Source organism: Leptodactylus fuscus, chromosome 1 (assembly GCF_031893055.1).
Source record: "Leptodactylus fuscus isolate aLepFus1 chromosome 1, aLepFus1.hap2, whole genome shotgun sequence".
Classification (NCBI taxonomy): Eukaryota; Metazoa; Chordata; class Amphibia; order Anura; family Leptodactylidae; genus Leptodactylus; species Leptodactylus fuscus.
The window spans coordinates 262,585,734-262,657,822 of NC_134265.1; the positions used below are offsets into that span (position 1 = coordinate 262,585,734).

General features: G+C 40.6%; 1 protein-coding gene across 1 annotated transcript; it reads left to right on the plus strand.

Moving 5' to 3' along the window:
• Window positions 1–11,262: 11,262 nt before the first annotated feature.
• On the plus strand, window positions 11,263–52,477 carry ENPEP (glutamyl aminopeptidase). The gene is made up of 20 exons (XM_075265402.1): window positions 11,263–11,942; window positions 19,796–19,937; window positions 20,833–20,964; window positions 23,234–23,354; window positions 24,450–24,604; window positions 26,082–26,195; window positions 27,541–27,675; window positions 28,537–28,602; window positions 29,720–29,785; window positions 32,601–32,752; window positions 34,501–34,580; window positions 36,321–36,463; window positions 36,973–37,028; window positions 40,788–40,938; window positions 44,729–44,802; window positions 44,882–44,983; window positions 47,581–47,751; window positions 48,374–48,517; window positions 48,604–48,685; window positions 51,543–52,477. The coding sequence occupies exons 1-20, from the start codon at window positions 11,263–11,265 to the stop codon at window positions 51,684–51,686; spliced, it is 2,910 nt and encodes a 969-aa protein (XP_075121503.1). The 3' UTR covers window positions 51,687–52,477.
• Window positions 52,478–72,089: the final 19,612 nt, after the last annotated feature.

Here is a 72,089-nt window from a genome sequence, read left to right on the forward strand (position 1 = left end):
TACACAGCAAGTAAGCCAGGCTATATCCGCTCAACTCTGCTTTCCATGGTGTGGAATAAACTAAGTGAGATACACTGAAATTGTCAGCCTATATACCCTATATACTCTTAATCCAGGTTTCAACAGTGTGTACCCCACCAAAAGTAAGTGGGATACACTGAAATTGTCAGCCTATATACCCTATATATGCTTAATCCAGGTTTCAACAGTGTGTACCCCACCAAAAGTAAGTGGGATACACTGAAATTGTCAGCCTATATACCCTGTATACGCTTAATCCAGGTTTTAACAGTGTGTACCCCACCAAAACTAAGTGGGATACACTGAAATTGTCAGCCTATATACCCTATATATGTTTAATCCAAGTTTCAACAGTGTGTACCCCCCCAAAAAACTAAGTGGGATATACATTCTAATTTGCAGGCTATATACGCTTTATCCAGGTTGTAACGGTGTGTACCCACCAAACAATCAAAACTATCTAAAAAATGCTCAAGGCTACCGGTAAGGGAAATGGACGAGGCCGGGGGCGTGGGAATGCAGCTAGGGAGCAAGATCGCAGGGAAGCCACAGTGCATTCCGTGCCTACTCCTCAGGGGCAGCAAGCATTGTGCTTCTCCACAGTCCCGGCTTGATGGCCACATTATGTGGGGTGCAGGGCACAAACCTAACTAGGCCCGAGCACCAGGAACATGTGTTTCAATGGCTGGCGGATAATGCTTCCAGCACATTCTCCACCAGCCAGTCAGCCTCTACCTCATCTCCTCCTCCTACACAACATTCTGTTCCGCCTTCCTCCCAAAATGCCCAATCTTCCCACCTTTCCCACCTCCCAGGAGCTGTTTTCCGGTCCTTTAACTGTCCCTCTCCCTGTCCCTCTATTTCCCAATTCCACAGAGCTACCAGACGAGTTTCTGTGTTCAGATGCCCAAACACTGGAGCCTCCTCCATCTCCTGTTGTTTTTGTGGCGGTTGACCAGCAACCCACCCCCCGGACGCAGATGAGTTGAAACTGGGACATACTTTCCCAACCTAAATAGCGGGAGGTATGCATATGCATTGGTCAAGGGCCCGATTGGAATAGTGGTTACCTTCAGGAATGAGGACTAATAGGTGGGGCTCGGGGCCCACTAGGGGATTCACCAATTCCCCGGTGGGCCAGTCTGACCCTGGACTTACCTGACATGTGTGAGAAGTTGTACAGAGGGCACAAGTCGAGATTTTGTGCCAGAGTCCCTGAGTCTTTAGTTACACCATTGTAACTGGACATGCATGCTGTTATACCCAAAGAATTAGACAGTGATCTTTGTAATAGTATTAACTTTGCTCTGTGTCATTGTACAAAATGAGCCCTACAATATATAGAAAAAGAATTACCTCACAAAACCAAATTATGACACGTGACTTTTTTCTGACTTGGTTTTATGTCTTATCATTAGTATTGGTCAATAATAGTGTCATATTTTTGTGATATCTAGTGGACCTTTAACCTGATAAATCAGATAAGCCTCTGTATTACAAAACACAGGGTAGTAAAATGTTTGATAATGAATTTCCTCCAATCAAAGGTCACTTATTTGTGATAATTTTTATTGTTTTATCAAGCACTAACACTGATGTACGTAACATTCAGATAACCATTGTTTTATGGATAGTAATAAGATGGAACGCTAATCTAGAAGATGGGCTTTTTTCAGATGAACATATTTACTGGGTAAGGGAAAAGTGTCTGATCGCTGGGGGGTCTGATCATGGTTAGACCAGATTCACATCTGCGTTTGGGTTTCCGTTCGGGGATTCGTTTGGGCGAAAAATACGCAGAGAAAACAGCTGCTTGCAGCGCTTTTCTCTCAGCATTTTTTCAAGCGGAAAGGGGAATGGAATCCAGCGCTGGTGTAAACCCAGACTTATAGGATTTTGCATACCCCCATTTTACTGATTGCTATGGTCCCAGCGTACCCACATGTGATCCTTGTAGTATTACTATAGGACTCATGATTTCTTATGAAAACACTGACAATTTCTTGAAGTCTTCATAAAAAGTAGGTTCAGGAAAATAAAAAAAAACAAAATAAAAAATAGATGTAGCAGTCAATTGATCTGGCTGATATAATTGAAGATGTCAGGGACTCCATTTTGGTCTCAAGGTAGTTGTGTAAGTATCGCTGTAGCAGCCATAGCGGCTGCCACAGGGCCCACAACCTTAGTGGGACGGTGCTGCTTTTTTTTTTTTTGCTAACTGGTCGTTACCAGCTGGAGCATTCCCAGCAGGTAATGGGCCCTATTTACCTAAGGGCCCATGCACGCTCATTTTTGCATAATACACGTGTAAAGGATACGGGCATTTTTTGGCGCGTTTTTTACACGTGTAAAAAATGTAATTGAAGTCAATGGGAGTCTGATTTTTACACGTGTATTCTTTACACGTGTGTTATGCAAAAATGAGCCCGTGTTTACTCCATGTGCACGGGCCCTAACGATCCCCATTCCTGCTGACGTCCACTTCCCCTTCTGCCCTCCAGTGACCTGGATCTCATATCACGTCACTGGGGCCCCCTGGAGGGAAGAAGGGGATGGAGAGGTGGCCATGAGCAGGAGTGGGGATCGATAAGTAAGGCCAAGGGCCTGCTGCAAGACTATTTGTTAACCGAACCCCAACAAATATTGCTATTATACTCTGGGGTCTCACCAGACCCCAGAGTATAATGATCAGAGGTCCAAGGGAGGTGAGTGAACATAAAAACCAGTGGTACTTGCCTTTTTGGTGACATCACAGTCGTCATGTGGGTCATGACAGCATGCATAATGATACTGGTGCAACACACGTCTGTGACGTCATTGAGGAGGACTGCAGGGAGTAGCAGCAGAGCCCAGTAGAGGTAATTACTAGAGATGAGCCAGTAGCATTCGATCGAGTAGGTATTCGAACGAATACTACGGTATTCGAAATACTCGTACTCGTTCGAATACTATCGCTATTTGCAGTAAAAATTCGATTCAGAACCATTCGGCAAATCAACGCTGGTTCTGCAGCAGGCTTGTCCTTGCTAGTCGGGAGAGCTGGCAGCTTGCGTTTATGTGGGAGATGACTTTTTCTCATAGGAATGAATTGACCAGCGTTGATTGGCCAGTGTACAACATTCGGCCAATCAACGCTGGTTCTACCGGAGGCTCATCTGTGAGGAGGCGGAGTCTAAGATCGAACCACAGCAGTCTCGATTGTGGTCCGATCTTAGACTCCACCTCCTCAAAGACAGGCCTCCGGCAGAATCAGCGTTGATTGACCAAATGCTGTACACTGGCCAATCAACGCTGGTCAATGAATTCCTATGAGAAAAAGTAAGCTCCCGCATAACCGCAAGCTGCCAGCTTTCCCGACTAATAAGGATGAGCCTGCTGCAGAACCATTTTCAGTGCTGGGGCCCGCCCCCATCGCTGCGAGAGAACTAATTTGCATACCGGTAAAAATCAGTATATCTAAGGAACGGCGCAGCGGAGACCACGTCTAAAGGTAAGGGACGAATAGACTTTCTAAAGGCTATTCCGACGTGTGATCGCCAAAAAAATTCATTTCAATGGTAGAATTCCTTTAAGTAAAAACAAGAAGCAAGAGAGACAGTTATGCACAGTGGTAAGGCAGGCCCCAGTTTAATGTCCTTCTTCATCAGTCTCACTACTGACCTGACTAGAATGGAGTTGCTGTAGGTAGGTTCATGGTCTCAGTGCTTCCTGTGAAAGTCAGCATATGGTCTATGTCTAACAATAAACCCCGCACAGCACATAGGTAGCAGCCCATCAAGGTCCAGATCAAAATAGCATTCAGGCGGCAGCCCCATATGGATCGGTCTTTCTCCAGCACACAAGCGGCAGTGCCCCAAGGACTGAAGGTCCCCTCCTACTTCCACGGCACACCATGAGCAGCCACCTTCCTCCCAACACATAGGTGTCAAAACCCCAGGGGCCAGACCCTTCCAATACACTGCACCTGATTACAAGCCAGCAGCACCCCAATGACCCCTGCCCGCCCTATTTAAATGCCACACATGTTCCCATATTTAGATGCCAATAGCTGTGTCTCTACCCACTTTAGTTGCCCTGCACCCTATCCATGCCAGAAGCACCCCTCCCACCCACCTGATGTCAGCAGCACCACAAGAAACCCTTTAGATGCCAGAAGCACCCTGAGGTCGCATGCCCCATATTAAGATGCCAATGGCACCCCTGGGACCCCTGCCATCCTTAGATGCCGGGAGCACAACAAAGACTCCTGTCCCCCTCTTCCTTTAAATGCTAGCAGCGCCACAAGGACCCCTGCCTCCACCCACACCCTTTAGATGTCAGCAGCACTTCAAGGATCCCTGCCCCCTTTATATACCAGAATGCAGTTTGCGGGTTTTCAGCCCAATTTCCACCGAAAATGGCCAAGTGAATTGTCCTTCTTACAGAACTTTTCTCTTTGCTGATTTTAAGCAGAATGGGGAACGGAGTCTCATACTGATACTCAAAAGCTAGTGTGAACATTACTGAGGGCCCCTACTACTCATACAATTACAAAGGATCTCTCTCCACCACTCATATATTTAGGATGTGTCCCCTCTCTTACCACTCACACATTTAATAAGGGAGGCCTCCCCAATCACTCATACATGTCCTATGGGACCCCCATAGGACACCACTCAATACATTTACTAAGGGACTCATCCTCAATCACTCATACATTTACTATGGGATTTCTTTCTTAGAACTCATCCTTTTCCACCTCTTAACCACCTCCCACAGCATTCATACGTTTATTATGAGACCCCCTCGCCCATTATTCATATGCACACCATACTTTATGATTGTATGGTTGGGGAAGGGGGTCCCTCAGTAAATATATGAGTGGTGGGGAAGGGAGGCCACTGAAATACTTATGAGTTGTGGGGTAGGAGTCCCTTGGTTTATTAATAAGTGGTGGGGCAGGGAGGACCTTGGCATACACTGATTAACAAAAGGTTAAAGGAGTTTTCCGGGCAAAAAAAAGTTTTATTAAAAAATGTCTGTTAGTGTTACTAATGGGTTAATAAATACACCCATACACCTATATCTGTGTTTTGAATGATTTCTGGGTGTCTCTGGGGGCTGCTGGTATCTCTGCTTTTGTTTAAATGCTCTGCTTCCTGCTATCTTACTTCCTCACTAAACCTCTCACCTTTCTCCCCCCTCTTTCCTCTATCCCCTTCTCCTTCCTCTACCCCCTCCCTGTCTCTCTAACTATCCCACCCTTTCGTACCTACTCAGCGCAATCCCCGACCCATAGCATATACTTACCCCTTCATGCTTCTTCTGGCAAGACGGCCCCTCCTCCTGTACTGCTCCCGTACTCCTTAGTGGCGACAAGACACCTCTACTGCGCATTTGTGAAAGCGCGGTAGAGGTTAATTACAGGCGGCGGTGCACATAGTGTGGCAGTGTGCGCACAGCACAGACAGCAGGAGGAACCATAGATGGGTAAGTATGAGTGGAGTGGATTGGGGGAAGAGTAGTAGTGGCGAGTAGTTTCCGGAAATGGGAAAACGCATCACCAGATTATCAGAAAATGTCCCTGGGGTGGTCATGTCATATGGGTAACTATTCATTTTTGATAATCAATGTTTTTTTTACAAGGAGAGGGGAGGGTGTTTAGATTAGTGCAGGGATTTTAAATTATCCCTGACAACCCCTTTAATAATGTTCTGAACTTGTGTCTTTCAGGTGCCATATCTCACTATTCACTACAGCTTGGAACGTGAGACTACCATCATTTTATAGACTATCATCGTGGCTATCTCATACATAAATTTAATTTGCAACTATTTAGCATATGATTGCCTATGCAGATCCTTGTCATGTAACTGCATTGTTACTGTTTTTCTCCTGAGGACTTTCTGTCCCAATTATACCTATACGGAAAATGCCAGCATTTTTTAAGTCAATTACAATTTTCTGCAATGTGTGGATGGGATTAGCCAGAATCCCATCCACTTTGCAGGTACTGTAAAATGCTGCGGTTTTTGCCACAGATTTTCCGCTATGTGGGGCCCCGGCCTTAAGTAGTGAATTTAGTGCTTTTAGAATGCTGAGTCAGATTAGTGAGGTTCACCTTTTTCTCGTGCTCTTCTAGGTCTCTTTCAACACTGCAAAGTCAATTCAGAAATATCCACAATTCACCACAAAGGTTCTAGAACCATAAAGTCATATAAATATGTAGATGTTTTACACAATTTAATAATGTATACTAAACCATTATTGCGGTAATAGATAGAGGGTAATGGTCAAGTTCACCCTGGCAGTAAATGGTTCTCAATTAACTAGGAATTAGAAAAAATGTGCAATGCAGTCTGATCTTATTGCAATGGAGACTCATCCTATGCTACATTCTTATGATGTCTAAATACACAAAGCCTTTATTATTGGGGAGAATCCTGCAACATTAGGGTGCATTCACACAGAGGAAATTGGTAAGGAATTTGGTGTGGAATTTTCCACGTGGAAAAAAAAGCCTCCCATTGATTTCAATGGGTTCTGCTAGCTTTTTTTTCCACTAGTGGAATTTTCCACTATGGTGGACGCCTGGCTCTCAAGCACCGCCATAGTTAAACACCCGACATCCGTCGTAATAGTACCCCAGTAAGATGGGGTGGGTGGTGGGGTGGTATTGGTGACCTTCCATTTGGGGAAATCAGAAAATGTGCCTGGGGTAGCCACATGACTGCCCTGGCGATCTAGGAAAATATATATCTGTTATAAAGCAAGTAAGTTAGAAGTTAGGCGAGGGAGGGTATTTAATTTAGTGTTTAATTATCATGTTATCCCAGACAACCCCTTTTAAAGTAATGTTCACACATGATGTCATTTTTTATATTGTTTTCCCAGCCTAGAACATGAGACAGATCTTAGCAGAGAGGGTTTTTTCTTGTCAAAAGGACTTGACTCATGTGTGCTGCCAAAGGGTGTACAACCATGTATTGAGTTGAGGGTACCAGTAATTTTATGTGGCCCATTTTTGGAGTTTTGCATGAAATGATATCTTTTGGGGGTCTTTTTCCAATACACACAAAGGAAATAAACATGTGTATAACAAAACATGTGTAATTACAATAATTTTGTTGGAGAAACACTTTCAAGGGTGCCAATAGTTATGGCCATGACTGTAATTATATCATAACAGAGGGTTTCATATTGCCCCCTTGACCAGATCAACAAAAGATTGTCTGAGAATTATTGAGTTCCATAATTTTGTTCAATTTCACTTACAGGGGTTATTATACCTTCTGCAAATAAAGATTATTCAAAGAATAAGTCTAAGGTCCCAAGTAGCAGGCCACAGCCAAAAAGTGATGCGGGAAAACCTGTGGCAGAAATGCATTGCAGTTTTTCCCACAGAGCTGTCATAATAAGTTTGCAGAGTGTTCCACTGTAGACTTCTGCTTCAATTACACCTATAGGAAAATCCCCGGTGTTTCTGTAGGTGTAATTAACCCCTTCCCGACATGCGCCGTAATAGTACGGCGCGTGTCGGGTCTGTAACTATGGCGACCGCCCGGGAGCCGGGCGGCCGTCATAGCCGCCGGGTGTCTACTGCTTCAAGCAGTAGACAACCGGCTCTAATGCCTCCGATCGGTCCCCGGACCGATCGGAGGCATTAACCCCTCCGGCGCTGCTGTCAAAGGCGCCGGAGGCGCCATTTTCCCGGCGGCGCATGGGCGCCGCCATTTTGGCAGGGTTCGCCGGCTCCTGGAGCATGATCCAGGGCCGACCCCCCGTTGCCATGACAGCCGGGAGCCTTGTTAAAGGCTCCCAGCCGGTCTGCAAATTCTCTCTTTTGCAGGCTGGTCTATGCAGCCTGCAAAAGAGATGATGCTTTTTTGCAATGCATTGCAATTCATTAGCATTGTAATGCATTGCATTAGTGATCAGACCCCCTGGGGTTCAACACCCCTAGGGGGTCTAATAAATGCAAAGAAAAATTAAAAAAAAGTAAAAAAAAATATAAAAAAATATAAAAAGTATTAAAAGTTCAAATCACCCCCCTTTCCCTAGAACAGATATAAAAGTAGTTAAAAACTGTGAAACATATACATGTTAGGTATCCCCGCGTCCGAAATCGCCCGCTCTACAAATCTATACAAATATTTTTCCTGGTCAGTAAACGCCGTAGCAGGAAAAATAGTCAAAAGTGCCAAACCGCCGTTTTTTCACTGTTTTAATTCTGATAAAAATTTGAATAAAAAGTGATCAAAGCAATAACATTTCCCGAAAATGGTAGAACTAAAAAGTACACCCAGCCCCGCAAAAAAAGACGCCCTATGCATCCCCGTACACCTATGTATAAAAAAGTTACGGCCGTCGGAATATGGCGACTTTTAGAAAAAAAATTTTTTAACACCGTTTTGGAATTTTTTTTAGGGGTCAAAATGTAAATAAAACCATATAAATTTGGTATCCCTGGAACCGTACCGAAACACAGAATATAGGGGACATGTCATTTTGGCTGCACAGTGAACGCCGTAAAACCAAAGCCCGTAAGAAAGTCGCAGAAATGCAATTTTTTTCCTGCTTCCCAGTACATTATATAGAATAATTAATGGTGGCATCATGAAGAAAAAATTGTCCCGCAAAAATTAAGACCTCATATGACTCTGGGAGCGGAGAAATAAAAAAGTTATGGGGTTTAGAAGGAGGGGAGTCAAAAACGAAAAACGAAAATCAAAAAATGCCATCGGCGGGAAGGGGTTAAAATACTGCGATTTCCAAAATGCAACCGTTTTGGAAATCACAGCATTTCTTCTGCACGTATTTCTCTGCAATGTGTGGATGGGATATTCTAGAATCCCATCCACTTTACAGAGACTGTAAAACACAGTGATAGAGAAGCAAGGGAAAGAATAAAGAAATGCAGGGTTTTCCAGAAAGGAGGCAACACTTGTTAATAATGTATATTCCAAAATGTGTTAATGATACAAATACTGCCAGAAAATGAAAATTTGTTTGAAGGTTAAGGACCAGTTCACATCTGCATTTAGGTTTCCATTTGGGGAGTCCGCTTGGGGACCCCACGAAACAGAAACCTATACATATAAAAAAGCGGTTACCTAAGTAAACCCGTGGACCCCATAGACTGTAATGGGGTCCATGTGGTTTCCAATTGGTTTCCGCACGAAACATGCGGAGAAAAAAAATGCTGCTTGCAGTACTTTCCTCTCCGTATGTTTCGTGCAGAAACTGAATGGAAACCACACGGACCCCATTATAGACTATGGGGTCCATGGGTTTCCCAGGTAACCTCTTTTTTATGCATATAGGTTTCCCTTTGAGGGGGCCCCAAGCGGACTCCCCAAATGGAAACCTAAATGCAGATGTGAACGAGGTCTTAGTTACGCTTAATACTGCTTGCTTCCATTCACAATATAGTTATGACATGGACACCAAATCGTAAAGTTATCAATTATAACTCTGACTCACCCCTCAGATACTGAAATCAATAGTGGCTGTAACATATTTGGGGTTATACAGATGGTCTCCATCTGTCACTCCACTGAGCCCTACAAAAACCATAATAGGGAGCTGATATGTTGCTACAGCAGCTAGTTGACTAAGGGTCCATTCACACGGAGTATACGCACACTCATTTTGGCAAAATACACGTGTAAAAATAAGACTCCCATTTACTTCAATGACATTTTTTTTACACGTGTAAAAAAACACGTCAAAATAGACATCAAAAGACACGTCAAAATAGACGTGAAAATACACGTGTAAAATATCATTGAAGTCAATGGGAGTCTTATTTTTACACATGTGTTTTTTACACATGTATTTTGCCAAAATGAGCGCGCATTTACTCCGTGTGAATGGACCCTTACGCTAGGTTCACACCATCGTCTGGACTCCGTTATCAGGTTTCCGTCTTCTGCATTCAGAAGACGGAAACCTGTCATGCCGAGTCTGACTGTGAGCGCCGGTGAGCGTTTTATGCTCTCCGCGGCGAAACTGTTTTTTTTAAACCGGACATATAGTACTGCATGTTTGACTCTGTGTCCGGTTTAAAAAAAACAGTTTCACCGCGGAGAGCATAAAACACTCACCAGCGCTCACGGCCAGACACTTTTCAAAACCATTCAAATGAATGGGCTTGAAAGATGCCTGCAGGTGTCCGTCTCCTGCCCTTTTTTGTGCAGGAAATGGAAACCTGCGGAACGGAGTGCCGGGCGCAGATGTGAACGAGCCCTTACAGTGACCCTCTGGTCTGCAATGTTAGAACTGTTGGATCCTGTCCAAGTATTTCATTCTTGCATTGCACCTGAGACATTGGTGGATTCAATATAAAAATAGGTTTATACTGAAAAAAGAAAAGAAAAAAGACATTAAAAAAAAAACATTTTAAGCAATTATATTTTACTATTAGTAAAAAAAAATGTGCACTTAATTGTTAATGCCACATCTATAACAGCACCAACTAAAAATGTCAGAGTTTCAGTCCTTCATACATTGAATAAAAAATAATCAAAAAGTCAGATGTTACCCATAATGGGGCCAATAAAAGTATCATTCTGCAAAAGCAAACTATCAAACAGGCTCATCGATAAACAAGTTATAAGTCTCAAAATATGGCAACACAATAACAAAGCTTCAAAGCTAGTGAAACATCAAAAATATAAATGTTATATCATCATAATCCACTGACTCACTAAGAAAAAAGTTAATTTATTTTCTATTGCTACCCCAAAAAAAACAAAACTATTGAAAGTTTTTTCAGTCTCAAAGGTTTTTGTCTACACCAATGGAAACATAAAAAAGGTTATGACTCCCAGAAAATACTGCGATGATTAGACATAAAAATTTGACATTTTTGATTATAAAATAACTATATGGAAACCCAGAATCAGACATCATACCGCTATGGCTTAATAAACCATTCAAGAAGTTGAAGTGTATAGAACTAAAGGCATGATTCCAGAATGAATAACATGTAATTTCAGCAGTAAGGGCAGAGTTCACTGACAAGGTGTTCTCAGGTCTTTAGTATAGGGATGCTCTCTGTATAACGTCTCAATATCATCTATTGCTGATTAACACAGAGTTATTTTCAGCTACACTGCCCTGTGAGAGGCGGGGAGGGGGATCAGGAGGGGGAGGAGGAAGGGGAGCTGATAAAAGTTTTCTTCAAGCAGTGAAAGTCTCACATCAGCCTGGGCTCAGCAGTGAGGAACAGAGGAGCAGGAACAGCTAACTGCTCTCAATATGGGAAGCAAAATTGAAGACATGGACATGTTTGAGAAGGGGGGTTCTAAGAATTACTGCATCAAGGGAAAGCATGTCGCTGCTATTGTAGCCGCAGTGGTAGTGGTGGGGCTAGCTGTTGGGCTGGGAGTAGGACTTACCTATCCAGAGCCATGTAAAAGCACCAATGGAGATGCCACCAAGCCACCTGCATCCAGTGCCACCACATCTTCACCTACTACTACTACTCAGCCATTACCAAACCCTGAAGGCTGCCCAGTTGAAAATAATGAACATGGGGACTGGAGTAAGTTCAGATTGCCAAGTTACATTTCCCCACTGCACTATGACTTGGAGATCCAGCCTCAAATGGACAAAGATACATACAACGGTACGGTGACAATTTGGCTGAAGCTGACTCGATCTGACAGCCGGCACTTGTGGCTACACATAAGGGAGAGCAAGATTACAGGGCAGCCCAGTTTGAAAGACCGAAATAACCAGGACATCCCCATCAACCATTGCTTTGAATTTACACGCCATGAGTATGTGGTGTTTGAAACCAACCAAATTTTGACGCCCAATGCCGATGATGACTCACTGAATGATACCTACCGTCTGACACTGCAATTTTCAGGACAGTTGAATGGCTCCCTAGTAGGCTTCTACCGAACCACCTACCAAGAAAATGGAGTGACCAAGTAATGTATTTAAGATTTATATCTTTTCTCTTGATATAAATTGTCATTATGCATTCTACTTTGTAGGAGTATCAGTGTTAGTATGGTAGTAAGTATGCTCTGGTGGTTTGTAATCTGTGCTGTGGTCCCTGACAGCACCCAACGCATACATGCAGCATTTCTAGGAGTAATCTATAGTGGTGTAGAATATGCAGTCACACCTGAGGCCATATTCCTCATTAGATGACAATACCACTTTCAATTACATTGCTGCAGATCATCATTATCAATGGGAAGGTAACAAGTAATCACAGCATTATACTATGGTTGGAACCATTTTTCTCAGCAATTTTTGTTTCCATTGTAATTCTGACTTCCAAATTCCAAGAAGCTGCAGAGTTAAGACAAAAAGTTTACATAAATGTATAACCTTTCTATCCAATGTTTTTGCATTTCAGATGAGCTCTATAATAGATTACATGGAGTACTATTCTGAACCAGTGCTCATTAAACTGTATGATCGAAAACATGGGTATATTTTTGTCAAGTGTCCAAGGCAATTTTCACTACAGCTGGCACACATATCTAGCACGCTATCACTAACTAAATGTTACTTAAGATGCAGATCGTGTCCAAGGCACTTTACTTTGTTCTATTTGTAGTGAAATTGTCAATGAAAATTGACTGCAAACAATGGAGTTAGTTTTATGGTGCCAAATACTTTACCTTTGACAGATCATCCAGTTACATTTAGATTCTTAAAGCTCAGTGTTTGATGGCATATAGCTTACATTACTAAGCAATTGCCAGGCAGGTATTTACCAGTACGCATTTGCCAGTTCTTCTCTCGGGATATTTATCTAGTATGCATGGTATAATTGAGGTAACAACTTTCTTCTCGAGCTCAGATGGCATTTGTGCCCATCTTTTTACCATGCTCAAAATAAATCCCTTTAAACTGCTCCAGTGTAGTTTTAGATTTGTCTATGGCTGTGATTAATACTGACAAATATTTCTATCTACATGTGCAAGTAGTGCATCAAGAAAAATCTAAAATAACAAACAGTGTCTAGGTAGAGACATTCACTCAAAGGCCCCTCTACAACTTAAAGGGATATTTTCATCTCCAGGATCATATACAGGCTTGTAGCTTAAGCTAACTGAAGTGTTTACCCAATACACTGCTTTATCTTTCTTGCCCCATTTACCAGATTATGCCTTCTAGATGTTTCAAGCTGGTTGAATAGGTTACAAACCACCTCTCTGGTTGGACTGATGACTTGGAACCTGCTCCTGACCATCCCTTCTCTCCCTCTCTCTGCATATTGCTTTCAGTCGCTGAGCTCTGATAAGGGCTAGAAACATTTCTTGATCAGTGCTTCTGTTATCTCAGGATGTAACTCCAGAGATAACTGCCATTTAGAAACAAGCACGGAGCTTGCAGCTGGGGTGAGCTGAAAACCAGGAAGTAAAAGGGAGAAGAGACAGGAGGGCAGGTGAAACACTGAGATAAGAGAATCCCTTTAAGAAGTCACTAATATAATATGGTAGTGTGCAGGGACATAACCAACCATGTTTACACAGGGTATTGAACAGAAAGAACACCTTTTCACATTGGCCAATGTAAAATGGACTCTAGCGTAGATTATCAGGCTGATTATATAGAATACTAGACAATAGATGTCACTGAAGAATTGTTACAGTTAATATCTACATGTTAAAAGATTGAAGTATAATATATTCTGTCAAAGCAATACCTTTACATAGTCCATTGACATTATATATGTCGTAAACATCCGTATATTGCTGGTAGTGGGTTATTGCTAGAACACTGAGAGACTGCTAAAAACTTTGCTAGTAATGCAGTTCACCTGTCATTTTATGGTTTATATATAGAATAAGTCTAAATAAAAGTTAAGCGAGGAGTAAAGCATAGGAAATGTTTTATCTTGTATCGTCTTGCATACAACTTATATTATATTCAACACTGTGTTTTACTATTCTGCAAGTTTCAGAACTAAAAACTCCCAGCATTCCTTCATTGCCCATCATAAGCTCAGAGCTTGCTCTAGCAATATCCACCTGGAAGAGTGGATTTATGCTTCCATTATTTAATGTCCTTTGCTCTTATCCATCACATAATGAGAGAAATTAATGTTAAAAGACAGGTGCAGACAGAGCCCCCTCTGTGGAGTGTCCATCTGCATTCACCCCCATGTAAAAAAAAAAAAAAAAAAAAACATGACTGAAACTTTGTTGCTTCATGTTTTTTACTTTTCTGATGGAAGAAAAAGTTCTTCCATTACAAAAGTAAACAGACATGACAGAAACCAGTGCCCGTTTAGTTCTTTACATTAGAGTCAATGGGAATGACCGATAAAGTCTATTGCCTTTGCCTTGCCTGTTTCCAACAGATAAACTGTTTGTGAGATTTTATGTTATCAATTCGCTGTAAAATCATGTTTAAAGGTCTGATCAAAGACAACATCTGTATGGAACTTGTATGTTCCCCCCAGGTCTGTTGGGTTTTCTCATATATTCCAAAAAGATATGACATTGACCATTATGTGACAGACAGAAAAATTTGATTGTGAGCCTCATTGCCTAGCATGAGCAGAAAATGCAGTGGGTGACAGATATTCATAAACTTTTCATGGCTTCCAGTGGCTGCCGCATTATAAATGCAATTTGTATCACTGTCTATCATTTCTTGGCAGGAAATGTTGGAAATTATAGAATAAGTATACTCCCCCCAGTTCTTCCAGTTATTAGCTGTAATTTCCAGAATGACTTGCCAATTAATGAAGAAGAATTCCTGGGAGATGAATCTGTAACAGTGGTGTGATACACTGTGTATATAATACCCTGGAGATTACAGAATTAAAGTCAAAGCTTTGTATCATAATTCATCATAAATTGTCTCTTCATCATGTCCTGGACTGAAGAGAAGGGTATATTACATGGCATAATGTACACTGGTGGTAAGTAGTCTCCATGATGTATATTGGTAGCTAGCAGAATAGTTTGTGCTCACAGATGAAAAAGACCTAAATGTAGGACATTTTCTTACAAAAAAAATCGATGAACATCACACTGGATAGAGTACGTGACGGGCAATTATTTTCCCATCATGTATAATTCCTACCTGAGGATAAGGCCCCACGTTGCGGAAACTCTGCTTTTTTTGTTGCAGATTTTGTTGCGGTTTTTTGAGCCAAATCCAAGAATGGTTACAAAAAGAATGGGAAATATTAAGGAAGCCTTATACTTCTCACTTCTGCTCAATCCACTCCTGGCTTTGGCTCAAAAAACCGCAACAAAATCTGCAAAATCTGCAACTAAAAAAAGCAGCTTTTTTGCAATGTGTGGCCTCAGTCTAACACTCAATTTACTCTGTCTTTACCCTCTGGTGGATTATATTATAGTTGACAGGTAGCAGAGGTACCCATCATGTTTAATCTCCATGTGACGCTCCCTTTACCCTCCCATGGTATGTAACAAAATTTATCTGTAGTAATAGGAATAGTGAACATATAGAAGATTAGTCTAGATGTTATACTGGTGCACATATATTCAGAGAAGTACACACAGGTAGAAAAGCGTCATATAATAATTGTCACACCACTAGCCACCTAAGATAGGAGAACTCAACTCCTGTGCTCCAAAGCAGTCTGTTACAGGGGCTTCCACCTTCCGTGGAAATGTATAGTTCTGGTGTCACCACATGTATCTCTTTGGGCCTAGTTTGGTGTGACTTGTATTTCTGCAATTCTTTTTCTTAAAAACTATTTTTTCAATGACCGATTATTTTCTGTGGAACCTGCCTCTCTGTAAAAAGACCACTTTTTGAGCTAATTTTTCAGTTGGGACCCCTTTGAAAAGACCACACATTGGACTTATATATATTGTGAGAACAATGAGGTTGCAGCTCTTTGCTGTGCAACATTACTAGACTGCAGTAAGCCAGAGAATTGTAAGGGACATCAGTGGAGAAAAGTCACCAGCATCACACTCTAACAGAGAACCCATGTCATGCTCAAGGTGTGATTGTAGGACAATGCAGTACCAAGCATATACACTAACAGCCCCACTTTTGCCAGGTCAATCCTGGTAATTGGGCCAAGTATGATCAGGGTTAGCAGTAAAGGTGAAAACTGGAAAGGGGGCCATATTAGGGTCTAGAAATGAGGAGAGCCATGCTAGGAATCAGGACGAAGAGGGGGAGACATGCTGGTGACCAGGAACTAGATGTAAGTCATACTGGGGACCAAGATTTATAGAAGTGCCATGCTGCAAACCAAGAATAATGGACAAATTTTGGACTAGGATATACATTATCACCAGGGAAGTAAGAAAGAGTTGGGATCCTCTATAGCTATGTATATGAGTTGGAGTGACTTGTGTACAGTGCCAAGGCTGTTTTATTAGTCTAGTCTAGGCGAGGGGGGCTGTACATGCTTTCAGACTCCATTAGAAACTTTAACCTCCATTAGACAATTTTTCTCTGCAGATCTAAGTGGTTGGTTCATATAAGTTTCATTGTTATATTATTGAATAGCTGGATGCCATGGGACAGGTTATGCTGCATTCATACTAGTGGTGGCCTATCCATTGTTATGATCCGTTGGTGGACCAGAATAATGGAGAGGTGGACTGCTCTAATAGCTATTACACATGGCATCCGGCAGATCCTATTGACTATAATGGGGTCTGTCTGGTGTCTGTTGTTTTAAGATGAAAAAGCCATGTATGCAGGACCTTCTCATCCACTAATTTGAGGTGGACATCTTGACGGAGCCTAACTTGTTGGAATGCAATCAATTTAGGTTTATAACTAGCAATTATCGTTGAGAATTATCGTTTATAGTCGATTCATTAATAAACCTCATGACATTTATGGACAGCATTATTATTAAATGATAGCATCTTTAAAGTCCATCTACATTGCAAATGTTATCCTGTTGTTTTCCAGAGACCTCAGTAGGCTAGTTCTCCAGGAAATGACAGAGTTTTATTTTCAGTATCTGCAATGCTAATATGTTTCAAAGTTTCAGCATATATTTCTAAATTCTATTATTAACTGTCCTGTAACAGTAACATGGGTTATTTTGTCTGTATAATAACATTATAACATTATAGCATAACAGCAAGATATGGGATGAGATACATAATATATCTGCTGGTGACATCTGAAGAAACTCTTTGACCTTACTGACTTTTTTGAAAAGTAGGGAGTTGTACAGAAAAGAATGTAGAAATGTGTAAAGGTCAGCATGTTAGAATCGTACTGAAGTCTGCATCAGTTCTGGTGATTTTAATGTTTTACAGAACATTGAGTTGTACATAGAAGTATGTGATCTCACATTTGGTGTTAGCAATCTAGCTTTACAATAGGGAGTTATAGATAAGATAAGTGAGAGTCATTTGGAGATAGTAATGGAAGTTGGTAAAAGTTTTCCAAGTAATACAAGATCAAAGGTAAGCTGTTCAGGCATGGACAGATCCAGTAAATCATTCTGTGAGTAATTCTTTCCAAGGAGGTGGTAGAGATGAGGCGGTTTAATGATATGCAGTGGTTGTCCAGTTAGTGACTCAGGATGTTAGAATCATTCTGTACCAATGTACAAATCATCTGATTTCCTATTGTTTAAAAAAATTATGTTAAAAAAAAAAAAAAAATCAAATGACTGGTAGCTATCCTTCCTGACTTTCCCATACACATGCCTACAGGTGGTGTCAATAGGGAGCAGGGAATATGCCACTGCCAGTCACCTCTAATGGTGGCTTATCTCCTGTGGTTGTAGAAATTCAGCACACTTAGGGTAAGTTCACACAGAGTTTTTTGGACCGGAACCTGAGGCAGAGGCCGCCTCAGGTTCCAGTCCATAAGCCGGGTAGCCGCGACTGAAGCCTGTGCACTGCACTGGCATCCAGCCGCACACTTTGCTCCAGATTAGGCCCAATGAATGGGCCTAGTACAGAGGAGGGAGTGTCTTCAGGCTGAATCGGCCTGAAGAATGAGCATCTCGCTTCTTCTCCCGGAAAGAAAACTCCTGAGCGGCTCCCATTGATTTCAAAGAGAGCCTCAAAATCCTGACCAAAAAACTCTGTGTGAACTTACCCTTAATTCTCTGGCTTGATCCTTTATTTCATTTCCATGGGGGAAGAGAGGCAGCAAAACCCCATACACATAATATAGCTGACTGGTCCTTACAAAATCAGTGAGTTTGGCAGAATTTGCTCTTATGTATTTTGGTACCTTTTTGGTGCTTAGCTATCAGCTATTTCTGTTTCCAGGTAAACCTACCAAGGTATATGCCCTGCCAGCTGTCCAAGAGATTATTTGTATCTATTCTCGGTTTATAAGATTCATGGCCTATCCTTTGGGGAAGGAGGAAAAAAGCCAGGTAAATGTAAGGAATTCCACCTCTCTGTTCTGTTATACCGCAGGGGTAGGGAACGTACGGCTCTCCAGCTGTTGCAAAACTACAACTCCCAACATGCATACTGGCTCTGCTGTTCTGGGAACTCCCATGGAAGTGAATGGAGCATGCTGGGAGTTGTAGTTTCACAGCAGCTGGAGAGCCAAAGGTTCCCTACCCCTGTGTTATAGGAACAGAAAAATGTAAACCCCAAGGAGGATAGGAACCCAAAGATCCTAATGGACCCCACTAACTTAAATGGGGTCCTTCTACTATCTCTTGTAATGTCTATCATGTCTTTGGACATGCTGTACTTTTTTGTTCATGATTTTTGACAGAATTCTAATACAACCACTGACACAAATGTGAAAATAGCCTTAGTAGGGAAAGAAGCATTTTTACTCTCATAGGATTTATTACAATTCATTTGTATTATTGATGTATGTAAAGTATCTTGAAAAGTTAGTGTTCATCAATGTTTATTTTTTGCTGATCTTGAGATGTCTATAGTCCTACTAGTGGTCATTTTAGCCAAATACACAGACCCCACATGTCAAGAATGTTTGTAGTTTATGATATGGTAAAGGAGGCCACCCGCCTGATTTATTGTGTTTTCATGAATAACAAGTGGAGAGGAGAAAGCAGGACTTGTCACTGTCAGCACAAATAAACTCAACATAGCTGAGATTCCTCAATAATGAAACCTGTGAGTGGGCTGGTAACCTTACATGTAAACTATCACCATGCATCAGCATACAAAGGGCAGGCCACATGAATTGGTACTCTGCATTTGTTGTTTCTTTATTTTTTTTTAATCCAGTATGTAACACCTTAAAGAGGACCTGTCATACATTATTTGTCACTGTGCTCCTGAACAATTTTGTATTAAATCCAATATATTGCCCATGGTAGATCATATGTGAATCAGCTGTTCTCAAAGAAAATATGAAGAATCACAGCTAATTTACTTTGAACCTAATAGATCCATATCTTTTGATCAGGTGGACCTTTTTTTTTTCTTTTATTCATGGCACTTTGTTCATAGACTCAGCAGCTCTCACATCATGTATGACATATAGCATTTTATACCTGGTGATAGGTCCTTATTGAGTGACAAGATTTAAAAGTATAACCTTGTATAACTTGTCAATGTTAGGCAACATTCACATTAAAAATTCTGGAGAAAATAATGCAGCACGTGTGCTATTTTGTAGAATAAAATAATGAAGACCCTATGGAGCCTATTATAGTCAATAAGGTCCATGTGTTTGGCATATCACAGATCCGATGCTGCAATAATTTTCAATTTTCTGTTCCTATTCCGAACAGTAAAACAGAAATAAATGGAATAGTTGTGAACAAAGCCTTATAGTCTATTTACATATTCCTGTCTAAATTTCAAGAACACATTTGCTAAAAAAGATCACTAAATACTGTCATTTCCTTCCCAAGGAGCATTGCAGCTACGGATCATGAGCCAACTGATGCACGGAAGTCATTCCCATGTTTCGATGAACCAAACAAAAAAGCAACATATACAATCACTATCATCCATACATCAGATTATAATGCTCTCTCCAATATGCCTGTCGAGGTAAATATAAATGATTTTTCCACTGCCTATAATTGAAGTAATCCTTCATTACCAGATCAATCTATTTTCATGCAGGTGAAATGTAGTATTGTATAGTGACCATTCACATGAAATACATGGACAACCCAAGTCCATTAAATGAGCTGCTTTTAGGGTAAGTTCACACAGAGTTTTTTGGTCAGGGTTTTGAGGCCGTAATCGCCTCAAAAGCCTGACCAAAAAGACGGCTCCCATTGAAATCAATGGGAGCCGCTCAGGTATTTTTTCTGGGAGCTGTTTCTTCCAGCTCAAGAAAAAAGAAGTGAGATGCTCATTCTTCAGGCCGAGTCGCCTCGCGATTCGGCCTGCAGATACTCTCTCATCCGGGCTAGATTCGGCCTGCAGATACTCTCTCCTCCGGACTAGGCCCATTCATTGGGCCTAATCCGGAGCAGAGTGCACAGCTGGATGCCGCTGCAATGCACCGGCTTTCAGTCACGGCTACCTGATTTTTGGATCGGATCCTGAGGTGGCCTCCACCTCAGGTTCCGATCCAAAAAACCTGTGTGAACGTAACCTTACAGAGCTTCTCTTTAATCCAGTGAATAGATGTAGATGCTGAATGGGAGACTCCACTCCGCCATGACATTCATATGCTGAAATAGAGCATTGTTATCATAATGAAATAAATTTAGGGAGCTTGTGAGATTTTAAGAAATCTGTATGGGTTGATGATATGTGAAGTTCCAGACAAACAGGAAAAACAGCAGGAGATTTTTGAAAGACATAATCAATAATCATAGATCAATTATATTGTTGAAAGTCTTAGTGCAAATACATACTTGCATATATGAACTGAAAATACTACATTAAGCTTGCTTAAGATATTTTAACCTAACTTTTTCCTTCTATTTAGAAATCTGAAGACCTTGGAAATGGGTGGAATAAAACACAATTCCATAAGTCAGTGCCCATGAGTACATACTTGGTTGCGTTTGCAGTCCACCAATTTGCATATGAGGAACGATTTTCAAAAAGAGGGATTCCTGTAAGTAAAAATTCTCTTTTTTTTTTTTTTTTTTTTTTAAATTCACCTTGATGTTAACTAATATACTTTTAGTTTACTAGAGACTGAGACTTACTACACCATTACTTTTTGCTTTGTGAGGGTTACAAAACATCCCATTGTGTGAAATGACGTTCTTTGTTATGTATGTCTGTATCTGAACCCTATAAATTGTACAGTGCTGCGGAATATGTTGGCGCTATATAAATAAAATGTATTATTGTTATTATTTGTTCAGCTACCCTATTAGGGTGTGTTCACACAATGTTTTTTGGTGCGGATTTTGACGCGGAGTCCACCTCAAAATCTGCCTCCAAAAAGGGCTCCCTTTGACTTTAATGGGAGCCGCTCGCTTCTTTTTTCCGCTAGCTAGTAGCAGAAAAAGAAGCAAGCTGCCCTATCTTGCCACAGATTCCGCAGCCGACTCAGCTGCAGCATCCACAGCGCAAGGAGCCCTCCCGATTAGGCTCATGCCATGACTGGATGCCGGTGCACTGGAAGTGTTCACACGCGGATTAAAAATTCCGCCGTATGAACATACACTTAGGGCTCGTTCACACGGGCACAGAGGGGGCGGAATATGGCGCAGATTCCATGTCATAATCCACCCCCTCACAATGGTGGTCTATGGAGACCGCTAGCGTTCTTTTTTCCGCTAGTGGCATGTTGCCGCTAGCGGAAAAAAGAAGCAAGCTGTCCTTTCTTCAGGCGGATGCCGTGGCTCGCGCCTCGCAGCAGCAACCTCGGCCCATTAATTTGAGTCTTCTCCGGAGGGAGAAGCCGTCACTCTCGGTGACAAAATCCGCCCTTCTGCTCCCCGTGTGAACTAGCCCTTACAGAATGTGATAGATTTAATACAACCCCAAATCCAAAAAAGTTAAAATGCTGTGTAAAATGTAAAGAAAACAATAATACAATGATCTCATCTAACTAGAAGAGGTTTTAAGGTTTTTGTGTATAAGATCATAATTTTCTTACACGCTCTGCACCATTTCATAGTTTTGTGTTATTGAAGTTTTATGTTTTTCAAAATATCAGAAGCGGAAAATTAGAAATTTTGAAAGTCTGAAAGTCTCCCATGTCTCCTCCTGATGAATGGAGCAGCAGTACTCTTACATAGCCAGTACTCATTTCACTGTGATGGGGCTGCTGGTGCTGCAGGAGATTTCAATCCTGGCACTTATTAGCAATTCCTGGAGAATCGGTTCCACTCCATTCATAGGGTCCATTCACACAGAGGAAATGGTGAGGAATTTGGTGTGGAATTGTCCATGTGGAAAAAAAAAAGCCTCCCATTGATTTCAATGGGTTCTGCTAGCTTTTTTTCAACTAGTGGAATTTTCTGCTAGTGGAAAATTCCACTAGTGGAAAAAAAAAAAGCTAGCAGAACCCATTGAAATCAATGGGAGGCTTTTTTTCCACATCGAAAATTCCACACCAAATTCCTCACCATTTTCCTCCATGTGAATGGACCCTCAAAGAGAAAGCATGGGCTATTTTTGATCCTCTGTACTCCTGATCACTGGAGGTTACACTCCTGTAGATAGATGACAAGTGTCGTTAATAGCACAACATATTCAGTAACTGTTGGCCAGTCCCCCAGAACGATAGTGGGAATAGAGATTGTCAGACACCCAAAGCAATTTATATCTCAATGAGGAGCAAAGTTAAAATCCTGTCTTCCATGTTCCTTTACCCTGTCACATTATCACAAAGGGCTATTGGGCTGATCAAATGTAAAGAGGCGAAGAGGGTGTAGAGGTAGCATCCCTACCAGGGCAGATGAACATGACTGAGCCCAAATGCCCCTCTACTACATAAAAAGACACTAATGTCATAAAGGACAAATGGTAGTTTGGAACCCCATTAAATGGCATATATGCTTGAATTAGATAAACTGAGAAAAACCTATTAGTTGGCAGCTGCCGCTAGGGAAAAACAACAGGGTACTGATTTACTGATTTAAAATTGTGTAAAACCATGTATCATTTTCATTCTACTTCACAATTATCTGCTACTTTGTGTTGGTCTATCACTTAAAATCTCAATAAAATATGTTAAAGTTTGTGACTGTAAGGTGTCAAAATGTAAAAAGCTTCAAGGGGTATGAATACCTTTGCAAGGCACTGTGGTAAAGCAAAGAAATAAATGAAATTGCTTAAAGCAAGACACCCACTGTAAATTGTGTAGAGCAAAAAAATCTTCCTAAATAAACCTTACTCTCAGTCGATGAATGTCTTTTGTATTGCAGCTAAGAATCTACGTGCAGCCTCTGCAGCGACAGACAGCAGTATATGCGGCCGACACTACCAAAGTTGTGTTTGATTTTTTTGAAGAATATTTTGATATGCAATATTCTCTTCCAAAGCTTGGTATGTATGTTCCTTTATTATTTTCAGGGTATATATCAAAGTGTAGCCTAAATGATAAAGTGGGGTCATCTAAAGGGTAGGTTCACATGGCTTCTTTTGTCAAGCTTGAAAAAGTAGCCTCAAAAAGCAGTTCTTTCATTTTGAAGCCTTTTTTTGTATTTTTGTTGTTTTTTATAGGCTTCCTATTCATTTCAATGGGAGTTGAAGTGTATTTTCTGACTCAAGATAGGGCAGGACACTTCTTTTGTGAAAATAAAAAATAACTGAAAAAATAAGCTAGTGTGATAAGCTAGTATTACCAATGGAGATTTTTCACGCATTTTCAGAAAATGCTTTAAAAACAGCTCCAAAAGAAACAGTGTGAACACATCCCATGACTCTCTATTTTATTTTGACATTTTAGTGGATTTGTGACAGTTTGTGACAGAAATCTGCTTCAGCACAGAACTGTTGCATTGTTAGCCCCTCCCTTTTTTCAGTAAGTACAGTACTTCCCATTCCTGTAAGCCCCTCCCCTAGTCAAACATGAGTGGGGCATAGGCACAAAAAGGATCTACAACACATAACATATGCAGTTTACATAATGTAGATCAGTTTGTTTTGTGCAAAACAAATCACAGTTCTGGTGCATATACATATATCTTAGTAAATCAGCCAAGTGTTTGAACTATATATATAGAAATAGACATGGAAGCAGAAACAAATCACCCATTACGGCAGGTGCCAGCACTTTAAACATGGTGCCTAATCAGGAGCTAAGCGGGTGCCATAGCTGATGGGTCTCCACTATATTACACAGCATAGACCCAGCGACATTGCCTTACATTACATTAACTCTTCTGATGCCCCAGTAAAATATGATGCCTTCATGATTATAGCTAACAATTATAAGAACTATATAAAGTTTTAGTCTTTGAGGTTTTTGTGTATAAAGTCATCATTTTCTATATACAGTACATTCTGCACCATTTCATAGTTTTGTTTTATTGAAATTTTATGTTTTTCGAAATTTCTTAAAAACCTTAATATAGTGACACTTTGAGAAATCTACTGTTGTATTTACTGTTGGTTTTTAATTTATTTTTTCTGACTTAGATCAAATAGCAATACCTGATTTTGGCACTGGAGCTATGGAAAACTGGGGACTGATCACATATAGGGAGACCAACTTGCTTTATGATCCTAATGAATCTGCCACAACCAATAAGCAAAGAGTTGCGGCTGTAATTGCTCACGAGCTTGTCCATCAGGTATATAACTGGTATATATCATGTATATAAGCTGGATAAGATTTATAGCCATTATTAATCGGACCTCCTGTCATACAGCAGTAGGTAAAACTGACCAAAAATAGACAAACCCAAGATATATTGCATCTTCTGAAATGCTAAACATTTTGTAGTCCAGTAGATTCTGTCATTTTTTTAATGGCGTTTATGGAAGATAACTACTTTTAAAGGGGTCATTTCATAAGGACTCTTCCCATATGTCCTTTTAAAGGGTTGTCTCATGAAAACAGACATAATATTGATAAACGTTAGCTTGCTGTTCAGCCAGTTGCTACAGACTTTATTTCTTGACATCTTATCACTGGAGGGAGTCACATCAATGCAGATGTCAATGCCATACATGGATGTTAGAAGTTCTCTACTCAAGCTCATAGAGGAAAGACCTGTAAAAATGTCTTAGAGACAATTCTCAAATTATCATTTTTCATTGAAAATCTTTTCTTTATATGGGAAGTAGGGTTGAGCCGATCTTGACTTTTCAGGATCGATTTTAAAATCCGATTTCCGATCATTTTTCATTCGAACCCGATCTCGATCCCAATTCCGATCCCAATGCAAGTCAATGGGATTTTTTAATTAATCGGAGATCGGATTTTAAAAGCAATCCTATTCACTATACAGCATGGAATCTAATAATTGTTAGAATCCACGCTGTGTAGTGAATCACTAAAGTAGCCAGAGGATTTTTTTTTAATCCTCTGGCTACTTAGTCCCCTCTGGTGTCCACTTACCTCCAGAGATGGCTGGTCCGGTGCCTTCCTTCTTTTTTGCTTCGCTGCCGCTCCACGCTGCTCCCTGCCCCCTCCCTGCCAGGTTAAGAGAGTGTGGGCAGGTTAGGAGAGTGTGGGCGGGTACTGGGAGGGGAGACGTGACGTCTCCCCGCCCACACTCTCCTAAGCCACAAGCCCCGCCTACCTAGCGCTTTAAACACTAACCTGGGAGGCGGGGCAGCGAGGCAAGAAGAAGGAGGGCACCGGAGCAGCCATCTCTAGAGGTAAGTAGCTGCTAGAGATGTTAGTTTAGTCTCCCATTCCAATGAATGGAGGCAGCTGGCGCGCAGGGGGTTAAGGCTGTGTGTCGGCTGCTTCCATTCATTCCTATGGAACTGCAGCGGAGCCTTCACACTGAGTATACAGCGTATACTCAGTGTGAAGGCTAAGCAAAGCATTGTGGGAAAAGATCACCGATCTCGATCCCACATAAAAAGATCGTGTTCGGAATTCCGATGGTGATCGTGAAATTTTCTCGATCGCCGTTCCCATACATTGCATAGTGTATATAGTTGTCTGCTTCTGGCTCCATACACTGCCCATAAAACAACTGATCCTAATGATAGGTCATTTATTTTTGTCTTGGATAACCCTTTTAGTCACTGCTGCCAGTAGTGTATTGTTTTTCTATGCAGGATAAACATTCTCGCGTTACTTGTTTATTTTAGTGGTTTGGAAACATAGTGACAATGGACTGGTGGGATGACTTGTGGCTTAATGAAGGCTTTGCCAGCTTCTTTGAGTACTCTGGAGTGAATTCATCGGAACCTACATGGAACATGGTTAGTTGTTCTTAAGCAAAAGAAAATATAAAATTCATATATATAGCATTCAGAGAAACTAAAATAAACTTCTACATTTTTCTCAAGCATAAGACAAAATTGCAGAAAAGGAAGAGTCAAACAGGAATCAATTATTTTAAAAAGCCAAGTTACACAATTTAAAGGGGCTCTATCACTGGCACTGACTTTACAAAGTCTATTCCACACCTACCTTTAGTATGTAAATTGCCTCGGTGGTTTCTGAATAAGTCCGTTTTTATTCAGATGCTAATTAGACTGTTGCACGATACATCATGCACCTCTTTGCTGTTGTTTCCTATGGGAGGCTGCTGCTGCTGATGACTCAGCTTCCTGTTTGCCTCACACACATAGGAGATAATAGCAGAGACGAGTGCTGCTGGGAACTTCCTGTGCTGGTTGGAAGATCATTAGCATATGAATAAAAACGGACTTATTCAGAAACCACTGAGGCAATTTACATACTAAAGGTAGGTGTAGAATAGCCACACCCTTTCTAAAGCCTATGTAAGGATGTGATTAGTTAAAAATGACTTTTCCCAATGATAGAGCCCCTTTAAAGCTTGATTTACATGTATTACTGCGCCATTGTCAGCAGTGTTTTGGGGTAGTTTTTGGTTGCTAAAAACCATAAGCCAGATACTTGCTAGTGCTCAATATGAAAATTTGAAATTCTCTACACACTTTGACATTCATGTCAACACATTTTAGCTAGAAAACATAGCTTAATATTTTCATCTTCTGGAGAACTTAGCCCAGGCTCCAGAACCAGGAGAGAACCTGATGTATACAAATTAACAAAATACTCAACTAATATATAGATAGACAAATAGGCTTTCCTTGGGAGTACCCCCTTCACCTTAGACCTTGCAGCTTCTGGCTGTTGTCTGTACGCCCACATTACTACTGCTCACCCACATTCTGCTGTCTATGTGGAGTGACAAAGCATCTTGGTGGTAGTATCACAACAACTCAAAAAGCCAAGAAGGCCCAAAAAGACTTGATACTGAAACCTCCGCCAAGCACACGCTCCTCCTCCTCCATTGAACCTTCATTTGCCTGTTCTCACTATCGTATTCTTCCTATACTTTCTTCAGTGGCAATATGGCTGCATGGAAGCACTGACACTTTATCATTTAAGTATTGAGGAAAACCAGGAAAATGGTGAGCAGTTTTAATTCTAGATGCAGAGATTCATTTATTCATTCATCGGAAAAATTCCTATATGGTGACCACCATCTTTGGCTTTGTGCTAAGCATAATCCAGTTTGTTTGTATTGTTTGTGCAGATATTTTTACCAAAAACCATAAACTCTTTCTTTTACAGGTTGATCAAATTTTAATAGATGACCTGTTACCTGTAATGAGAGATGATGCATTATTGTCATCCCATCCAATTATTGTTGAGGTCTCTACTCCAGCAGAGATTACGTCCGTCTTTGATGCCATTTCGTATAACAAGGTTGGAAATAATATCAGAAATATATCTGGGCTCATCTGTTTTTTACATGAATTTCCTCATGACACTACTATAAAAATATGTAGGAAACATTGGGAAAGGCATTACAGTCCCACCAAGTGCACACAAAAATTTATATGAAAATGAGTGAAAAAAAAAAATCATGGCCTTCTCCACCCCTTGCCATATTATTCGACCCTATTATTTGAGAGGAAGAATATATTGTGTCTCAGGGTGGCTATTGATCTGCTTCTCCCTGTGCCACTGGATAGACGACATTCATAAACCCTAAAGGAGTATTCCCATCTATAGGATAGGGGGTAACTTGAAGGGTAATTTGTAGAGTGGTGTGGTTCAACCCCTGAAACTCCCACCAATTAGGAGAACGGGGGAGTACTGTCCCCTTGTCCGAATGAAGCCTTGGTCAAGATGGACATGTACCACTCCTTTCACTTCAATGGGAACACTGGAGACAGCAGTAATACAGCGCTCCGGTGCTCCAACTGAAATAAATGGATACTTGACCACCTCATCCACTTGTCCAAATGGAGTTTAGGTGAACTGAATGTATCATGTCAGTTCCAAGATTATTTGAGCCACATTAAACCAGTAACCTGGCCAATACAAGGACCATGTTTACTGGCCCAAAACATGGCTTTGTTAAACCTGTTTTATAATGAATTAATCCCCATTGGGTGATCAAATTTAAAGTATTTCATTGTCAGTCAAGTCAGTCCGGAAGCAGTGTATGCATTTCCTTGATATAATATATAACTTAGTTTCACACTAAATCTTCACAATAACTTGAATCAGTGTGTAATATAGAGGATAACAATAGATAGTAAATGTATATTGTATTTACAGGGAGCCTCCATTTTAAGAATGCTTGAAAATTGGCTTACTCCACAGAAATTCCAGTCAGGATGTCAGGTACAGTATTATATTACATTACGTTTTATGATATACAGCAGATATTATTTTATTTATCAGTTTATAGTATCGTCTTAATATTTCTGTGAAGTTTAGAGCATATAGCTCCTGTGCCCAGGTATGTTGCGTTGATCAAGTTCTATAAGAGGAGCGCATCACATCTGGGCATAGGAGCTATATGCTCTAAACTTCACTTACTCCCATACGGCCAGTGGTCACACAGACCGGCGATCCCAGTTGCATGCAGCCCCAGCCTAAAGTCATCTCATGCCAAAAAAAGTACATCACCCAGATTGGGTTTTGCAATTTTCCCCAAGATTTGGAGGAGATTCCTGAGTGATTTTGCAGCTCACTATTGAGCAGAAGGAGCGCAACTCTTCTACCTGTTGGCCTCAACTATATCTGTTCTTAATATTTCTGCTACACAACTTTATTTCTAATTACTTTTTGAAATTTAGAAAATTACAACCATAAAAACAATTTTTGGTTTTCTAAGTATTCTATACCTTCCTGGGTGTTCAGTCCTTCTATTGCTGGATTAATCTGATGTATCTGTAGATGGTCTAGTCTTTTTAACAACTTTTAGTTGTCTTGCTTTGAGCCAGCATTTTACAATATAATTTTATTGTGCGCATAAAATCACAACCCTAGGGAAACCTACCTAGTGAACAGACCCATCAGGTGGGCTTCCCTAGGGTTGTCATTTCATACTTTACATATGGTGACCTCCTTATTTCATACTTCTACTGATTTATTATTACAGGCTATCATTGCTTGTTTACATTTATGTATATTTTTATGATGGTTGCTATTATCAGTATATTCTGTGTTCATGCACTTTATGTTAACCGTATATATTAATTGTCAGTTCCCTATGTCCTACCCACCTAAGTGGTGATTTTTGTTGGTATTTCCTCTATTTGTGCGCATGCTTTTGTCGCTCATTTTTATTCACTATATAAATATGTGAGAATATAATTTTAAGATTTATCATTTTGGATGGACGCCATAATTGTTAACCCTGTGCTGTTTCAGGGTTATTAGTAATGTGTTTTTGGTTCATCATTTTTTTGTTTGTATATGCAATCTATAATTTACTATTTTATTCTCACATTAGAATTACCTAAAGAAGTATCAATTCATGAATGCCAAAACGGATGACTTCTGGGCTTCACTGGCTGAGGTGAGAAATCTATTGAATTTTTTACTACAGCTTTAGGCTAAGACTAGATTCACATCTGCGTTTGGGTTTCCGTTTGGGGGGTCCACTAGAGGACCCCCGATTGGAAACCTAATCTGCATAAAAAAATGTGATTACCTTAGGGAACCTGCTTTTCTCTCTGCATTTTTCATGCGAAGAGGAGAACAGAATCCCCGAACGTACAACAAGCACTGGTGGAAACCCAGGGAATGCTGAGGCCCCATGTTGTGGAATCATGAGGCTTTGGCTCAAAAAACTGCAGAAAAATCTGCAACAAAAAAGCTGCATTCTCATGACGTGGAACCTTAGCCTAACAGTTGGTTTTCCACCATCCCTGAGTGATAGACCACTTTAGCAGCAATAGGGCCATAGTATTCTATATTTACAGAATAGTCCATAATTTTTTGTCACTCTGTACATGTCAGCTCCCAGGACCCCCACTGATTCTTAGAATGAAGGGGTTGCAGCACTAATCACTATAGTCCCCTCACTGATTTTCCATATACAGGGATGCTTCTGGACACTCTCTGTGCAGAGGACCGCAGTAGAGCTCCATTCACTTGAATGGCAGGTGTTGGAGTGCTGCTGTTCAGGAGACTTGCAGAAGGAACCTTTGCTCATTTTTATCCTAATACCTCACCAATAGTGTTATGGCATATCCTTCCATATGTGAAAATCTCCCACTATACTGATAGGTTATTTATTTTCCTTTAAAATCCTAGTGTACTTGAGATAGGGAAAGACATTGTGGAGCCCCTGAGGACAACGGGAAATAAACTAAGAATAAACCCTTAAAACCTGGTCCAAAATGCTTTCCAAACTAATAATAGTGCCATGTGGGGGCATTTAGTAGTTGCAGAAACATACTTTGGCCACCAATGGATGCATATGCAATTTAGTCTACAAGTGCATTGAGGACATACAGTCCTATGAAAAAGTTTGGGCACCCCTATTAATCTTAATCATTTTTAGTTCTAAATATTTTGGTGTTTGCAACAGCCATTTCAGTTTGATATATCTAATAACTGATGGACACAGTAATATTTCAGGATTGAAATGAGGTTTATTGTACTAACAGAAAATGCGCAATATGCATTAAACCAAAATTTGACCGGTGCAAAAATATGGGCACCTCAACAGAAAAGTGACATTAATATTTAGTACATCCTCCTTTTGCAAAGATAACAGCCTCTAGTTGCTTCCTGTAGCTTTTAATCAGTTCCTGGATCCTGGATCAAGGTATTTTGGACCATTTCTTTCTACAAAACAATTCAAGTTCAGTTAAGTTTGATGGTCGCCGAACATGGACAGCCCGCTCTCAAATGATCTGAAAACAAAGATTGTTCAACATAGTTGTTCAGGGAAAGGAAACAAAACGTTGTCTCAGAGATTTAACCTGTCAGTTTCCACTGTGAGGAACATAGTAAGGAAATGGAAGACCACAGGGACAGTTCTTGTTAAGCCCAGAAGTGGCAGGCCAAGAAAAATATCAAAAAGGCAGAGAAGAAGAATGGTGAGAACAGTCAAGGACAATCCACAGACCACCTCCAAAGAGCTGCAGCATCATCTTGCTGCAGATGGTGTCACTGTGCATCGGTCAGCAATACAGCGCACTTTGCACAAATAGAAGCTGTATGGGAGAGTGATGAGAAAGAAGCCGTTTCTGCACGTACGCCACAAATAGAGTTGCCTGAGGTATGCAAAAGCACATTTGGAGAAGCCAACTTCATTTTGGAAACAAAGATTGAGTTGTTTGGTTATAAAAAAAAAGGCGTTATGAATGGCGTCCAAAAAGAAACAGCATTCCAAGAAAAACACTTGCTACCCACTGTAAAATTTGGTGGAGGTTCCATCATGCTTTGGGGCTGTGTGGCCAATGCCGGCACCGGGAATCTTGTTAAAGTTAAGGGTCGCATGGATTCCACTCAGTATCAGCAGATTCTTGAGAATAATGTTCAAGAATCAGTGACGAAGTTGAAGTTATGCCGGGGATGGATATTTCAGCAAGACAATGATCCAAAACACTGCTCCAAATCAACTCAGGCATTCATGCAGAGGAACAATTACAATGTTCTGGAATGGCCATCTCAGTCCCCAGACCTGAATATCATTGAACATCTGTGGGATGATTTGAAGCGGGCTGTCCATGCTCGGCGACCATCTAACTTAACTGAACTTGAATTGTTTGTCCAAAATACCTTTATCCAGGATCCAGGAACTGATTAAAAGCTACAGGAAGCGACTAGAGGCTGTTATCTTTGCAAAAGGAGGATCTACTAAATATTAATGTCACTTTTCTGTTGAGGTGCCTATACTTTTGCACCAGTCAAATTTTGGTTTAATGCATATTGCACATTTTCTGTTAGTACAATAAACCTCATTTCAATCCTGAAATATTACTGTGTCCATCAGTTATTAGATATATCAAACTGAAATGGCTGTTGCAAACACCAAAATATTTAGAACTAAAAATGATTAAGATTAATAGGGGTGCCCAAACTTTTTCATAGGACTGTATATGTCTACAGACAACTGTAGTACAAACAGAGGCTGAAAATGTCAATCACTCCTCAAGTGGGGAGACAGTGGGCAACAATTCCACCCCCAATGCACTTGCAGGCTGATTTGTATAACAATAAAAAGATAAATATATCTGCATTTCTTGATTGATTGGTGGCCAGAAATGTATGTTTCTGCCCCTATTGAAGGCCCCTACATAGCAATATTATTGGTTTGAACAATCTTGACAAACTCCCTTTAAATGTCTTGTGCAGTCTAACAATCATGTATTTTTTAGGCAAGTAACCAGCCAGTCAAAGAGGTTATGGATACCTGGACCAGACAGATGGGTTACCCAGTGCTCAATGTAGAGTCTGGAAATATTGTTAAACAGCAAAGATTTCTTTTGGATCCAAAAGCTAATACATCTGAACCAGAGTCCCCATACAGGTATGTTTTATGAGTGTGATATCACTCGTATTATATTACAGTAAGGTCTGAATTTATAAACTATATTCTTCATCAGTTGCAATATTGAAAGCGATGTAGAGTATGACATCAATACACCTGCTTTGCATGCCAAGGTAATAAGAGTCCTTATGTAGGGAACAACTGTGGAGTGAACGCATCGCGGTTCTTCCCGCAGCGCTTTGAACAGAAAGTTCACTGAGTTTTCCTCCGCGAACTTTCTGTTACCATTATATCTATAGGAAAGCGGCATTTCCACCGTGGGCAAATTGCAGCATTTCCAGCCCGTGAGGCCCCGCCCTAAAGTGTTTTTTCAAGATTTCTTTCTTTTTTTTTTTTCAAAAAGACATAAAATCAATGTGCTGAAATTATTTTTTATAATTAAGAACAAATAAAAATTTCCCACTCTTTTGCAGAAATGTGTGACCATCACAGTTTCTGTTATAATCACTTCTTTACTGGTGCTGCTGATCATTGTGCTTGACTTAGCCACACCCACTTTAAGCATGACATCATCACTGATGAAAGCAGCATTTGTCTAAACTTTATTGACTACCAGTGCAGCCGGGAGGTGGTGGGGTTGGTTGTGATCACCAGACAAACTAGCACCTGGTCCACAGCAATGATTAGAGAAAGCAACAGCAAGGTAGACAAGCACTTTTTTTTATTTTTAACAATTCTAACCCTTCCTCTGTCTCCATCAGACAGGCAATCTTCTGTGAGAGATACTGACAGACTGGCAGCATGGTAGATGAATAGGGATAGTGAAGGATATGAGAAACGTGCAAAAGTTGTTAATAATAATAAATAATAAATTTTATTTATATAGCGCCAACATATTCCGCAGTGCTGTACAATTTGTAGGGTTCAAATACAGACAGAAAGATACATTACAAAGAAAGTCATTTCACACAATGGGATTGCGGGCCCTGCTCGCAAGCCCTTACAATCTATGTTAATGCTTACCATCATGCACACAAAACTGCATGCTTTGAAAAGCATTTGTGGGTTTCAAAAACCACGTACATTTTTTTAAAAAACACACTTGGTTTTCTGATTTTATTTTTTTAGCTAAACCACACTGTGTGAATACAGTGTTACTAGAAAGTGTTGTATTACCAGACTAGATTGTGTGATTGTGCTTTAAAGACATTCTCAGTCGAAACATATATTATATATTTATATATATATATATATATATATATATATATATATATATATATATATATAGTGTGTGTGTATATATATATATATATATATATACATATATATATAGTGTGTGTGTATATATATATATATATATATATATATATATATATATATATATATGTATATATGGAAAAACTGCTAGGCAGTGCAGCATTCAGGTGCTGGGACGGGCTGCCACAACCAGAAAGCAGAAATCAGGAGGTATCGAATGAGCCTGTAGATACAAAGAATGGTGAAAATGATCCAAACACACATAAAGGTACTCAGTTATGGTTATTCATTCATGTAGCAAGCATCTCATGCCTTAAATCACATTCTGAAACTGAAAAACAAAGCATATTAGAAAGTTACAAAACGTTTAATAATATGATGATTAAGTTAAAAAAAAAATAAAATAAAACTGAAAACCCTTTTAAGAAATGACTCCTATATATTTTATGTGTTTTACCTAGCTGATGGTAAAAAGAGTCATGTTGTGATTGACACGGTGAGAATGATGCAAGGCATTTCTATCATTTCAGATACATGTGGAACATCCCAGTGACATACTATGATACCAAGGACTCAGCTGTAAAGTACGTCAAATTTTACAACAAATCAGGTAAAATGAAGAACTGAGCATAATCCTCAGTGTGACTTCTTTAGTAGCTAGTGTACTTTGAGTTAAAAAAAAAAAAAAAATGGTGGAAGTGTATCAAACAAATGCATGTGACATGATGAATGTTTAACAGCTAACTAGCATGAAATAAGAAAAAGAGAATGCATATTTATTTTGGAATGCTATGTTATAGATTGTTTTCTATAAAATACAAGTATAGTAAAAAAAAACAAAAAAAAACGGTAAATTGTTTACATGGACTTTCTACATACAATATTCTAGGATGGCTCAGTATGAGTAGCTCTCATATGTGGATAAAAGGGAAACTCAGTGTCCATTGGGTTCCACAAAGATATGTAAAACAAGATTTTTTTATTCTAATGCAAGAATTTGGTCGCCCCTTTAATGGTGCCCATAGTAGCCACTTACTTCATCTGCACTTTGGTCCAACCATTATAGTGAGTGATGTGTTGAAAACATAGTATAAATCAGTAAAACACCTTAAAGCAGTGCACCAGCATCCAATTGCGGCATTTCACTCCAGATTAGGCCCAAATGAATGGGCCTAGTTGGGAGGGAGTTTCATGCTGCGGCTGATTCAGCCGCAGAATCCGCGGTAAGATAGGGCAACTCACTTCTTTTTTTCCGTGAGCAGGAAAAAAATGCTAGCGAAAAAAGAAGTGAACGGCTCACATTGAAGTCAATGGGAGGCATTTTTTGGAGGCGGTTTCTGAGGCGGATTCCGCGTCAAAATCCGGTCCACAAAACTCTGTGTGAACTCAGCATTAAGCAGCTTCACAAAATTGTGCAACTGTGGAATCAGGGAGCTAACTGTTACTAAAGTCACTACCTCCCCTGCCTTTGCTATCGCTGTGTACATAGCACTCAATGAGCACTGTATACACTAATGTGGGTCTACTTCTGGTCTCATGGCTGCAAGGGGCGAGGAACTGCATCATCTGCTGAGTTCAGTTCAATCGCAGTTACAGAAGAAATCATCAAAAAAATGAAAGGAAAGTTGAAATGTCATCCCACACAAAATGTCTATTTTGAAGTTATACAGGAAAACATTGTGTAAAAAATGTAATAAACAACAATAATAATAATAATAATAATAATAATAATTAATAATAATAATCAGACAACAACAAAAAAAGTGGGAAAAAGCCACTAACATACTCATTTCACAGGTTCTAGCCCTGCTCTGGCGACACAACAAATAAGCGTCTCCATAGCGAAGAGGAAAAACTACTTAATTTTATTTTTTTTTTTATAATACTTTGTGCTATTTACATTCTCCGATATTAAAATAAAGTAAAAAGATATGAAGATAAAAGAAAACCATAAAAATAAAGTCCTATTTGACCACAACGCATGGTCTCAGTCTTAAAAGACTTTTCTGGATTACAGATATTGATGACCAATCCTTAGAGTTGGTCATCAATATCAGATTGTTGAGAGCCAACAATGGGCCTGCCCACAAACAGATGTTCCCAGCAGCCGCCAGATCTGGAACAAATCAAAGAACATAGTTCAATTCTTTGTGTGTAGTTGGGTTGAGTTACTATTATAGCCTCTACACAGAGCTTACATCTCCATGCTCTAGTTCCAGTGGTTACTAAAAACAGCTGATGGATAATAGGTGTTGATCCCTATAAACCCCATATTTGTTTTAGTAGTATTTGCTATCACTAGTTATTGTTAATAATTCACTCATGTAATATATATATTTCTATACTTTAGAAACTTCTCTAAGTTTGGAGCCATATAATAGCAATGCTGTGGAATTCTTTAAGATTAATGACTTGCACTATGGATTCTTCCGGGTAAATTATGAACTTCAAATATGGAATCAGCTAGCAACTTTGATAGATACAAATCACAAGGTACGCAATATTTATCTTTTTTAGATATCGTAATATATATTTTGGTTTGGAAAGGCTATGATGATTTCATCCAAAGTCAAGTGTCAGAAAAAGTGAAAAAAACTGTCTATGTAACTAACTAAACAGTATAATACAGTGTATGATAGATAGATAGATAGATAGATAGATAGATAGGAGATAGCTAGATAGATAGATAGGAGATAGATGGATAGATAGATAGATAGATAGATAGATAGATAGATAGGAGATAGCTAGATAGATAGGAGATAGATAGATAGATAGATAGATAGATAGGAGATAGCTAGATAGATAGATAGGAGATAGATGGATAGATAGATAGATAGATAGATAGATAGATAGATAGATAGATAGGAGATAGCTAGATAGATAGGAGATAGATAGATAGATAGATAGATAGATATAGGCTATCTACTGTATATTTTATCTAAAAATAAGAATGTCAGATTATATATACATTATATATTGTCATGTTTTATCTGATATCTTAGGCTTTTACAGCAGGAGACAGAGCTGGATTAATTGATGATGTGTTTAGCTTAGCGAGGTGAGTATAATGTTGCGTTAATATGTTTTATGTGGATGGGGACACAAGGCTAAGACATTTTTTAATAGTTTAAAGTTCTTAATATGGTACATGCTAAAACATGTTGTCAAGTTGTCAAGTGCATATTTGAAGGCCTACATCTACAGGGCGAGTTGGTTTTATTATCATCTCTCATGTGTGTAAAATGCATTTCCAACACTCAGTAAGAATTATTTCTCAAAACAATAAAGTTCTAAGGAGTCTCAGAAGACAGACTGATGCACAACAATTGCTAACTGCCAAATATAACGTTTGGATAAGGGCCCTGGGGAGTTGGAATGACTCATTATCCACACAATGGCATGTCAGAAGTTACACAGTGCAGAGTATGGCCTGGCATTCTTGTGTATATTTCTGATAGACACAAATAGGAAAACAAACTAATTGTCACTATGTATATTTAGAAATGGTTGGTGCACCAGAAAGTGTTTTAGTCATTGCTTGTTGGGATATTCTAAACTTATGTCTGAAAATGAAGCATTTCTCCCAGAAAATTATTGCAATTAAACATGTTTTGTTATACATATGTTCCTTTCTTTTGTATGTATTACAACAAAACAAAAAAAACTGAGAAAAAAAGGGAAATTGTACATAATTTCACACAAAACTCCAAAAATGGGACGGACAAAACTGTTGGCACCTTCTCAAAATTGTGAGTAAATTACTTTGTTTCAAAGATATGATGCTAGTTTAATCTCACCTGTGGCAAGTAACAGGTGTGGGCAATAAAAAAAATCACACCTGAAACCAGATAAAAAGGAGAGAAGCTGACTCAACCTTTACATTGTGTGTCTGTGCGTGTCACACTAAGCATGGAGAACAGAAAAAGGAGAAGAGAATTGTCTGAGGACTTGAGAACCAAAATTGTAAAAAAAAAAATATCAACAATCTCAGTGTTACAAGTCCATCTCCGAAGATCTTGGTGTTCCTTTGTCCACTGTGTGCAACATAATCAAAAAGTTTACAACCCAAGGCACTGTAGCTAGCTGAAAGGTTGCAATGTAGGATAGTCCAGATGGTGGTTAAGCAGTCCCAATTAAGTTCCAATGAAATTCAAGCTGTTCCTCAGGCTCAGGGTGCATCAGTGTCAATGCAAACTATCTGTCAACATTTTAATGAATTGAAACACTATGGCCAGAGACCTAGGATGACCCCACTGCTGACACAGAGATATAAAAAAATCCTAGACTGCAGTTTACCAAAATGTATGTGAATAAGCCAAAATCCTTCTACCAAATTTTTTTGTGGACAGATGAGAGCAATAGTAATGTACAGGTACATAATTCTATTGTTTATCAATAACGGAATGAGGCCTACAAATGAGGCCTACAGTGCCTCTGGCACTGGGTGCTTTGACTGTGTTCAAGGCATTGTGAAATCTGAAAGTTACCAAAGGATTTTGGGTCTCAATGTAGGGCCCAGTGTCAGAAAACTGGGTTTGCGTTCTAGGTCATGGGTCTTTCAGCAAGAAGATGACCCCAAACATATTTCAAAAAGCTGGAGAGTTCTGAAGTGGTTAGCAATGAGTCTGGACCTAAATCCCACTGAATAACTGTGGAGAGATCTTACAATTGCTGTTGGGAGAAGACAAGTAATTTTGCCTGGCCTGTTTATGGAGCTTTGAAAGTGTGAAATTATATAATTTTAGTCTTTTTTTCAGTTTTTTTGTTTTGTTCCAATATATACAACGGAAATAAACATGTGTATAACAAAACATGTGTAATTGCAATCATTGTCTGGGAGAAATTCTTCATGGTCTAGAAAAGTTTCAGAGGTGACAAAACTTACCGCCATGACTGTAATTGGTGAGTCATAAAAACCTTCTTTCTGGATTATTGTGTGCCAAAAGTATATGGCGGTCAGTTGTATTTATCAGCCCAAAATAGTGGTAATTTGTAAACAGTTTAAGGCTGAGGCCCACAATGCGGAAATGCAACTATTTTTGTTGCAGATTTTGCTGCATTTTTTTGGAGCCAAAACCAAGAATAACTACAAACGGACTAGGAAATATATAGGAAATACTTATACTTCTACCTCCAGCACAATCCACTCCTGGCTTCGGCTCAAAAAACTGCAGCAAAATTTGCAACAAAAAAGTCGTGTTTATGCAATGTGGAGCCTCAGCCTAAAGGAGTTTCTTGGGGTGTTGATGATGATGACCTATCTTAACCCCTTCCCAACATGTAGCTGCCATTTTGGGTTGGATTGCCGTTGCCTGGAACAAGATCTAGGGCTGACTTTTTGTTGCCATTACAGCTTTATATTAAGCACACTTTTAGGTGATAAATACAGTATTCCTCCTGAATCCCCAAATCAATAATCAGTAGAAGCAAAAATCCTACTTATACACAAAACCCCCCCAAAACTTAACTTTAATTGACCAATTAAAATATCCAAACCTTAACCACTTCCAGACCATCCATTTGGATAAATACATCTAGAAGGTGGTTGCCTTGTTCTGACAGGACGTACCAGTACGTCCTAGCAGAACTCAACAGCTGCACGAGATTGTGCAAGCTGCTGAAATTGGGAGTCGGCTGTAACTTCAGTCGGAGCTCCCAGAGAGAAGGCAGGGAAGGTTTATTATCTTCCCTGCCTTCTCAATCACTGTGCATACAGTGCGCAATGAGCGCTGTATACACAGCTATGGACGCTGCCATGATGCAGCCGCCCTCTGACATGGCGGTCACGTCATCCGCCGGGCTCAGCGTCTTACAAGAGCTGCTGGGTCTTACAGATCAGCTCTATAAGCTGTATATACTAATGTGTAGGAGGGTGTATTCCTTCTGCAACTGGAGCTAATTGTACCAGCCCGTGTTGCAGAGGAAATCAGCCTCCAACATAAAACAAACAGTGATCAGATGTCCCCAAAGGTCTATTATGACCTTATGGGGACACAGTGAAAAAAAAGAAAAAAAGAAATTAATAAAATAATTTAAAAAAAATAATTAAAATAATACGCCAATAAAACGCTGTTATTAAAGGTTTTAGCCCCACCCCTGACGACACCATACAAAATAAAAATTGCCGTAATGGAGAGGAAAAACTATTTTATAAAGTTTTTCAGTAGCACTTTGTATTATTAAATTTTAAAAATTTCCCTCCTATTTTGTCTATATTTTCTCAGATACAAAAAAAATTAAAACACATGTAAAGATAAAAACATAAAAATAAAGCCCTATGTGTCACCAAAAAAAGATGCAGGAATTAGCTTAATAACACATATCATAAAAATGTTACAGCCCTCCAAACTGCACATACAAAAAAATCCCCTAAAATATGTCTGGTCTGGAAGGGGGGTAAAGGATCTGGTATGGAAGTAATTAAAGAGGACCTTTCACGTCCTCAGGCTCATGTGGTTTTTTTATACCGCTAGAAAGCCAACAGTGCACTGTCCATAGACTAGTACTGGGAGGCGTTCTTCACAGCTTAGCATCATGGCTGGGCGGTAAGGAACGCCCTCTCTGACAGTACTGAGCTATGGACGAGAACTCATTTGCATACCAAAGAAAACTGGGATTTCTACCAAACGGCGGCGCAGAGAAGACATCTAAAGGTTGGAGAAGAATAGCCTTTCTTAAGGCTATTCCTCTTTGTTAGGGAGAAAAAAAAAAGAGTATCCAATGATAGGATCCCTTTAAACCCCTTTACAATCATGAAGGAACAACAAATATATTTACAACACATTATAAATTACTACATTTTTTGCACTTTCCGCAGGGCTGAAAAATTGGATTATGATGTTGCTCTTAACTTAACAAAATATCTTAAGAATGAAAAAGACTATCTTCCCTGGGTGAGAGCCATCTCTGGCCTCTCCTATTTAATGGATATGTTGGAGAATGACGATACCATCTACTCAAAGTTTCAGGTACGTTATTTATTTTATTATTATGTATTATGCTTACTTATATAGCGTCATCATATTCTGCAGCACTTTATAGACAATGTCAGTCACTGTCCCATATAGGGCTCACAATCTATATTCCCTACCAGTATGTTTTTGAAGTGTGGGAGGAAACCGGAGTACCCAGAGGAAACCCACGCAAACATGGAGAGAACATACCCGTCTCCTACCTTTAGATGTGATCTCCGCCGCGCCGTTCCTTAGTAATACCGTTTTTTACCGGTATGTAAATTAGTTCTCTGGCAGCGATGGGGGCGGGCCCCAGCGCTGAAAATGCGATGAGGGCGTCCCCACCGCTGCCCGAGAACAGGATCCTGCGCCGCCTCTGTCTTCTGCTGGATCCTCCCCTTCTTTCTTCAGCAGCGTCCCTCTGTTGGCTCTTACACTAGTAGAGCCGACTGCGCATGCTCACAATTGCGCCCTCGGAACTAGGCCACGCATGCGCAGTCGGCTCTACTAGTGTAAGAGCCGACAGAGGGACGCTGCTGAAGAAAGAAGGGGAGGATCCAGCAGAAGACAGAGGCGGCGCAGGATCCTGTTCTCGGGCAGCGGTGGGGACGCCCTCATTGCATTTTCAGCGCTGGGGCACGCCCACATCGCTGCCAGAAAACTAATTTACATACCGGTGAAAAGCGGTATTACTAAGGAACGGCGCGGTGGAGATCACATCTAAAGGTAGGAGACGAATAGCCTTTCTAAAGGCTCTTCCGACATGTTAGCCGCAGAAAAAAGTTTTTTAATGGTAGAATCCCTTTAAAACTTTTGTGACACAATAAAGTGTGTAACTTTTTTTCTCACGTAAATAATATACTGCAAACAATAAATTACATATAATCCAAAACAATTTGTTGTGGGGTTGCATGTTAATGCATAGCAAAGACAAACATTGTAGTGATCCTGTAAAGTGGTTTGGTTGGCTGCTCTCTCTTTGCCCTTTCTGTATCAGCTAATCGGAGAAGTTGCTAAGTGTCCCCCCCACCCCACCCCAACCCATATAACACTGATGACCTAGCTTAAGGATGGGTCATCAACACTTTAGCTGTTGCAGGTCAATTGTTGTTTTCAGAGGTTCCTCTTAGTGTATCCAGATTATGGCTCTTTATAGGTAGAAGGGAGTTGCATCTAAGGGAGCGTTCACACTACCGTCAGTGTCCGATAGGTAGTGTCCGCTGCTAGTGTCCGTTCAAAATCTTGCACGGACATTAGGAGCGGACACTAGCTGTGTCCGTGACATTTTTCATTCATTTAAATGGCGATCTGGTGCGTTGTTTTACACTCCGTGCCTGTCCTTAAGTGTCCGTTCCTAAAGATGTCCGACTTTTCAAGCGGACAGCAAACACCTACATGTCGGGTTTTTCTGTCTGCTTGAAAAGACGGACATGTTTACAAACGGACACTTGAGGACAGGCACGGAGTGCAAAAGAACGCACCAGATCGCCATTTAAATGAATGAAAATGGACACTAGCAGCGGACACTACCTGTCAGACAATGACAGTAGTATGAAAGCTCCCGTAGAGCTGCATCATGTGAGAAGTTGTGTGTTGCTATCTTGACGTACAACCCACTGATATCAGGCTGCTTGGAGGTCTACACCTAGTCAGCTTGAGGAGAGGAGGCATATCAATGATTCAGCAGTGTCAACTGGTTTTCTACACCGAGGACACCAACTGGACACTGTTTAGTGGTGACACAGGTGCTGGGAAGCAGGCGTTGTATTCCCTGAGTGAGCAGACACATGATGTCTGTTGCCCGAGGCTACAACCATCAAATTGTGCTGTTTCTCTGCTGTAGTTCCCTGACTGTTGAGGTACAAACATTTTATTCCCAGTAAAGAACTTGTGACGCCTCAGAGTGGGCAACCAACAAGAGGGGCAGTAAGGGTCAGCTAGGTGAGTGGTTCATTAGCCACAGAGGACTGTGGTCTTCCCTGGTAACCATCTGGCATTAGCCACATAGCATAATCCTATTATAGAGCAGGTGCTGGAAGGCAAGGAGTGGGGAATGATCAGGGTAGGAAGAAGTTTAACTAATTCCCCATGATAGGAGAGGGTTGGGAGATGTCTTTCAGAGGTAGGATGAGTGTAGTTCTGACTGATGAAGCATTTACATTGATAGGGGTTCATTATTTAGCTACAGTACCATGTAGTATATCTGAAGAAGTTATGTGACTTGGTTATAATAGTGAGTGGGAAATATTTATGGAAGGATTCTAAAGGGTGATACATTTCTTAATTCTCCATTCTTTACAATGGGAGCCTCTACCCAATCCATTTGGAACAGAAAATTTATTTTGGCCACAAAAAGTTGTATTTTGCGGGGTATTTTTGTAGTATAAAGGAGACAGAGAGTAAATATACTGTTAAAGAGGCTCTATCCGCAAAATCATGCTGATAGAGCCCCACATATGCGTGAATAGCCATTAAAAAGGCTATTCAGGCACCGTAAGTGTTATATTAAACTACCCCCCAGTTTTAAAATAAAACCCTAAAAAAGAATGTGATCTACTTACGCATCGTGCATTGTGGGCGGGCATTCAGGGTGTGTCTTCTTCTTCATCCCCGCCTCTTCTTCCTCCGATGTCTTCCGGTCCTGTCCTCCTCCAGTGCATATATATAAAAATGGCCTGGGCGCATGCGCAGTAGCATGCGGCTTCTACTACGGCTACTGCGCAGGCGCCCAGGCCATTTTTTTATCAGTGTCCCGGAGGAGGACGGGACCGGAGGACATCGGAGGAAGAAGAGGCGAGGATGAAGAAGACGGCGCACGCTGAATGCCCGCCCAGCGTGCACGATGCGTAAGTAGATCACATTCTTTTTTAGGGTTTTATTTTAAAACTGGGGGATAGTTTAATATAACTTTTACGGTGCCTGAATAGCCTTTTTAAAGGCTATTCCCGCATATGTGGGGCTCTATCAGCATGATTTTGCTGATAGAGCCCCTTTAAGTGGCAGGCTTATATAATGACACAGCTCTGCTATGTGTGTAACATGGCAGGTAATGCAAACGATGAATGTGAATTTGGACTAGGGAGAGGTCTGTAACACATGTGGCTATGCTCAAAGGGATTCTACCTTTAGAAATGCTATTCGTCTCTTACCTTTAGATGTGATCTCCGCCGCGCCTTTCCTTAGAAATATTGGTTTTTACCGGTATGTAAATTAGTTCTCTCGCAGCGATGGGGACGGGCCCCAGCGCTGAAAATGCGATGAGGGCATCCCCACTGCTGCTCGAGAACAGGCTCCAGCGACGCTTCTATCTTCTGCTGGATCCTCCCCTTCTTTCCTCGTCTTTCTTCACCTCCGACGCCTGCGCAGTTGGCTCTGCCAGTGAGACACTAGTAGAGCCGACTGCGCATGCTGGCTATAGTTCCGAGGCCCCATCGTTGCGAGAGAACTAATTTACATACCGGTAAAAACCGGTATTTCTAAGGAACGGCGCGGCAGAGATCACATCTAAAGGTAAGAGATGAATAGCCTTTCTAAAGGCTATTCCGACGTCTTATCCACAGAAAAAAAGGTTTTTAATGGTAGAATCCCTTTAAGGCTCCACAAAAGTACTGCACATGAGGATCTAGAGGCGCTATGAAGTTTACATTTTTCTTTGTGGGAAAACTTTAAATAACTGGGTCTGTGTATGGAAAAACAAGTTGTCATGCCAGCTTGAGTTTGATACAGTGTGGAGTTGTATACAGTAAAGCTATTGTGACCTCATTTTTCATGGGCTAAAATAATAATTAGGATTCATTTATTACAGGAATATTTGCTGAAACAAGTTAAACCAATTGCAGATGACCTTGGATGGCAAGATGAAGGCAGTGATGTGGACAAGTAAGTGCATGTTGTTACCATCAAAACCAAACAAGTTGTTACTTATACCATCAAAATAACACGATTTTCTTGGTTTCAGACTTCTTCGGTCCTCAGTACTGTCTCTAGCGTGTAGGGTTGGAGATCCTGATGCACTAAGCAATGCCTCAAGCATTTTCGCTGAATGGAAAGATGGGAAAAGGTAATAGAAACTTTTTGTTATTCATAACCTCTGGCAGTAGTGGATTAAGTAGACCATATACTCTAATCTGTTCTCTCCACATAAGTCCCTCTTTTCCACCTTAACCCTATCATGCAGTGTCTTAAAGCTAATGTGTCGCCAGAAAATACTTTATTTAATCAAGTTTTGTGCTAAACATATTTTTAACAATTTTTTGGTGAGGATTTTAAAATGTTGCCATACTATTATCTATATTTTTAAAAATCCTAAAAATTCTGAAGTTCTGACACATTTCAATAGTCCATATAATATGCTGAGACTTCCTGTTTTCTGAGTGAGACGTCTTTGCAGCAGCCAAAATTTATCAGCACAAACACTACCACACTGCGGGACGGGAATATAACTATAAATATAAAATACTTACATCTCTGCAGTCCGGGAAGGCTTCGGGCCTACTTCTGTGAAGTCCCTGACGACACATGACCCGGGCCTGCGTCCTGGGTCATGTGACGTCCCGGAAATCATTGAAGATGGACAACACCACCAAGGTAAGTAACAGAGTTTTTTATGTAGGTATCTCCCCTCGGTTTCCGATTATTATACTCTTGGGTCTGAAAAGACCCCAAATTATAATAATTGGTAATGGGTGTCCACAATGAGCATAATACTGTGTGCAGGGGTCACTATGGGGCATAATAGAGCGCGCAGTAATGTGGGAGGAGGAGGGGTCAGTTGGGGTCTTCGCCATTGGTCAGGGAGGGAGGGGGGGCCCCATGGCAAAAGTTCACCACGGGGCCTCGCCATTCCTAGTTACACCACTGGATGGGGTAGTTAAAGGATTTATGTCAAAATCCTTGATTCTATAGCAGAGAAAGGGTTAATGCCAGTATCCCTCATAATCTAGGGCAGAGCAGGGATTCACTTAAAAATGTCTGATGTTTTAGATCAGAGGAGAGTTTCATTTTAAAATTCCTTGTGGTCTTGGGCAGTGTAGAAATTAAAAGGGTTATCCAGTTTATATTAGATTTGCAGGGGTCCGACGCCTCGGACCCGCGCAGATCACCAAGACTGCACAGCTCTACTGCTTGCAGCACTTCTCACTTGCCATATAAACTGTGGCGACGAGTGTAGGTATTGCAGTGCTGTCCCATAGATGCTGTAGTACCTACAGTTGCCACTACATACGAGTGAGCAGTGTGACTTTCTCTGAGAGAAGAGAGATTTTAAGCTGTGATCCCATACAGCTTAATGCTACATCCAGGCATAAGTGTTTTACACACTGCAAAATATGTGACAAAACTTTGCATGGATTATGTTGCAGATTTCATCCCTCTCGCTAAAAATCTGTAAAATCTGCACTTTGACAAGGCTAAAGTAGGGATGTATATAGTGCCACGGTGCTGTACAATACTGTTACAATCCCATATGAAAGGATGAGCAGAAGGTAATTTGGAGGACAGCTGTGTTAGTCAATGATTCTCCAGTGCTGCCCAGACTTCAAGACACACAGAGATAAGGGTATAGGTATTGTTTTTAAAGAAGATTCTCCCCATCTTGGTATACGTTCTAATTTCTGCAGCATTATATGGATAAAAATTAAAGATGTTATCAGGATAATGTTCCTCTGTCGCTGCAGTAGAATTAACTTGTGCTGAACTCTCATTGCATTGATGGGCATCCTCTTGACACAACTGTTAGCACAAGGGCAATGTGGAGAAAAGGAGCTGTCAATTCAACTTGTCCTAAATGAAAAATTCTTATTTTAAATGAAATAACTGAGCAATTATTTCCTGGGCATTCTACTGAATGAATGTTCATAATGTTGTTCTCTTAGTTTACTGTTAAGGTTGTGTCCCATTCATGACTTTGTTCTTGGGCCCTTGAAATATATTTATAACCTTGATGCCTATTAGATGACCCTAACACTAGGTTCACACTAAGGGTAAGTTAACATGGATTTTTTGGACTGGAACCTGAAGCGGAGGCCGCCTCAGGTTCCGGACCAAAAAACAGGCAGCCGCAACTGAATGCCAGTGCACTTCACCGGCATCAAGTCGCACACTCCACTCCAGATTAGGCCCAATGAATGGGTCTAGTCGTGAGGAGGGAGTATCTTCAGGCCGAATCGCGAGGTGAATCGGCCTGAAGAATGATCATCTCGCTTCTTTTTCCAGGAGCCGGAACAAACTGGCTCCCGGAAAAAAAGAACTGACTGGCTGCCATTGATTTCAATGGGAGACATCTTTTTGGTCAGGATTTTGAGGTGGATACGGCCTCAAAATCCTGACCAAAAAGCCCCTGTGAACTTACCCTAACATTCAAGTCTCCATATGAGACTCCATCTCATATTACCCTAAAAATCAGCAGAGAAAAGTGTCCTGCAAGGAGGACATTTCTCTCTGCTGGATTTTAGTATAAAATTAGCATTTTTTTTAGAATGGTAAAAATGTAAGTGTATATTTAAAAGGAAAAATCTAAATAAAAATATATCATAATTGTAAATTTTCCAAAGGTTTGTTTTAGCTCTTCAATTTCTTAATGTTTACACCAAGAAAATACAAGGCTAGAATACACAATAGCATAAACGTGCATTTCAGCTAATAGAATGTTTTTGTCAGGATTCCCGTGAACCTCAGACAACTGGTGTACCGCTATGGGATGATGCAGTCTAATGATGAGGACTCCTGGAATTTCATGTTTCAGGAGTATTTAAAAACTCCATTGGCCCAAGAAAAAGAAAAGCTACTACAAGGATTAGCCGCAGCGAACAGTATTCCGCTTCTGGACAGGTATGCTAGAGCTTCTTTTACTTGTTCTTCGAGTTTAGATTTTAATCAATACAACTATTCATACGTACATAATAGGGGGTGGACGTTGTACACTGATCTGCTAGTTCATATAGACCAACTAAGGATTCTGTGGGCTCTTACCCTTCCTCTAGTCACCTGTTATTACCTAGCAGTTACAAAGTTTTGCATAAAATGGCCTAATGTGATGCTAGGTAATGATGTGCAAACCTGATTCTCAACATTGTGACCTGCAGTTCACTGTAGATGCACAGGCCCTAGTTAGCATTGGACCAATGAAATATATAGGGCATGCCTTAGAGATTGCTATAAAACTATATTATTCCCATTAATTTCACTATGAGGATGACAGTTTTGCTTTGATGCCCTCAATAATGATGGGGGGTTTGTGGCTATAACAATATGACCATATGGGGCCCTTTATATCTGATGAGGACACTGCTTTCATAACAGTGAGTTCACAGTGGCAGAGCAGTCAGCTTCATGGGGTACGCTATCTGGCAAAAGAACTGTTCCTGTATATTCATTAATGCTTCTTTACTACCCATAGTCTTAATAAATCATATAAAGTGAATAATGGTCTATTTCTTTTTTCCCTCCTTAGATATCTAAAACAAATTTATAACACAGATTATATTAAATCCCAAGATGCACTGAATGTAATATATTACATATCTGTATACAGCAAGCTTGGAAAACAAATGGCTTGGGACTGGGTGCGAATTAACTGGGACTATTTAGTAAAGAGGTAACTTTAGAATTGATCTATACAATTTTTTAATGCTTTAGATTTCTTCCAATGTCACAACAACATGTTTTCTGTTTTTATATTAGATACACAATCAATGATCGCAACCTTGGACGGATTATTACAAGAATATCAACAACATTTAACACACCTACCCAGCTGTGGCAAGTAAGTATACCTGATCAATGACCCTCACAATAGCCAGCAGACTATGCCAGGATGTCCTTTTAGACCATATTCCTTGGTTTACTTGCATAGCCTATTCACACGGAGTAAAATGGCGTGTAATTTGGAGTGTAATTTTTACACGTGTAAAAAATTTGCACGTGTATTTTGGAGTGTTTTTTTACACGTGGCGTTTCAGTAGCATTTACGGAGCGTTTTTTGGAGCGTTTACGCGTGTAACAAAACGCTCCATAAACGCTACTGAAATGTCAAGTGTAAAAAAAACACTCCAAAATACACGTGTAAATTTTTTACACATGTAAAAATTACACTCCAAATTACACGCCACTTTACTCCGTGTGAATAGGCGTGTGCTAATGTAGCCTCTCAGGATGTCTAGGTAGAGTCTTGGAGGTTTGGTAATTTCTGTGGTTAGGAGTTCGTTCAATACACTCTACTTCTCAGCGTCATAGATTCTCTTGGTTTAGAGAGGCAGAGAGATCTTAATGTATGGGTATGGTCACATGAAGAAATCAGTAAAATAACAGGTGTGTCAGGAAAAAAACCCTCAAATACTCAAATTTTTCAAAAATCAAATTTAATACAATATTGTGATGCGCTAACAAAACTACTGACAGGCTACACAAATAGCGTATCACTCCATGACAGAACATCATGAAATCTTGTTGTTCTGAAAAATTGGTGATCTTGTTACGTACATATCTGAAATGTCCATCCAAGAGGAAAGGTAAGGAAGAGCATATCTGTAAGTATAATATGTAAAATAGTATTTCTGCAAGAATTAATTTCAGCACACAGAAATTACTTGCACTTCTTAGCCACTTCAGAGTTGGAACTTGATAAAAATTTTCTGCTAGATTTCTACAGAGGGATAGGTGGGCACAGCACAACCCAATACATCTATGGCTAGTTAGGATGGTCTTCTTAAAAGTACAACCTATTAAAGGGTATGTTCACACGGAACTGAAGTGCTGTAAATTTTTACATGGAAGTTCTTTGCGGATGACGTTCTTAAAAACACACTTAAGAAAATTTCTGTGGTGGAATCTCACTTGACCTTTGGTTTGAGGTTAAAAACGGCAGCATGTTAGTGCAGAATTGTACTACTGGTATCATACTTTGTGATGCACAAGGTAAAATCTGTTGCAAAACCGCACAATTTCTGCTATGAACATTGATGCATTAAAGTCAGTGGATATATTGGATATATTCACATTTGCTTTCCTATATGGAATGTTGGCCCAGTGCTGAGAAAATTGCAACCGGCACTCTGTTCGTCTGATTCTCAGATGAGTCTCACTACTGTAGTATGTGTGCATCATAAAAATATGTCTATATTTAAAGAGGACCTCTCTCTACCTCCACTCCATCTGGTGCAGTTAGAATTTTTCCTCTAGTTCCCACTGTTTCTGACCACTTGTTGTAGTCAGTTTCGGCATACAATATGCTAATTAGGCTGTCAGGTGGGTGGTTCAGGGCTGGAGCAAACACAGAGTTTAATTAGCATATTGGGTATTTTTTCTCATATGTCACAGAATAAGTAGAGGACCAGGGGGGGGGTGAATAAAAAATAACGAAGAATTCACCTTTGCCACATCACTCCTAGTCATCCTTGTGGCACCTGGCAGTCCTCTTTAGGCCTCTGACTAACTTCACATGCTCCAGGGCCACCACTGAGGCCTGGGATTGGGCTTCAGTTGTTACATGGGGAACACTGACATAATGATGCTGGGTCTTAGTGTCATGATGCCAGCCTGACCCATGTGATCATTGTGGCTCAATCACAGGCCTCTGTGGTGACCCTGGGTCATGTGAAGTTAGTTAGAGGCCTGAAGAGAACACCAAGGGACAACCATACACCCAGGACATGTGAAGCAAGCTGAGCATTGTTCTTTGTTATTTTTACTCATCTCCTCTGGGCCTACACTTGTTATATTCTGAAGTCTGAGGAGACCTTAGAGTATAATAGTGTTTCATGGTTGGAGAATATGAAAAGTTTTGGGTGCAACCAAATTTGGCTTGAATCCAGTCCTAACCAAATTGGTTTGCTAATGCCTAGTCATAACAGATATCCCAAATTCTTAATTAAATAATATTCTTTCATTTTAGTGACCTTAAAAACTCACCCTTACTAAAGGTGACCATAAACATGATCATAAACATTAGATAGAAGTAGGTTGATGGTTAAACAATAGGTTGATGAACAACTGTTATGCCAAATTAGCCATATCCATTTTTGTCCATTTTGGGTGCTATAGTTTCATGTCGAGTTAGCGTTATATGTTTAATGTCAGTGGGTGAAGGATGATGAATGATCATTTTTTTGAACACATTGGCATATCTTTCCAGACTATGATAATCTGTCGCTCATTGGCTAAAATAATTGTTTATTGTTAAACTTCACTCCACAAATAATTGTTAGAATTGAAATTGGTTATTTTGATCAACTTTAGACCAATGTGTAGGCAGGTTCAGGCATATTTGTCTTCGTATATGTGCAGCAATTACCCTTACATACATCTTTTTTTCCACGGGTGGTTTAGTAGTTTGCAGAGTTGCAGGGGAGCAGCAGCCCAAACCAATGCTGAGACCGGGGTTGTGTGACTTTCTCGGACTCCTAGAACGTACTGTGGCTTAGCTCTAGTCCCAGGTTACTGATTCCCCCCTTTTTCTGGAGCTGAGCCAAAAAAGCAGCCAAGCAGCAATATCTGAGGGGAAAAAATCTAATTTACATTTACAGCCACTTTAACTGCATAAGTACAACTGTGTGCAGTATGTATTCTATATTCATCATTTTACGGGAATTACAGAGCTTACTTTTATTATTATTATCTTATAGATGGAAAATTTCTTCGAGACATATCCAAACGCTGGAGCAGGAGAAACCCCAAGAAAGCAAGCAATTGAAACTGTAAAAACGAATATTGAATGGGTTACAGCTAACAAAGATGGTATCAAGGCCTGGCTGGAAACATATGCTTAAATGTTATAAAGAGTTCTAGACAGACATATTTATTGTGAATGAGAAAACCAAAGAGAAGCTCAAGCTGACCTTTTGATCATCCCAAAGGAATAATCTGGACTTTATAGAAGGAAACCCCTAATGGTATCTGGGACCATCTCCATGTTGGTGTTATATATTTATTATTTAACATGCATACATAAAACTTCTCTAAGTATCTTGTTACCATGAATCTTAATAGAAATAATTCAATACAATACTAGTCCATAAATTATTAATTCTGAAGAATCTTTGAGAACTCAGTGTTGTACCATCTGTGCCATCCCTGGAAACTTCTAAATAGACTGACAACTGGGCATGTCATTGTGTGTCAATAGGGCGTGTCCCCACACTCGCACAGATTGAGCTGTATCACAGTGTTGGGGGAATGGTAACACCTTTCATCATTATGAATGGCACATAGAGTATAATATGGTTGTTGATAATAGATAATTGGTTAATAATGAAATAACATTTCTTTAAAAGGAGTTTTATAAGATTAGTAAAAAAAAAAATTTGTAATGAATTTTGCTGACCTTCAATACCCAACACACAAGTCAGATGCTTTCTTACTACTTATATAATTCCTTGAAGACCCACATTTTATAAGATACTTATATTTAATTGATTGAAATATGAATTTCTTTCCCAAAATTTTGGAACCTGGATATTTTCTGGTATACATGGTTTGTAAATACATGTTTGCACTGTAAGGAATGATAAAGGAAGGCTGCCTTCACACGGAGTAACGGCGGGCTCAATTTGGGCTAATTTTTACAGGCGTAGAAGTCCAAGGGTCGCGTTAACGTTGCATTTCCGAGTTTTTTTACTATGAGCGCATACGCGGCGTTTTTTTGCGCGCGTACACGCTCCGTTAAAAAACGCGGAGCGTGTACACGAGCAAAAAACGCCGCGTGTGCGCTCATAGTAAAAAAACGCCGCGTAAATGCAACGTTAACGCGACCCTTGGATTTCTACGCCTGTAAAAATAAGCCCAAATTGAGCCCGCCGTTACTCCGTGTAAAGGCAGCCTAACATTTCACTGTGCACGTCTATATAGTTAATAGTCCAGATTTTGCCATAACCAATGAACAAATGAAAGTTAGATTTGACGTGTATGAATTTCTGAATGGTGTAAAAATCCTTGTTTCTCTGATCTTGTCATGGGATCATTTAGAGAGGTTTTATGTCATTTTCTTGTTGATTTGTTGTACAGATTACTAGCACAGAAGATTAGCACTTTTTGTATATGAAATGTATTTTTTATGATTTGTCAGATTCTGCATTTAATTAAATTTCATATGTTTAAAAGGTTATTTTTTTTTTATTTCTACAACATTCTTAATCGCTTACATTATAATGTAATACAATTACTATAAAGCTTAATTCACTAGTGTCTCTCTTTTGAAAGGTTAGTCCCTACTTTTGAGCCCGATCCATTTGCCCCTGGTCATTCTCTCCCTTTTTTTAAATGAATATTGCTTCAACAGGCTCCCAGCTGTCATGGTATTGGATTCCTCCCCTGGATCTTGCTTTGGCAGATGGCGATCCTCCACAACATGCACCACACCACCGTTCTTCAGATGCAATTTACTGAGGCATCTGAAGAATTAATGCTCAAGCTCAAAGAAAACTCTGATCATGGGCCCAGCTGATAGGTATCTGATGGGTAAATTAATTGAGACCCAGTGGCTATAGCACCCATATTCAACTTCTGAATGGGTGCCATATTTAAAGTCCCAACATACACTGTATGTCTACAATGGATTGCTTGGAATAGGTTAGCCTTTGCAATACAAAAATTGAGAGCCAGCGGACCTGCAGGTGAGCCACAGCAAAAAAATCACCTGACTACAGGTAAAATTGGCTGTCAGACAAAAAATATAGGGCAAATCTAGGTAGTATTTATAAGAACTATCCACCTCGGCCTATAGGCCAACTACCACAAAAAGACAGAATAATCTCTCAAAAAATATATAAATTTATTGAAAATTACATAAAAATTAACAATATATTCAGAAGCAATGGTGCAACCAGCAATAGATGCAATGAACATACATACTAGTAGGTTTTCATGGTATACTTAATAAATAGTCAATGCAATGCTCCATGATATAACATTTTAAGAAAGTGAATGTCACTGGCTATATAAGAATAAATATAAGAACTTGGAATTACCAAAAGCATACTAGGTTACAAGGCCAATGATTTAACACTTAGTGTTGTAAGAGCAACATTGCAGACATGAGAAGATAGCATATGAACTACTAGGACATTACCTTTATGTATTTCATGCACCGATACGCGGTGCATGAAATCATGAAATCATTGGCCTTGTAACCTAGTATGCTTTTGGTAATTCCAAGTTCTTATATTTATTCTTATATAGCCAGTGACATTCACATTCTTAAAATGTTATATCATGGAGCATTGCATTGACTATTTATTAAGTATACCATGAAAACCTACTAGTATGTATGTTCATTGCATCTATTGCTGGTTGCACCATTGCTTCTGAATATATTGTTAATTTTTATGTAATTTTCAATAAATTTATATATTTTTTGAGAGATTATTCTGTCTTTTTGTGGTAGTTGGCCTATAGGCCGAGGTGGATAGGTAAAATTGGCTGTGACATCTGGCAAAATTCAGCTGTACAGTATGTTTGTACTCTGTGACCTTAGCTTTAGCCTGGAATCACAAGCATAGTTTTGGGAGCCGTTTTTGAAGCAATCTTTTAAGTCAAAGTCCAAAGGGAAGGGAGAAGGATAAATGTAATGCTGTTGTTTAAACAATTGCATTAAAAAGTGGCACAAAAACTGCATGTGCATTTCTAGCCTTAATCTACATGTATTATGGTGGCTATACCATGTACACTCCCACCGACCAAAAGGTTGTCCTGACCAGTGGCATAAATACTGGGGTATCAGCAGTAGCAGCTGCCACAGGGCCCTGAACATTAGGGGACTGGTGGTATCTGAATTCTTTTTTTTTTTTTTAAATAGGCTGTTACCTCCTGGAGCAACCCCAGCAGGTAACAGGCCCTTTGCACTTACCAATCCTCACTCCTACTCACAGCTGCCTACACTTCCCCTTCTGTATCCCATATCATGTCGCTGGGGCCTCCTGGGGGGCAGAAGCGGAGGTAGCTGTAAGTATGGTGGAGATCGGTAAGTGAGGCCCCACGAACCCCAACAAACACTACTATCATTATACTCTGGGATCTCTTTAGACCCCAGAGTATAATGATCGGAGACCCAGAGGGAGGCCCAGGGTGGTCCACTACTGGGCATAATACTGGGTACAGGGGCTACTATGAGACATAATAAGGTTTCATCCTTTGCAATACAAAGGTTGAAAGCTGTGAGGGGACTGCAGAGAAATCTGCAGGTGAAATCTGCAGCGATTTTGAGTGGAAAACATTGCTAAATGTTTCCAGGGACATTCAGCAGAGTTTTGGCTGTACCGTATTGCACAAATATGCTCTATGTAAATGACCCTCTGTGTTCTCCATGCTGCATAGTGTAGGTTTTTCATTTCTTAGAGATTTCCTGAACATGACCTGTTTTTCCAGACTTTCCACATATTGATTTCCAAATCCAAAGAATTCTGACGCTTACTGGAAGCTCAAAATCACTTTCTAGTTCAATTCTGTTAAAATTTAGTTATAAGAATGGTAAGCCTAAACCAGAAAACATTCATCCCGAACATATTTGTTTTAAGCAAGGCTAAACCCATATTGAAACTGCCCACATCCTCTTTAGTCATTCACATTCATTGTGATGGCTATTAAATCATTGTTGAAAAAGCAATGTAAATCATTTTCTGTGGCCTACACTTATGCTGCTGCCAGAATGCTGAAAATGAAGGCACTGTTCTGCTGCCTACAGATCTCTGGCAACTGGGAACAAAAGCTCAAGAACCAATCACATAGAGATGTCAACCTGAGGGAACCTTTCACAGGGTGATTTGCAAATGGCAGGTCGCAGCAAAATTTGGAGTGGCCTTTCCAAGGGGTGAGGCCTTTATAGAAGGCACCGTTACATACAGTATATTCAGACCCCAGATTGTTACTGGTCAAATAAAACAAAAAATTGCACCATTTTTAATTATGCCATTTAGTGATCATTTTAAATATTTTTTGACGATACTAAACATGTCTATCTTAGGGTGCATTCAGACTACGTAACGCCGGGCGTGTATGAGAGCCGTACACGCCGGCATTACGGCAGACTGCCGAACACTTCCCATTCACTTCAATGGGAGCGCTCGTAAACGCCGCTGTTACGAGCGCTCCCATTGAAGTGAATGGGAAGTGTTCGGCAGTCTGCCGTAATGCCGGCGTGTACGGCTCTCATACACGCCCGGCGTTACGTAGTGTGCATGCACCCTTACTATGTTTTCTAACTATCATTTAGTAAAGTAAAATTACTAAAATAGGTTTTCAGTATTTTCTTTCTAAATAATATCTACCAATAATATCACCAACCACACTTGTTAAAGACCCCTGGGAGGGTCGATATGCAGTGTTAGCAAGCTCCATAAAGTATTTTAATCTTTTCATGCATAATGCTAGTGGACTGATTTTGGTTTCAGAATATATACAGGGTGGCCATAATATAACCTCAGGTGTTTGGAGTCGTGTGCAGGCTGATCCAATGGACGGAATTGCCTGAAAATTTGTATGTGTGCTAATCAAGGCATGGGGAAACGGACGGCATGAAAATAAATAAATAAATAAAATTTAATACGAAAACTCCCCTCCAGGGGATAATGTGGCGCTGTACAGTGAGCACGCGGCGCAAAACCCGTCTGTCGATACTTGGGAATGTCCCATTTGGACCACAGACTAGCATGACTGTTCAATGTGGCCGCCATCATGTATGGTGAGCATGGTCATCCTATGCAGAACATGCTCAACGCTTGCGTATAACATCTCTGGTGAGATGCTGCACACTTCCAACGTGATGTGGTCTTTGAGGTCAGGCAGGGTTTTGACATTCCCCTGATAAACACGTTCCTTCAAGTGTCCCCACAACCAGAAATCACAAGGAGTGAGATCCGGAGAGCGTGGTGGCCACGCTGTAGGGAATGAGCGGATCAAAATCCTGTCATCGGGAAAATGTGCACGAAGAGCGTTCTTCACAGGATTTGCGATGTGAGGAGGGGCTCCGTCCTGCATGAAGGTGATCGTCTGCAGACACTGCCGCTGTTGGATTTGGGGAAAGACCACTGTTTCCAGCATTGTCAGGTACCTCGGAACAGGTGGCAACCCCAGTTGGGCCCAAATCTTTGAAAAAGAACGGTCCAATCATGAACAATGAGGTGAACCCACACTAAACGGTCACCTTGGGCGAATGCAGCGGAACCCCCTCGAGCGCACGTGGGTTTTCGGTGGCCCATATGCGACAGTTCTGTGTGTTGACCGTTCCATTCAGGTAAAAATGCGCTTTGTCACTCCACAGGATATTCCATGGCCAATTGGTATCCCCTTCCACTCTGGCTAGAAACATTAATGCAAATGTCATGCGGGTGTCATTGTCACGAGGAAGCAGTTGGTGACGATTTTTAGGTTTTGTTTTTTTTTCATGCCGTCCGTTTCCCCATGCATTGATTAGCACACATACAAATTTTCAGGCAATTCCATCCATTGGGTCAGCCTGCACACGACTCCAAACACCTGAGGTTATATTATGGCCACCCTGTATATATGTGTATAAAATTTTATTTAGAATCATTTAATAATAAAACTTACTGAAGTTTTATCTATTATTTTTTTCAATGTGTATGAGCCAGGGATTGAGCCCAAGAAATGGCATATACAAGGCTGTGACCTTATTTTCTCACCCACAGTTTTCTGTTTTTAAGTGTTTTGTTTCTCATACCTAGCATTTTCTTAACCTGCATATGTATGATATATAGAGAAATATTTCTCTATGCCAGTACATTGTATGCTTAGAGAATTTATTGTGAAGTATACAATGTATTAGCATGTAGTCATATCTTTATATATACCTACATTATGTAGGGACAGTACAATATTTAGCGGCTTGGTATAAGACCCTGTGGCTCAGTCAGCAGCACAGCAGCCTTATGTCATATTTTAGGATTCAAGTCCCTCAGCATCCTCCTAATTTTCACTTCACTGAGGTGGCATCACAGTAAATACTAAGGAGCCATCAACCCTGAGAAAGTGACGATTCATCTGGTGAGTGAACCTGAAAACCAGGAGACTCCTGGGAGTCTTATTTGAGTTGACATGCTTGGGTCCACTAAGGGACTTGTCAAGTTTCCGCCGAAAACGGCAGAGAGAAATGTCCTCCTTCCAGGACTTTTCTCTTCGCTGATTGTAAGCAGTATATGGGGATAGGAGCGGAGTTTTATACTGAGACTCAAACGCTGAACCTAGCATTACATACTTGATATTCTTGCAGTCACAAGAAATATTTGAATTCTTGTAGCCAGACAGAAGAGTATTGTATACACTCACGTGTAGCTCCAGTTGGCACAAAAAGTGATATAAATGACAACATGTGTTATCAAGGTATGCTTTCAAGGCAGCTGTACTTAGAAAAGACCCAACAAAGTCAGGAGAAAAGATATAGTGTTTTGCCTAGAGCAGTGTTAGATAACCTCTGTCAATGAAGAAATATCAGTACTGAATATTACGGTACCAATATCTCCAGCATCGGTGTAATAATCTACATCTATGAGGACATTTCATTTTGATTTCAAGAAGCTACTCATGGCTAAAGCAAAAAAAAAAAAAAAAGCTAACGCGTTTACGTTTGCCATGCAAAAAAACATTTTATTAGGCATTAAACAATCATTGTCTTAATTTTATCATTCCCCTTATTTATACACTATAATTCTTAATATTACTTTGTTCTGAATTGTTCCAATAATTCTTACATGTAAATGGACCTTAAAGAATACTGGGGTCATATTTTCTGTATGTCACAATCTAGTGTTGTGCCTCATATTTCAATACATTTTAAAATGTTTTAAAGACGTTAGTCTAAGTAAATCTCCTTCACTTCCTTTATAGAAGTGCCTCTTATGCCAAAGATATGCCTTATTTAAAATGTAGGTGTCATTGGTTACAAAATTTTAACCCTGGGAATGAAACCGTCTGCTGAATATTAGTATTAAATTCTGCACTGCCACCTAGTGGAAATATGATAATCATGCATCCTGTCAGTTCATTAGCCCTTAGAAGCTGCGATCACAAAGAACAGAATTGATATGGGCAGGGATTAAAATCTCATTCACTATTGAACTGTATTTGGTGGCCAAATTTTAGGGCAGATTTTGCAACAAAAATTCTGCAACTAATACAGCATGTGCGTGCGATGAGTTCACATCTTTAGAGGAAGCAGCTTTCTGAGTCCCTCCTAGTCAGGATGTGATGGGATGCAGCAGCTGTCTTGCAATGACCCTGTCTCATAGGAATGTCTGAGAACACAGAGGAGACAAAACAATGTACCCTCAAAGTGGAAGAACCTGAAAGTTTCAACTTGGCTCAACCTCAACTCCATTTCAATTGTGTTTTTAACACATCCCATAAATTCTTTATTTGATTGAGACCTGAGAAATTTGGAGGCCAAGTCAACACCTTAAACTATCTCTCACAACATTTCTGGCAGGACCAATTCTAGCTTTTCTGCTGCCTGAGGCAAATATTTAAACGCCCCCTCCATCCAAAACCTAGGCATTAATGACTTATGGAAAGACAACAAGTTAGGTTCCCCCACCCCACCCCTTGCTATCCTCCTCCCATTCAATGTCAGTGACTAAGAACATTTAATAAAAGTGTCACGAGTTCACGCCCCTCCTTCCCCCGTTTTCACACAGTACAGTTCTGCATCTTTCAGATATATTCGTATGTTACAAACGCCCTTCCCATGTCAGTCTCCCACCTGGTATGTCATTGACTTATACAGTTTATCAAGACCCTTCCCCTTTCTCTGTTGAACAATATGACCTTGCATCACATTCTGTCACATATGTAACAGATATGAAGCAATACAGGAGTCCCGATTTCAACTCAGATCTGCATAGAGCATAAGTGTTATATGAGAGGCACTTACAAAAAAAGTATCCTATATCCCACGGCTTCTAATAGCGTTTTACTCACATCTCATCAGCTAGTCTATGGTGATGTCAGGGCTTCACCAGCAAAGAAACACTCCTGTACCATATACATAATATGCTCAGCAGTGCCAACCAAACTGTGCAGCACATAATACTAGCCCTGCAACAGCGACATATCTAAGAGCTATATACAGTACATGAATATGCACAGATTTACCTAACACAGAAATAAAGCCTTAATTTATTGTACATATAAATAATGGAATTCCATTATTTGCTGCTCACATAATGCCCATATAATACATATGTGTATATATATATATATATATATATATATATAGACATATATATATATATATATATATATATATATATACAGTAACATCAAAGCTCAGGCTAAGTTCATGTTAGGAGCATCCGTCTTAAATTCACTCAAAAATACTGTACAAAATAGTGCATGCAGCAAGCTGAGCTATTGTGTTCAGTAAAATCAGTGGTGTAACTAGGAATGGCGGGGCCCCAAGGCTGAAAAAGGCCAAAAAAGCTGCACACAGCCTTAAGCAATTTGGGAGGGGGTTCAGTATATTAAATGATTTTATCAATAAATACTATATCCTGCCATTTTCACTCTGGCCACTAAGCCAATACTGCAATCCGCCTGTGGTCCTTCCTTGGATGTCCTTTAGCGGATTCTAATCACTGTATACCCTGACCAAATTGGCTAGCCTTCTCACACAAGCAGCCATGGATAGCCATGATCCTGTCACTAGTTCACCAGTTGTCCTTCCTTATACCACCTTTGGTGTAGATTCAAATCACTGCATACCAGGACCACTTGCTGTCTTGACACAATCTTTGGCCCCTGGCAAAGTTTCTGAGATCCTTATTCCTGCTTTCAACACATCAACTTCAGGAACTATCTTTTTAGTTGATGCTTAATATTTCTCATCCCTGAGACCACCATCAGGACCACCATCAGGGCAGTATTCATGGTACTGCCTTCAGGGGTGCTGTGAACGTTAAAATGGAAAGGGCTCCAACCACTTGTGCCAAAACTTAAAATCATGTGGTTTATGTACGCACCACTAGCATACCTCCCAACCGTCCCGATTTCCGCGGGACAGTCACGATTTGGGTGACATGTCCCGCGGTCCCGGTTGTAGGGAGGTATGTCCCGATTTCAACTCAGATCTGCGTCCAGAGGACGCAGATCTGAGTTGAACACATATGCGGCTGAAGCAAGGAGCTGACACAGGTCAGCTCCTCGCTTCGCCGCTGCCCGCCTCTCTCCCTGACACACGCGGCTGAAGCTGCTCGCGTGCTCGCTTCGCCGCTGCGTCTCTCTCTCTCGCTGACACATGCGGCTGAAGCAAGGAGCTGACCTGTGTCAGCTCCTCGCTTCGCCGCTGCCGCCGGCTCCTGGCTTGTAGACGCGATGTACAAGCCAGGAGCCGGCGGCAGCAGCGAAGCGAGGAGCTGACACAGGTCAGCTCCTCGCTTCAGCCGCATGTCAGCGAGAGAGAGACACAGCGGGGAAGCGAGCACGCGAGCAGCTTCAGCCACATGTGTCAGGGAGAGAGGCGGGCAGAGAGCGGCGAGGGAGCGCAGGAGAAGGTAAGTTTAATGTGGAGGTGGAACGTGAATCTGGGGGCAGATGAAGGAGAGGACGGCATGACACTGGGGGCAGAGATGGAGAGGACATGAATCTGGGGGAAGAGATGGGGGACAGGAATCTGGGGGCAGAGATGGGGGACATGAATCTGAGGGCAGAGATGGGGGACATGAATCTGGGGGCAGAGATGGAGGGGATATGAATCTGGGGGCAGATATGGAGGGACATGAATCTGGGGGCAGAGATGGAGTGGACATGAAACTGGGGGCAGAGATGTGGGGACATGAATCTGGGGGCAGAGATGGAGGGGAAATGAATCTGGGGGCAGATATGGAGGGACATGAATCTGGGGGCAGAGATGGAGGGGACATGAATCTGGGGGCAGAGATGGAGGGACATGAATCTGAGGGCAGAGATGGGGGACATGAAACTGGGGGCAGAGATGGAGAGGACATGAATCTGAGGGCAGAGATGGGGACATGAATCTGGGGGCAGAGATGGGAGACATGAATCTGGGGCAGAGATGGAGAGGACATGAATCTGGGGGCAGAGATGGAGGGACATGAATCTGGGGGCAGAGATGGAGGGACATGAATCTGGGGGCAGAGATGTGGGACATGAATCTGGGGGCAGAGATGTGGGGACATGAATCTGGGGGCAGAGATGGAGAGGACATGAATCTGGGGGCAGAGATGGAGGGACATGAATCTGGGGGCAGAGATGGAAGAGGGACATGAAACTGGGGGCAGATGAAGGGTGTATATGAAACTGGGGGAGAGATAGAGGGGGGACATATAATTTACGGGTGACTGTAGGAGGATTATACTGTGTGCGGGCACATGAAAAATTAACGAGTGGGCAGGGTCAACATAAAGGTGGGCGGGGCTAAATTTGCCACGGCGCGCTATGCGCGCTGCACATTTTGTCCCTCTTTCGGTTCTTCAAAAGTTGGGAGGTATGACCACTAGGTCCCTTTTTCTTAGAGCTGACACTAAGCTCATTTCATTCACCGTCCTCCCTTCAGTGCTGCCAGTTCAGGCCTGTACTACTACACAAGAGCATTGGTCCCTGTTTTGTTAGTATTCACTGATATCAGTGCAGTGTTACTTCTGCCCACACGTCTCTGCCTCTGCCATGTTGTTTTAGTCCATTCCTTCTCCATGTCCAGGAAAATGACCTGCCTGTCTTAGACCCTCCCCAGTCTTTTAGCCTGTGGATAGGGAGTAGGGTAGAAATTGGCAATGTGGAGGGTGGCCTATATGACTAAAGCAGCGCTCCCCACCTCTGACATGAATAAGGACAGCCTCTATGGCAGTATGGCTACAATGAATATTTCAGACCAGTAGGCACACACTCTTTATACTTTATATTGTGCTTTTGTGAGATGAAGGATTCTCTTCTAGAAGGTAAGAATACATTTGTATTAGGGGATTTTTTTTTTTTTGCATTGTGGGTTCTATATGTCTAATCCATTCTATACAGATCTGTGATTGTGTAGATTAGACTTAAGCAATACTGTAAGGCATTATAGTTTAATTATGTGCCATATGTAATCTAAATAAATGTATGAAGAATCTAAATAAATCTTATCCACAGGTAATAAGTGTATAATACAGATGAAGCCATGTATTATTCCTCTGTGACCCTGCATATAGGGTGACGTAGAACCGCTATTAGCAGATTATCTCTTTCTTTAGATTGAAATTCTCATATTGCCAACTTTATGGCAGACTGTTAGAGGAAACTGAAGCACCAGATTGTGTTCTTATTAACATTTGCTAAGCGCCCTCTAGTGGTAGATTTGTTGATTGCATGCGATAACTAGACATACTTTATATGTGAAATAACATTCATCCTGTGCAGAGTGCTGAGGTCACTTTGTTTTTTCTGTCTTCTGTTATAAATATTATTAAATTAGTTAAGTTATAATTATTACTATTATTAAGAAAAACTTATAAAATATGCCAATGTTTGTCTTTAAACAATTGCTCCGCATTACCAACATTTCAGTCCAGGGAATAGGAATGTTACAGGAATAAAGACCCACCCCCATGACCACCAACAGATCTGCCCCAAAGCAGGTGGGACCATTCACTGTGGTCAGTTTGTCAAGTGATGCCCCTACTGTGTGGTTTTTGTGTAAACTCCACCCTTGTTCATACTGGGACATTTCCAAATTTACCAGGATTGTTGCAACAAATTTAGACCAGTCCCAGCAAATGAATGATTGTTTGCAAGTATGTAAATGGATTGCTTGCAGACAAATTGTGTCTGATCTTAGCTGTGAAACTCGGTAGGTGTGTTAGCCGGATTTACCTGTCTACACCTTATGGAGGGAGAGGAACTGCTAGCGGTATAGTTATCTATGCTTCTAGGAGTCCCTGCCTCCCAGCGACATAATATTCTGTATTGTAATCTAAAGAGGAAAACTGCCAACAAATGCAAAATATAAGTAATACATTACTTATATACAATACATATATTATAGTCTCCGTACAAGACTCAGCTGCAGATTCCACTTAAAATGGTTTCAGTATGAAATCGTTGGAAACCCAGCGAACCCTATTATAGTCTATGTGGTCCGAGGGTTTCCGCATGTGACTGCTTTTTAAGCAGACAGGGTTTCCGTCTTTTGGGTTCCCATGGAGACCCAAAGAACATAAACCAGAACACTAGTGTGAACCTAGCATTAGTGTTACACCTCCTGACAGACAAAAATAATCACACTAAAGTAGTGTATGCTCATATAACAATTATATATACTAAAAAATAACATACTGAGACAATTTTAAAAACATTTAAAAACATGTATAAATAATTATTTCAGTCCCAACCGACGCTAACCATGCGAAGCTATACATAATACAAGTATAATACATGTACTATATATTCAGAGATAAACAATAGACTGATATAAAATAAAAATAAAAAACACCAAAGACACAACTCATCTTAGGGTTGGTTCACACTAGCGCTTGTATTCCCTCCACAAGGAGTCCGCATGGAGACCCCCCCTCCCCCCGGACGTAATACCAAGCGCTGTGCAGTTAAGCACACGGAGCCCATAGACTATAATGGGCTCCGTGTGCTTGCCGCACACTGCCCGCACAATTCATTCGTGCGGGCAGTGCGCGGCAAACACACGGAGCCCATTATAGTCTATGGGCTCCGTGTGCTTAACTGCACAGCGCTTGGTATTACGTCCGGGGGGGGGGGGGGGGTTGGGGGGGGGTGTCTCCATGCGGACTCCTTGTGGAGGGAATACAAGCGCTAGTGTGAACCAACCGTAATAGTACCCTGATCTAATTGCTGAATGTGACACCATTCCAAATTCCCTGTGTCAAAGAATAGAGAAAAGAGGAAAAGAAAGATATAAACAAATAAATAATTAGTTCGCAAGCAGGTCCAATACAAAGGCAAAAATAATCAATATTATTGTAAACCTTCCAAAAAAGGAAATAGCAGATCAATCTTTCCAAGGTGGTGCAATGGTGAGGGAAAGCCCCATACATATCAGCTCTCACAGAGGCTTGCTCAGGGGTCATACCTCATGTTCACACAGAGTATTATTCATTTATGCAAACGATTGGTAAAAGGTTAGTGACCACTTAAGGCCCCCATACACATATGAAATAGCTACCTCTGTATTAAAGGAGTAGATTCAGTTCACTAGATAATCAAATTCCAAAGCAGCAGAATGTGAACTGATTCCAATACTTAACTTTTAATCACTCATAAAATATATCTCTTAGACCAGTGCAACAAATACAAAATGTTGGAACAACCAATTATCAAGGATACTAACCTACAGTACGTTAAAGTGGGTATGCTATCTAAACCCTAAAGTATTCAGAGTATGGTACATATGCCCTTCATATGTTGGTATAGGGATATCCCACTATACTTAAAAAAGTACAGACAACTTCCCAACGGGAACAATTTCACCAAGAATCCATTGATCGATAGGGTACTCTTGTTTCAAAAGAAAGGGTGAGTAGCAATCTCTTACAAAGACAGTCCCCAAGAATCACCCTATGAAAATTTCACTGAGCACTCTATCATACATCACTCCACTGGTTAGTCTACGATAACTTAGAACCCATCAGGGTATCTGTAAGAGTGTAAGCAAAATGGCGGACTTGTCACTACATAGGGTTATTTATAAATATCCCATATAAATTAATTATCCTTCATAGGGTCACTCGGTAAAACATACAAAAATGACTCACGCAAGATATGTTACAATTTCCTCCTGCAGAGGATCAGGAGGTTCAATCTCATACTTGCTGGGGAAGCCGAGTGCTACTCACAGTGGTGAGTGCACAAAGTGCAGTTATGGTATGTGCACGTTGTAGCGCTCTGTCATCTGGATTAAATAGGGGAAGCCCTGCTTCTTTACCTGTAGCCCAGGGAACTCCTACATTACAGAACATAAGGCGATGGGCAGAGACAGCACAGGCTTCCCACAGCAGTGTCAATCTAGGGGCAGGGGTAAGCTCCACAGAAATCGCAGACGCCTCTTGGCTCAGATCCTAGTTCATTGGCGGGTGACGCTCACTTAAAATGAAATAGAGAAATATTTCAAAATACAGTAGGTTGGACTTGCTAATACTTAGAAGCAATATAATGAACATCATGTTAAGGGGAAAGCCTGCTGAGAATAAAAGCCATAGATCACTCTGAGGGATTGCCAGTATAATCTCAATGCATGACCAACAAAACCAGAGAATGGTAGAAATTATAGAAATACGGCTTTAAATTATCAAAATATAACTTTAAACCAGAAGACAGAGCACCGCGATGTGCACAGATCATACCTGCACTTTGTGTACTCACCACCGGAATAACACCTGGCTCCCCAGAAACTTTGGGGTTGAAACCCCTGATCCTCTGAAGGAGGAAATTGAAACACATTCTGTATGAATAATCTTCAGGTGATGTATGACAGAATGGTTACTGTGATTCTTGAGGACCACCTTTATCAGAGCCAGAATTCATTTTTGGGTGTTATTACAGTGAGTGTAGGACGTTTCTTCATTTTATATATGGTGAACCCCCATACACATAATACGAGGGGGGACCCAAAAGTTTCCATAATGAGGCTGCTGCGCACGCAGTTTTCGTAGTACGCGAATCTGCAGCTAGTTATTTGTTCAACCACGCCTTCTCAGTCAGTGTGCCAAGCTGCGTTGATGCGGAAGGTTTCGTCTACCCACAGTGCATTTTCCTGCAAGAGCTGTTTTGTCCAGCCATCATTTTTCTTCATGGAGAAGTTTTATGAGTAGCGCGCGGCTGTGAAGTTTTGCTTTCTGCTCTGGAAAAAAGCATCAGAAACCTTTCAAATGTTGAAGACCGCTTACAAGGATAACGCTATGTGTCAAGCTCAAGTTTACTCGTGGTTCACCCGCTTTAAAAATGATAAAATGTCAATTGATGATCAACCGCGTTCTGGACGTCCGTCAACTTCCCGAACAGACGAAAGTGTCCAAAAAATCAACGAGCTTGTGCGTGAAGATCGACGACGAACCAGTGAGGACCTCGAAGAGTTGTCTGGAGTAAGTTGGAGCTCGATTCAGCGCATTTTATCGGAGGATTTGGGCATGTCACGGGTCGCTGCAAAGTTTTTGCCGCGGCTCTTGACTGATCAACAGAAAGAGTGTTGCATCGAAACATGCCATGCCATGAAAGAACATGCCAAAACCGACCCCTATTCATGAAAAACACATGCATGCTCAGCCAAGCTTAGTTTTCATGCATATAACAGGTCAGGAGTAGTAGCTGTTTAGCTGACATCTATTGAATGTGTATGGCTACCTTTACACTACGGAGGGTTTGTGTTCAGTTCCCCAGCAGCGCCGCCGCAGGGAGACTGAAGCGTTACATAGTACTCATTTCATTTGGCTGGATATGCCAAGTCCATCGGAGTGAGAGAATCCCTTTGTACTTGTTCTCTGGTCTTGCTACAATGTTACAGTTCCGAACTGTAAAGTCCGAGGGGATCAATATTGTAAAATAGGCCGTAGCAGAAGTGTCCAGAACTATCAAGCTTAATATTAATGGTTAATGCAAGTACAACTGCCATTTCATACTATAGGACCATCTGGAAACAGGCGCATCCTCTATATACTGCAACTCCCAAAGGTGGAAACATCATAGGTCCACTTTCCAAGGTAATCCCTCTAACATATGTTTTCTCTAATATATTAGTACAAGCGACTGAGAGAAGGCCTTGCTGTGAACAGCCCTTTGTTTTGTAATCTGTGATAAAACATTGGTTCTACTGGCTGAACCACCATTAATCTATATACATACCAGCTGCAGAAATGGATTTCAGATGTGAATGAGATTATGGCTTTTATACATTTGCGGCACATAATGGTACAGATGCTATACCTATAAATATTGGATAAAAATAGTGTGCTCATATGATGGATGAGTTGGTCATGATAATTTAAATACCATTTGTGTGTAAGAAAAAATGTCTGAAGTATTTGTATCAATTACAGCATACTGACTTTCAGAGCGGAGTAAAGATGATCATTGTGCCAAAAAGCTCCTGTCTAATTGATATATTCATTGAGAGTGACTGGCCTTGGAATTTAGTACAATGTGGTGAGTAGATATTTGAGCATAAATATAAAGTTAGAAGATAAAAATGTCACCTTAAGCTAAGCCTTGTCTGATGAAATAGGGGCCAGAGTTCAACTCTTTTTTTATTTTGAAAGGCGACCACAATATAGTATATAGCTACAATGCCATAAAAACACCCTTGTGGTACTGCGTGTCAAAATCACTCTGTGTATACTGTATGCCATTTTTCCTGATTTTTCAGAAGAAGGATAAAACCACTAACCATAGAATGACATAGTCCTGGGGTGCATTGAAGTTATGCTATGCAAAATGCATCAGAGTAGCACAGATAGGTGGTTGTAGGGGACAAGTGTCTCACAAAAAAATAAGTAAAAGGATATTATCACCTAAGCTGCACTGATTCTGATTGGTGTGACTTGCAACATGAGGTCAGGTCAGGAATGATACCATGGGTATGGCCAAGGGTGAGCAGAGAGTGTATTATGACCAGCCAGCCTGTAACTTGGAGGCGCAGAGTGAAGTGTTTATACCCAACTACATAAAGAGAGTGCTAAACTATAAATGAGTGTGTACAAGTTATAGCCCATACGTGCTGAGGTTGTCTATGACGCCATCTGCAAACCTGCTGTGTTAGATCAATAGATGCAGCAACACATTGAGGGATGTCAGAAAGCTGTGAGTAGTAGTACTTGTAACGGTAATGCTGGCTAGAATATCACCCAACTCCTCCAGCTCTCCTCCTTGGTTGGTGCAGTGTTGAGGGGATTGCAGGGTACCTGATGGTGGTGGATGCATCAGCCTTCCTGAACTGGATAGAGGTAGGGGTGCTCATGATGGTCATGCAAGAATAAGATTCATGAGACCAATGTTATGTAGAAACAGGCTAACTTTCTGTTCTTACTTAAGGTAGATATCCCCCAATTCTGAAGGTGCAGTTCTTACAACATTACCACTTTAGGCTGGAGCTGAGCTTCAATTTGTATGAATCACCCTCTAAAAAAAATCCATCAAGTCTCTACAGATTCCCACTGTGGGGTGTAGATCAGCAGGGTGCCCTGTCTGTCCTGTGGCACAGGCCCTGTTCTGTGGCACATATAACACTTATCCTTAGATACTTATCTGGCACACTCTCCACTGTAATTGTGCATAAGGACTGGTATATTGCTGTTCCACCAAGCTACATACATCAGATTTGCCTATGCAAACATGAATTTGTTGCTTTTTATAGGACTGTTCTGTAATCCCCATGCAAGTTGATATTTCTTAAGTAAAGACTTTGGGGCAGATTTATTATTGTCTCTACACCACTTTTCTGGTATGAAACAGTTGCAAACCTCACGTATGTGACTTTTTAAGCACCGGTTGCAACAGAAATTGCTGCCATTTTTATACTCCTTTCTCTAAAGCTCCAAGCTGCCGTAGATTTCAATGCAGGCACATGCCCATGTGGAAGTTGTGCCTTATTTTAATATAGGAGGTCATGCAACAAGCCTAGTGGGTGAAACTAATAAATCGCTCTATCACATAAATTGCCTTAAATTGGAGAATAACTATGAGACACTGTATTGCGTAACAGGACCGAGTTCAGGAAAATGGGCCTATTCTAACACTGAAATCTGCTAATGGTAAGAGTATTGGTTGTAGTAAAAGCAGTGACCCACAAGGTATTCTGTAATTGGAATCTTCTCCGAGCTGTGATTTATGCATTCTAAATGAGTGTAAATGGATTCTTTTGGATGGGTTTGTGTTAAGTGCATACAAAGTAACAATTTAAGCCTTGACTCCATTAGCTTCTTGTAGTGTGGTCTGCTAAAATAATGTACCAAAAATTAATGTACTTAAAATAAAAATTTGTTTCACCCTTTCACCTATTTACGGTGTGCAGCAGCATTTGTTTACATTGTGCATGAGTCGCAGGACTCCCTTGACTGCTAGCACCCATATCCTTTATAGTTATTAAGTGTGCGGTTCCTCTGACATCTATATATTGCTAAAATAATGTCTGAATAGACCACATGAACATCCACTGAACAATTCCTGGACCATAAAAGTATAGACAGTATTTAGCTTACTAACGTTTTGGACCCCAATTTTTTTTTTGTAATAACTCGATTCATTGTCTTTCTCTTTCTGAGAAAATTCTAATAATTGAAACAACAATACATATGAAATATCATACTTGAAATGTAATACATGTCAAAATGCACATACCATAGAGCTATGATGGCGAACCTATGGCACGGGTGCCAGAGGTGGCACTCAGAGTCCTCTCTGTGGGCAGCCATCTGTGGAACAGATTATACTGTGTGGGGGCCACTGTGGAGCAAATTGTACAGTGTGGAGGCCAATATGAAGCATATTGGACTGTGTAGGGTCCCTTCACTATTTATATTACACAATATCTGTTTTATAACAGACATGTGATATTATTACAGGTCATAATAACATTGCACAGTCACTAAAACTGATCTGTGCAAAGTAAATAGTGAACATTAATTGTTCGAAATTATACCAAAAGCCCCAATCGCACAACCGTATTTTGTGGGTCCATAATTGTCCATAATTGTGGAACCGCACAATATTAAGGTTAAATTGCTGTGTTGGCACTATGTGATAAATTAGTGGCTTTTGAGTTGCAGCTTTGGCACTCATTCTCTAAAAGGTTCGCCATCACTGCCATAGAGGAATGTCCATCAGAGCCATGACTTGAGGCTCTTGAGCCCCCCAAATCAGTAATGGAACACCCACTTGCCCATATTATGGAGAAGCTTTTGGATGTCTCTGGCTCCAGGACACTGAGGCGAATGATACCTCTGCACCCCTACAGCTGTGCCCATGTAGTTCAGGATCTCCCTCTGTTAAGCAATAAAGGACCCTTGCACATATGTGAACTGGGTCTAAACCTATCTAGAAAAAAAATCACATTGTATTCTAACTGCAGGTACCCAATATGTAACCTAATAATACAAACAATACATACATATGTAATATAATAAAACTTCTTTCGCACCTACATGTCACTTGAAAGAGTGTGCCCTGACCTGGACTACCCCTATCACACTGATATGTGTTGTTCTTTCTGTGTTATGTAGTTGTATTTATTTTAGAGGGCAATAAAGTCCTAAAGGGGGCTTGTATTGTATAAACAGGTGCACCTTTGTTTGCATTTGTTTATGAGCATATTATGTACTTAGCAATATTACTTAAATGATTTACACATAGGACCAGGTCACCAGAACTGCGCTCAAATTTGTCCGTGATCATATATATATGTGTGTGTGTGTGTGTGTTCAAGGTAAGGTCTGTCTTGACACAGATTTCAGTGTAGTTTCAGCAAAGGAATCTACATCAAAGTCGATGACAAGCCGCCTCCAATGAATGTGAAGAATATTTTTGTAAGCCTGATCACAGGCTACAGCTAGACTGAACAAAAAAAATATACAGTGCATTATACAATGAAAGAGTACCATACTAGGCCCTATTCACACATATAGGATTTTCTATAGAGTTTGGCGGAGATTCTCTCAAAGGTGATGATAATCTGTCTCCGTTTCATGTGAATGCAGTTTTTGGTGTACAGTATTTCTGGGAATTGCTGTCTGCACTGCAAAACAAAACATGAAAATAAGTAACATGCTACTTCTTCCTGTATATATTTTTCTGCAGATTATTTCAACACAGATTAACACCACGGAATCTAGTTATTGGGCCCGGTTCACATCTGCATTCAGTATTCCGTTCTGGGGGTCTGCCTGAGGACCGCCTGAACGGAATACCGAACGCATTATAAAAGTGGTGAGCAAAGAAAGCACAAGGACCCCATAGACTGAAATGGCGTCCAGGTGTTTTCTGCACAGTGTCTGCATGAATCATGCAGAGAGGAAAGTATTTCTTGAAGCACTTTTGTCTCCACATGACTTGTGTGGAAATGGCACAGAAAACACACAGAACCCATTATAGTTTATGGGGTCCGTCTGCTTTCATTGCTCACCACTTTTTAATGCGTTCGGTATTCTGTTCGGGGAGTCCCCAAGCGGACTCCCCGAACAGAATACCGAACACAGATGTGAATCAGGCCTTACATATTG

Excerpts from the sequence above, each read along its gene's own strand:
- ENPEP (XM_075265402.1), top strand. The coding sequence starts at position 11,263 with ATGGGAAGCAAAATTGAAGACATGGACATGTTTGAGAAGGGGGGTTCT. Across the intron at positions 23,355-24,449 it reads ATATTCTCTTCCAAAGCTTG|ATCAAATAGCAATACCTGAT; the intron begins GTATGTATGTTC and ends TTTCTGACTTAG. Across the intron at positions 44,984-47,580 it reads GAATGGAAAGATGGGAAAAG|GATTCCCGTGAACCTCAGAC; the intron begins GTAATAGAAACT and ends TGTTTTTGTCAG.